The 72,089-nt window shown below is 41.0% G+C and overlaps 1 protein-coding gene across 1 annotated transcript; it reads right to left on the minus strand.

The window, feature by feature from the left end:
- Positions 1 to 11,960: 11,960 nt before the first annotated feature.
- On the minus strand, positions 11,961 to 58,443 carry mpv17 (mitochondrial inner membrane protein MPV17). Its single transcript, XM_060907451.1, has 8 exons — positions 58,171 to 58,443; positions 53,172 to 53,290; positions 32,136 to 32,251; positions 22,974 to 23,066; positions 19,845 to 19,940; positions 18,750 to 18,782; positions 12,200 to 12,252; positions 11,961 to 12,039 (listed from the first exon to the last, which is right to left on the minus strand). The coding sequence occupies exons 2-8, from the start codon at positions 53,248 to 53,250 to the stop codon at positions 11,970 to 11,972; spliced, it is 540 nt and encodes a 179-aa protein (XP_060763434.1). The 5' UTR covers positions 53,251 to 53,290; positions 58,171 to 58,443; the 3' UTR covers positions 11,961 to 11,969.
- Positions 58,444 to 72,089: the final 13,646 nt, after the last annotated feature.

Raw genomic sequence — 72,089 nt, forward strand, 5'->3', positions numbered from 1 at the left:
CCAACAGAGTGCTCGGCCAGATGTTCCCAGCAGACCCTCACCATACGTTTGGCCCTGCCAGGTCTGTCCAGCTTCCTCCACCGCCAGCGGATCCAACTCACCACCAGGTGGTGATCAGTTGATAGCTCAGCCCCTCTCTTCACCCAAGTGTCCAAGACATAGGGCCGGAGATCAGATGAAACGACTACAAAGTCGATCATCAACCTCTGACCTAAGGTGTCCTGGTGCCACGTGCACTTATGGACACCCCTATGCTCGAACATGGTGTTCGTTATGGACAAACCATGACTAGCACAGAAGTCCAAAAACAAAACACCACTCGGGTTCAGATCGGGGAGGCTGTTCCTCCCAACCACGCCCCTCCAGGTGTCACTGTCGTCGCCCACATGAGCACTGAAGTCCCCCAGTAGCACAATGGAGTCCCCAGTCTGAGCACCCTTCAGTACCTCTCCCAGGGACTCCAAGAAGGCCGGATACTCTATACTGCTATTTGGCCCGTAGGCACAAACAACAGCAAGAGCCCTCTCCCCAATCCGAAGGCGCAGAGAGGCGACCCTCTTGTTCACTGGGGTAAACTCCAACACATGGCGGCTGAGCTGGGGAGCTATAAGCAAGCCCACACCAGCCTGCCGCCACTCACCACAGGCAACTCCAGAGAAGTGGAGAGTCCAGCCCCTCTCGAGGAGCTGGGTTCCAGAGCCCAAGCTGTGCGTGGAGGTGAGCCCGACTATCTCTAGCCGGTACCTCTCAACCTCCCGCACAAGCTCAGGCTCTTTCCCCCCACAGCGAAGTGACATTCCATGTCCCAACAGCCAGCCGCTGTGTCCGGGGATCAGGTCGTCGAGGCCCCTGCCTTCGACTGCCACCCAATCCACACTGCACCAATCCCCTACTGCTACCTCTGTGGGTGGTGAACCCACAGGAGGTCAGACCCACGTCACCTCTTCGGGCTGAGCCCGGCTGGGCCCCATGGGCAAAGGCCCGGCCACCAAGCGCTCGCATACGAGCCCCAACCCCGGGCCTGGCTCCAGGGTGGGGCCCCGGCTGCGTCATACCGGGCGACGTCACGGTCCTTGATTTTTTCTCCATAGGGGTTTTGGTGAACTGCTCTTGGTCTGGCCTGTCACCTAGGACCTGTCTGCCTTGGGAAACCCTAACAGGGGCATAATGCCCCCGACAACATAGCTCCTAGGATCATTCAAGCACACAAACCCCTCCACCACAATAAGGTGGCAGTTCTAGGAGGGGGAAAAAATAAGATCAATAAATATCCCAACAAATGGCGGCTGGGAAAAATACAAACTACTCAGTAAAATATGGATTTAGAGCAAATAGATCAACAGAGATGGCACTAATGGAATCAATTGAAGAAATCAGTAACTCTATAGATGATTTAAAAAAATGTCACTGGGATATTTATTGATCTTCAAAAAGCTTTTGATACTATTAATCATGATATATTAATTAATAAGATGGAACAATATGGGATAAGGGGAGTTGTATTAAATTGGATAAGTTATTTGAGCAACAGGACACAATTTGTGAAGTTGGGTGACTCTGTGTCAACTCGTTTGAATATTGATTGTGGTGTCCCCCAGGGGTCAGTATTGGGTCCTAAACTGTTCATTCTTTTTTATAAATGATATGTGCAATGTATCAAAGAAATTTAAGATGGTATTATTTGCAGATGACAAATATGTAAATTTGTTCCAGAACAAAACACAAGTTAGAAAACAATCTCTTCAGAATTATGCAGGTTAAAAAGTTGGTTTGACTGAAATAAATTATCATTAAATCTGTCTAAAACAAAAATCATGTTATTTAATAATTATAAAATAAATAAGGCAATAAATGTACTACAGGTATATGGTGTTGATATTGAAAGAGTTTCTAATAATACATTTCTTGGGGTAATAATAGATGATAGAATTACTTGGAAATCACATATAAAATACATACTAATTAAACTATCAAGAAGCATATCTGTGTTGAGTATAGCTAAGCACGTCCTGGACTATAATTCACTCCGCATTCTTTACTGTTCTCTGGTTTTACCGTACTTAAATTAGTGCTCAGTGGTGTGGGGAAATATGTATAAATGTTCACTTCATGCAATAACTATACTTCTAAAAAAGAACTATAAGAATAATTCATAGTGCTGGTTACCGAGATCATGCTAATTCACTATTCTTACATTAAAAATGTTTAAAATTCAGGGATATTATAGAATATAAAACTGCCTTAATAATGGACAAAGTAAGGTATTATAAAGTACCAAGGAATATCCAAACAATGTTCTCCGATAGAGAGGAGGGCTATAATTTTAGGGGGAAATTGAAATTTTAAATTTGCAGTGCTAGGACAACGTTAAAAATGTTCAGTATTTCTATTTGTGGAGTAAAGCTATGAAACAGTTTGAATGCAGAGCTCATGAAATGTACAACTATAAACCAGTTCAAAAAAAGGTATAAGGAACAGATCTTTATGAGGTATAGGGAGGAGGAATTACAATAACATTCTATTGATAATATAAGTGTATATATATGGGTACGTATGGAGAAATATATATTTATATCATCATGAGAGTATTGTATATATATATATATATATATATATATATCTCATCTCATTATCTCTAGCCGCTTTATCCTTCTACAGGGTCGCAGGCAAGCTGGAGCCTATCCCAGCTGACTATGGGCGAAAGGCAGGGTACACCCTGGACAAGTCGCCAGGTCATCACAGGGCTGACACATAGACACAGACCACCATTCACACCTACGGTCAATTTAGAGTCACCAGTTAACCTAACCTGCATGTCTTTGGACTGTGGGGGAAACCGGAGCACCCGGAGGAAACCCACGCGGACACGGGGAGAACATGCAAACTCCGCACAGAAAGGCCCTCGCCGGCCACGGGGCTTGAACCCGGACCTTCTTATTGTGAGGCGACAGCACTAACCACTACACCACCGTGCCGCCATATATATATGTGTGTGTATACTAGTGCATCTCAGAAAATTAGAATATTGTGAAAAAGTTCAATATTTTCCATCAGTTATTTAAGAAAGTGAAAGTTATATATTATAGACTTATTACACAAACTAAAATGTTTCAAGCATTTTTCTATTTTAATTTTAATCAGTATGGCATACAGTACAAAAACATATAAAAAAAAACCCTCTCTCAAAATATTAGAATATTTAATTTTGAGTTTGAGTAAAACAGTATGAACACAGTGTATCACTCAGTCTAGTTCAGGACACACAACCACAATCATGGGGAAGACTGCTGACTTGGCTGTTGTCCAGAAGATGATCACTGATGCCCTCCACAAGGAGGGTAAGCCACAAAAGGTCATTGCTGAAAAGGGTGGCTGGAAAAAGTGCACAAGCAACAGTGATGGCCGCAGTCTTGAGAGGATTGTCAAGAAAAGTTGATTCAAGAACTTGGGAGAGCTTCACAAGGAGTGGACTGAGGCTGGTGTCAGTGTATCAAGACGCATCACAAACAGACATCTTCAAGAAAGGGGATACAACTTTCGCATTCCTAATATCAAGCTACTCCTGAGCCAGAGATAATGTCAGAAGTGTCTTATCTGGGCTAAGGAGAGAAAGAAATGGACTGTTGCTCAGTGGTCCAAAGTCCTCTTTCAGATGAAAGTACATTTTGCATTTAATTTGGAAATCACAGTTCTAGAGTCTGGAGGAAGAGTGGAGAGGCACAGAATCCAACGTGTTTGAAGCCCAGTGTGAAGTTTCCACAGTCTGTGATGATTTGGGGTGCCATGTCATCTGCTGGTGTTGGTCCACTGTATTTTATCAAGTCCAAAGTCAACACAGCCATCTACCAGGAGATTTTAGAGCACTTCATGCTTCCATCTGCTGACGAGCTTTTTGGAGATGCTGATTTCCTTTTCCAGTAGGACTTAGCACCTACCCACAGTGCCAAAACTACTACCAAATGGTTTGCTGACCATGATACTACTGTGTTTGATTGGCCAGCCAACTTGCCTGACCTGAACCCCATACAGAATCTATGGGGTATTGTCAAGAGGAAGATGAGAAACACCCGACCCAAAAATACAGATACGCTGAAGGCCACTATCAAAGCAACCTGGGCTTCAATAACACCTCAGCAGTGCCACAGGCTGATCACCTCCATGCCACACCACATTGATACAGCAATTCATGGTAAAGGAGCCCCAACCAAGTATTGAGTGTATAAATGAATATACTTTTCAGAAGTTGGACATTTCTGTATTGTAAATCCTTTTTTTGATTAATCTTAGGGAATATTCTAATAATTTGAGATACTGGATTTCTGATTTTCATGAGCTATAAGCCATAATCATCAAAATTAAAACAAAAAAGGCTTTAAATATTTTAAATTAAAATAAAAAAGGCTTTACATGTAATGAATATAGAATATATGAAAGTTTACCTTTTTGAATTAAAATTATGAAAAAAATTAGAATACCATGAAAAAGTTCATTTTTTTCATAATTTAATTCAAAAAGGTAAACTTTCATATATTCTATATTCATTACATGTAAGGTGAAATATTTAAAGCCTTTTTTGTTTTAATTTTGATGATTATGGCTTATGAGAAAATCAGAAATCCAGTATCTCAAATTATTAGAATATTCCCTAAGATCAACCAAAAAAAGGATTTACAATACAGAAATGTCCAACTTCTGAAAAGTATATTCATTTATACACTCAATACTTGGTTGGGGCTCCTTTACCATGAATTGCTGTATCAATGCGGTGTGGCATGGAGGTGATCAGCCTGTGGCACTGCTGAGGTGTTATTGAAGCCCAGGTTGCTTTGATAGTGGCCTTCAGCGTATCTGTATTTTTGGGTCGGGTGTTTCTCATCTTCCTCTTGACAATACCCCATAGATTCTTTTTGGGGTTCAGGTCAGGCAAGTTGGCTGGCCAATCAAACACAGTAATATAATGGTCAGCAAACAATTTGGTAGTAGTTCTGGCACTGTGGGTAGGTGCCAAGTCCTGCTGGAAAAGGAAATCAGCATCTCCAAAAAGCTCGTCAGCAGATGGAAGCATGAAGTGCTCTAAAATCTCCTGGTAGATGGCTGTGTTGACTTTGGACTTGATAAAATACAGTGGACCAACACCAGCAGATGACATGGCACCCCAAATCATCACAGACTGTGGAAACTTCACACCGGGCTTCAAACACCTTGGATTCTGTGCCTCTCCACTCTTCCTCCAGACTCTAGAACCGTGATTTCCAAATTAAATGCAAAATGTACTTTCATCTGAAAAGAGGACTTTGAACCACTGAGCAACAGTCCATTTCTTTCTCTCCTTAGCCCAGATAAGACACTTCTGACATTGTCTCTGGCTCAGGAGTAGCTTGATATTAGGAATGCGAAAGTTGTATCACCTTTCTTGAAGATGTCTGTTTGTGATGGGTCTTGATACACTGACACCAGCTTCAGTCCATTCCTTGTGAAGCTCTCCCAAGTTCTTGAATCAACTTTTCTTGACAATCCTCTCAAGACTGCGGCCATCCCTGTTGCTTGTGCACCTTTTCCAGCCACCCTTTTCAGCAATGACCTTTTGTGGCTTACCCTCCTTGTGGAGGGCATCAGTGATCATCTTCTGGACAACAGTCAAGTCAGCAGTCTTCCCCACGATTGTGGTTGTGTGTACTGAACTAGACCGAGAGATACACTGTGTTCATACTGTTTTACTCAAACTCGAAATTAAATATTCTAATATTTTGAGATTTTTTTTTTATGTTTTTGTACTGTATGTCATACTGATTAAAATAGAAAAATGCTTGAAACATTTTAGTTTATGTGTAATGAGTCTATAATATATAACATTTTCACTTTCTTAAATAACTGATGGAAAATATTTAACTTTTTCACAATATTCTAATTTTTTGAGATGCACTAGTATATATATATATATAAAATATGAGTATGTACGTGCATATATAAGCATATGCATAATTGTATATAATATATATGCATAATTATATTATGGGTGTCTGTGCACGTATGGATGTGTAGTTATAGGTGTGTGTATATATATGTACTGTATGTGTGTATATATGCATAAGTATCTGTATATATATGATATGATCTGGTCAATATTATACCATGTTGGTATGTCTTGGTATGTTTTTTGTTTGTTGCTTTTGTTTTCTTTTGCATATATAGTTTATTTTAGCGGAAAGTGACGTTTGATTAGCGGTGGTATAGAGGGTTAGGATTTGATAAGTTATTTATTTCTTCCTAATCCTTTCTGAACATTATGTTACTGCCTTGTGGCTACGCTATTCTGTTTGTTTATGACAATGTTTTGATTATTGCATTTTTCTTTTTTTTTAATATCTTCTTTACTGTTCAGAATAAAGCAATCAATCAATGAACAAAAAGTATTAAGCTAGGTACTGTTCGCCCTGTTGAGGTCACAGTTTTGTCACTGATTAAAGAGTATTTGCAAAATATATGTTCGTGCTTCGGAAAAAAAGGCCTGGGAGATTGATAACATTTGTGTGTAGGACCTGAGAAATGTGCCAAGTGTTTTGCGAAAAGTGCTTAAACAGTTTGCAATGAGAGTTAAGTGCAGTAAATGTGTCATGTTTTGAGACTATCTTGCGCAAAAGATTACTGTGTTTGGGATTTTGAAAATTGTGTGCCAGAGTACAAGAATAGTGTGTAATCAATTGAGAAAAAAATGGAATGTGCGCTATTTCTCTTTTCCTCCTCCTCCCTCTGTTGAACTACAGGTTACTCCTGAGATATTAACGGTCCCAACTCCTTCTGCCCTCTGGCCCAACTTATGCTTTGGAGTCTCATTCACCTGAAAATCAAGCATTGCTGCTAAAAATGCCCCCAGATGGATAGCCTACAGATCACCATGGGTTTACTGTGCATGGCAGCACCCCCCCAAATGGCTGTGGATGGCCTTTCTTGGATAGCCTAAAGAAAGCATTTGCTAAGAACAGCTTACACTCAATCTCCATCATTGAGTGGTTGATATCTTCATTTTGATACAAGAAACTCTAATGGTGCTCATTCTGAAGGTCCCTTTAACACACTTGGCACTACTTGACTTGATAGTATATAGTTATACAAGAGTAACAATTTATAATCTCACACTCTGCTGTCAGCCAGATGAGGATGGGTTCCTTCCAAATCCAGTTTCTCTCAAGGTTTCTTCCTCTTGTTGCCTTAGGGAGTTTTTCCTTTGCTGGCACCAGCTCTGGCTTGCTCATTAGAAATCCATTTAAATTCAAATTTTATATCTGTATTTCTGCAAAGCTGCTTTATGTTAAATGTCAATTGTTAAAAGTACAATGCAAATAAAGTTGAATTACAATTAATCAAGTTTTTAATTACTCATGTAATCTTATTTTAAACCCAGACTAAACCTTTTTTCAAATGTGTAACCACAGCACATCCAAATCAAATAAGACACATTTAAGACAAATTTATTAAGCGGCTGTTTTATTTTGGCACCATGGTAGTGTAGTGGATCATAGTGCAACCTCACAGTTCCAGAGTTGGCTCCTGGCATCAAGCAGCTTTCTGCGTGGAGTTTCGCATGCGTGTATGGCAGTAGGCATAGTGGCTAAGCTATATAGCCCTTACGATAAAACAGTTACTGAGAATGTGCAAGTGGTCTTATTTTTGACTTAAACTTTTTTTCATAAAGAGCATTTTAGAATGAGCTTAATTAGTTCTTTGAACTTATGGATTCAACTAAATATAACAAAGAATAAGTTAACTCAAATCTTTATAAGTTAACTGTACTCTAATTTTTTTTAAATCAAGTGCTTTCAGGCCATCAGTTCCCTTAATTGATTTAAATAAGCTTATAAATCATTATAAGCTTATCCAAATCAATTAAGGGAACTGGTTTAAGAATTAGCATTATTATAACAAATATGACAGTTCAGGGGGGTCAAATCAGCAAAGACAATGACCTTAACTATTATCTCATTATCTCTAGCCGCTTTATCCTTCTACAGGGTCGCAGGCAAGCTGGAGCCTATCCCAGCTGACTACAGGTGAAAGGCGGGGTACACCCTGGACAAGTCGCCAGGTCATCACAGGGCTGACATATAGACACAGACAACCATTCACACTCACATTCACACCTACAGTCAATTTAGGCCCACTTTACACGGGGACGGTATAAAACAAACGCAAAAGTCCGTTTTTGTTCTCACTTTTTTCCGCGTCTACACGACCGTTTTCAAGGAGGAAATCTGCGTCTATACGGTGACGCATAAATGTCTCCGCTATGTCTGCACGCATGCGCAACGTCTTCCGTCTTGTCTGATCTGCACATCTGCGCCGCTGTTCTGTCAAGTTATCCTACCAAGCCTACTACGCATGCGCGAAATCCAGGACGGTAGGAAAATTCAACAGTAGTTTTGTCCCACCGATCAGCTGGGCTGATAGAAAATCGGTGAGAATTTCACGCATTTGCCGATTTTTATGTTTTGTGCGTATTGGTCAAGTCTTTGGCCGAGTCAAATAATTTGTAATGACTTGTTTTGAATAATAAAACGGTCTGTATGAGAACTTGCTAGGATAACTTTACAGAACACCGGTCCGGCTGAGGTAGGCTACTGTAGTGCTCGAGGGAGGAGCAGGAGCAAACCGAAACTCTTTTAATCTGCCTTTATTAAGTAACACTCACTCTTATTTCGGTGAAGAAGAGAAAAGGCAGTGTCCATCTCAGCAAAATAAATCCGTTCGGCTGCTAGTTTTGTTTTCAGTCTCGGGTTTATGGTTTCACAAGCGGCTTGAATAGGCGGCGCGTGTGCGCGCGTGCGTGTGTGTGTGTAACTTGGCGACACCAAACTGAGGAGCTCCAGCCGGGCGGGTGAGCAGGAAAACACATCTACTGCATTAAAACACAGAGCAGCTTGAAGGTCCGTTAGATCGATGTAATCAGACATGCTCTTACTTTTTTACTTACTTTCTTACTTCCCGGGCTGGCATGTGCAGTATATGACACATGTATGACGTAAACGCGTACCCGACGTGAGCAGATCCGAGCGGAGTTTTGCGTATTGGGTAGTTCAGACGGATACGCAACGGGGGCCGTTTTTAAACTAATAAGTTTAAAAACGGCCCCCGTTTAATAACACTTTGGAAGGCGTTTTCAATTTTATCCGTTTTTCAGCCTCGGAAACGCCGTCCTCGTGTAAACGAAAGGCACTTCTGATAAAATATTTAGTCGTTTTTACCTGACAGCGTCCTCGTGTAAACGGGCCCTTAGATTCACCAGTTAACCTAACCTGCATGTCTTTGGACTGTGGGGGAAACCGGAGCTCCCGGAGGAAACCCACGCGGACACGGGGAGAACATGCAAACTCCGCACAGAAAGGGCCTCGCCGGCCACGGGGCTCGAACCCGGACCTTCTTGCTGTGAGGCGACAGCGCTAACCACTACACCTCTGTGCCGCCTTTATTATATACAATATAAACTCAGACGATGTACAAGGACATGAGAACTTCTTGTTCAGTGTTCCATGGTACAGGAAAACTGGAGGTGGACTTCCATGAAGTCTGTTCTAACACACTTCATACTTAACCATCTGAAAATTATGATGCATTATTCTCCAAACACAAACACCCAATTAAGGATTTAAATTTTCATACATTTTTACTCACATTCTGGAAGTTCAAATAAGTTCAAAGTTCTTTTGAAACAAAACACACGCCTTTTGAAAATTTGATAGCTCTCTCCTGGAAACAAAAAAAAAAACCAGCCAGAATTTTTTTTTTTTTAAACTTCAACTGCCTACATAACCCGTAAAAATCCTTAAATTCACAGTTCATAGAGGTGCCTAACTGCCTTACTAAGTCCTCGAGAGGGGACAATTCACAAAATGCTGCAAAACTCAAATAGGCAGAAACCTTGGTAAAACAGGTGAAACAAGTGAAACAGCAGGAAGACTTGATTGCAAATATCCTTCAAGGACGTGTATGATGACAGGAGATTTCGTTGACGGATGAGAAGGACATATACAATTGAAATATAATTTTTGGCAAATATAAACTATTTAAAATGGTAACTGATTAGAACAGCAATGACCGAGACTGACTGACTGTATTCCCAAGTATAATGCAAAAATACTGCATTTACAATCCACTTTTCCAGAAAAGGAATATTTTCCAAAATGCAATAAAAGCAAACACACAAAAAAAAATCTGTTAATTCATGTGAAACTTTAACTGGCAAAAGTACAAAGAAAAGATTTTTATAGGTTTTACTGACCAATTTAATTGTATTTTGTAAATATAAATGAAGTTAGAATTTGATGCCTGCAACACAAAAAAAGTTGGGACCACAGGCATTACTACCATTGTGCTACCTCACCTTCCCTTTTAATAACAATTTAATCATATGGGATTTGAGGATACCAATTGTCGTTTTGCAACTGGAATTTTTGTCCATTCTTGCTTGATACAAGACTTCAGCTGCTCAACAGTCTGTGGTCGCCGTTGTCCGATTCTCCTCTTCATGATGCACCATATATTCTCAATAGGAGGCAGACTGGAAGCAGGCCAATCAAGCGCGCGCGCACACGTCTATGAAGCCATGCTGTTTTAGCCCATGCAAAATGAGGCTTGGCATTATCCTGCAGAAATAAGCATGGACTTCCGGGAAGAGATGTCACCTTGATGGCAAAATATGCCTCTGCGTCACTGGTACCTTCACACACATGCAACTCATCCATGGTCATGGACACTGATGCCCCCCATACAATCACAGATGCTGGCTTTTGCACCTTTCTCTGATAAACGTGATAAACCTTTGGCACTGAGAACTTGACATCTGGTTTTCCCAAAACCAAGCTGAAATATGGACTCATCTGACCACAGCATACTTTTCCACTTTTGGTCCATCTGAGAGGAATTTGGGGCCAGAAAAATCTTGAATTGATGAACGGCTTCCTCCTTGTGTAATACAGTTTCAGGTTGCATTTCTGGATGCAGCAGCAGACTATGTTAAGTGACCGTGGTTTTCCAAAGTACTCCTGAGCCCATGTGGCTATATTTGTCACATTAGCATGACGGTTTCTCAGGCAGTGCCAACTGAGGGCTCAAAGGTCATGCACATTCAACAGTGGTTTCTGACCTTACCCTTTACGCACAGAGATCTCAGAATTCCCTGAATCTTTTCATAATATTCAGAGGTGGAAAAACCCGGGTGCAGAAAGTAAAAACCCTGCCACATTTTTGCTCCAGCCAATTCAATGAACCAGCTGATCCTAATTACCACATCCCCTAAGCCAGGTTGATGAGCTAATTGGTGAAATCACCTGTGTTGAGAGCACAGGCAGAAGGAAAACCTAAGCAGGACTTTTACTTTGTCAATCCAGTTTTTCCAACTCTGATAATATTACATACAGTAGATTTTGAAAGACCTAAATTCTCTCCAATCTTGTGTTGAGAAATGCTCTTTTTGAACTGAACAATTCTCACAAATTTTGGCACAAAGGCCACATCCCATCTTTTCTTGCAAAGACTCAGCCTTTGGTGCATGCTCCTTTTATAATCATGATGCCCTCATCTGTTACTAATTAACCTGCTTATTGTGGAATCTTCCAAAATGGTGTTACTTGAATACCCATTTCAGACTTATTTGGTCTCTGTCCCAACTTTGTGTTGCAGGCTTCAAATTCTAACTTCATTCAAATTTACAAAATACAATTAACTTGGTCAGTAAAACTATTAATCTTTTCTTTGAACTTTTATCAGTTAAATAAAGATTCACATCAATTAAATCACAGATTGTTTTTATTGCATTTTCAAAAATATCCCAACTTTTCTGGAAATAGGGTTTGTATATCAGTCACAACTTGGTTGTATTTTCCTTTTACACTTTCTTCATGAACTTTAGGAATTAAGTTAGTTTGTCTCACTTGTACATTTCCACAAAATTATGAGTGGGGCAACAATGGATTTCTCTACATTTTATTGGCTTTCCATGAGAGGTATGAATTCCAGGCCACAGCAACAATCTGCACAACAGCCAATCTGCAAACAATGACATTTTTAATGTGTGAGATTTGAGACTGCAATAATTATGTTGCTTAAAAAAAAATGCATTCAGGTTTTAAGGCAGAAACTACTTCAGGGATGTAAATTTCAAAATTATTCAACTGATCTGAAAGTGTGGGGTAAAAGATCATTTTACCTGTGGTGAAGGGGGATGAAATAAAAATTGGCAATCTGAACAGTAGGCCACAACTGATAAAAGTGGTAAAAATAAATTAAATAAAACAAAGAATATTGAAATTACTTTGAATACAATGGAACTGATTTGCATGAACAGATATGAGGTACACAATTTGAAAAAATCTGAACCAATAGCAAAAATTTCAGCAGACTTTTTTTTTTACCCTGTTGAGAGCATTTAAGTATAAATGAACAATATTAGACTGCAGAGTTAAAGGTTTACTCAAATGCTTACAACTTCAGTAAATAAAGTGAACTTCAGTTAATAAAAGTGCATCATATCCATCATACAGGTAACCTGGAAATTTAATCAAACAGTACTGAGAGTTAGTGTTCGTTACCAAGAGTTCTTCATACACAAAATATTTTAGGTTTTGTAAAGGTTTGATTGAGAGACCTTTATACTGGCAGGTCTATTATTGCCACCTCCGTTAAAGATGGGTTAAAAAGAAGGCTATGAAAAACTTGTGCTTAACTTGCTTGGCTTCACACTGAAAATATGAGAAAAATTTAACCTTTAATGGAAGTTTATTTGGAAAAAAAAAAAAAGAAAAATATGCTATTTGCATCCCTCAAAATTTGTATGCCTGAAAATGCCCAGGTGGTTATGAAAAAAATTAAAACTATTTTTTTCGCGGTCCAAATCCTGCGCTCTGATTGGCTGGCAAGCGGGTCCGTATCCTACGGTACGGACCCCAGTTACAGACCCCGGTTATGGACTTCTGGCGACTCGCTCGTTCGCAACAAACATAGCAGCATTTTTTGTCAACATTTATCTTTTTTTTAATAAGATTTATTTATAAGATTATCAAAAATCTTGTAAATTTTTGCCAGCATTTCTCAGGAAAATAGCATTAATTTTACAGCATGGATAGTGATAACAGTCTTCACAGCGAAAGCGAGTTTTACTACCCTGAGGAAAAAGAAATAAAATAAAACATTTCAGGAGAAAGCTAAAAACTGTAATTTGCTAACACCGAGCAAAAACATGGCTGAATCCTGAATGACTCCTATTTGTATAAATAGGGGACTACATAGGCAGCAAAATGTAGTTTTTTTCCTGCCATGGAAGTGCACTTGCATACCGAGAAAGCAATTTGCATTACAGCCGTGAATGAGGATTCAAAATGGCAGCTCGGCTCGGTTTTCCCTTTCGGGCGCTCTCGTTTTCGGTTAGAATTTGGTAAAGAAAAAAATAAATACATGGGTGCAAGTATAACATTTTCAAAAACCTGAAAAGTCTGACAAAGTCAGACGTGCATGGCGCAGCCATGCGGGGGTGGGGTGGGGGGTTTACAAAGGGGGGTAAGCCCCCCCCTTAGGGCTTGAAAAAAAACATTTAAATTACAAGTTAAAATAGTTGTCTCTCATGCAATCTCATGCAAACATTTATAATATTAATAGTTATATGATTTGCATATTCACATCAAATGTTTAATACATTTCATCAATTCATCTGAAATAATATTTCAAGTACAAAGCTTGATATTTCAAAACATCTAGCAACTACTAATTTAAATGTTGAAACAACCATTTTTAATATGCTTTTGCTGTGATACCTTTTTTACAATATATATACACAGCTTGAGTTAAAATAAGGGGCCACAAGTCTTGATGTCCTCAGAAACTCCTGGATTTTAGCAAATAAGATTCAGCTTTTTCCATATACAAAAATATCTATTTTATAATCCATTACTGACTACAAATGAGTTTTCAACCTAAGAACCACATTAGAAAAGCTGATAAAAAAAGCTAACAAAATTTCAAGACCTACCTTACTTTAATAATTGAAAGGTAATCAAATGTAAAAAAAAAAAAAAGAAAAAAAAGTTTATAAAAGCAGATACTTGTGATGAATAATTTCAATTCTAGAAGAAAGCACATTGCATTTGCACATCACACAATATCAGATGACAATTTAAATCGCCAATAAATGTTTTGAATTCACTTATTACTACATAGCACAAAAATCAGAAAAGTGATTAGTCTCATCGGCGTGACTTTTAAGTCCCTTCTTCCCGCTGAAGCAGTACTTGATAGTCTTTGAACAGCAGTCACAATACGCAACTCCCGGGACGTCCGGTTTTCTCAGCCATATTCCCCATTTGTCACCGTTTTTGTCACACTCGCTTAACCATTCCCATCTCCATTTATTTCTAGACATCGTTTCTAATTCTTTTGTATTGGAGCCTTCCGATAAAAACTTCATTTTGACATATTTTGATCAGCAACCAGAGGCAAAGCACTTGGATCTGTCGCAAGGGAGGGAAGTGAAATAAAAGCTGAAGTTTCATTGGACGGCAGTTAACAGTGAGCCAATCAAAAGCACCGTTCTAACTTGCACCAAAAGAAACAGCGACTCATGGGAATAGCTGTGTTGATTTGGTCGAACAACGTGCTACATGCGTGAAACACATCACACATGTATAACACCGTGAAACAACGGGCTAGTCAGGACTGCTCGTCGGTGAGCGGCGTATAAATTGAATGAGGTTTGTGGCGAAGACGAGATGAAAAGATTTGTCTCGTGCAGAGACTGTACCGCGGTAACCCAGTAATACGCTGAGAGTGAGAGAGAGAGGGCCACCCCTATATCCCCCCCCTGAAAATCTCAACGGACTTGCACGATTTGGAAAAACGACTTTTTCAGAACCGAAAAAACTGGAGCTTCCAGCAAATGCCGGAAAACTTGCACCCATGTAAATATATTATTTACCAGCTTAAGGTTGGTCCTCGGCCTTGGTCAGTACTTTCAAGACCTCGGTCACAGCATTTCACGATACGGACCTCCCAGCTGGTAAATAACATACTAGTGCATCTCAAAAAATTAGAATACCATGAAAAAGGTCCTTTTTTTTTTCATAATTTCATTCAAAAAGGTAAACTTTCATATATTCTATATTCATTACATGTAAAGTGAAATATTTAAAGCTTTTTTGTTTTAATTTTGATAATTATGGCTTATAGCTCATGAAAATCAGAAATCCAGTATCTCAAATTATTAGAATATTCCCTAAGATCAATAAAAAAAAGGATTTACAATACAGAAAATGTCCAACTTCTGAAAAGTATATTCATTTATACACAATACTTGGTTGGGGCTCCTTTACCATGAATTACTGTATCAATACGGTGTGGCATGGAGGTGATCAATCTGTGGCACTGCTGAGGTGTTATTGAAGCCCAGGTTGCTTTGATAGTGGCCTTCAGCGTATCTGTATTTTTGGGTCGGGTGTTTCTCATCATCTTGACAATACCCCATAGATTCTGTATGGGGTTCAGGTCAGGCAAGTTGGCTGGCCAATCAAACACAGTAATATCATGGTCAGTAAACCATTTGGTAGTAGTTTTGGCACTGTGGGTAGGTGCTAAGTCCTGCTGGAAAAGGAAATCAGCATCTCCAAAAAGCTCGTCAGCAGATGGAAGCATGAAGTGCTCTAAAATCTCCTGGTAGATGGCTGTGTTGACTTTGGACTTGATAAAATACAGTGGACCAACACCAGCAGATGACATGGCACCCCAAATCACCACAGACTGTGGAAACTTCACACTGGGCTTCAAACACGTTGGATTCTGTGCCTCTCCACTCTTCCTCTAGACTCTAGAACCGTGATTTCCAAATTAAATGCAAAATGTACTTTCATCTGAAAAGAGGACTTTGGACCACTGAGCAACAGTCCATTTCTTTCTCTCCTTAGCCCAGATAAGACACTTCTGACATTATCTCTGGCTCAGGAGTAGCTTGATATTAGGAATGCGAAAGTTGTATCCCCTTTCTTGAAGATGTCTGTTCGTGATGGGTCTTGATACACTGACACCAGCTTCAGTCCACTCCTTGTGAAGCTCTCCCAAGTTCTTGAATCAACTTTTCTTGACAATCCTCTCAAGACTGCAGCCATCCCTGTTGCTTGTGCACTTTTTCCAGCCACCCTTTTCAGCAATGACCTTTTGTGGCTTACCCTCCTTGTGGAGGGCATCAGTGATCATCTTCTGGACAACAGTCAAGTCAGCAGTCTTCCCCATGATTGTGATTGTGTGTACTGAACTAGACCGAGAGATACACTGTGTTCATACTGTTTTACTCAAACTCAAAATGAAATATTCTAATATTTTGAGATTTTTTTTTTATGTTTTGTACTGTATGCCATACTGATTAAAATTAAAATAGAAAAATGCTTGAAACATTTTAGTTTATGTGTAATGAGTCTATAATATATAACTTTCACTTTCTTAAATAACTGATAGAAAACATTGAACTTTTTCACAATATTCTAATTTTTTGAGATGCACTAGTACATTTATTTAAAAAAAAAAAAAGAATGGTGTGTGTGTGGGGGGTTTCTTCCATATTCTCAGTGTGGCCACAAAGATGTTTTGTGGCAGTCTGGGAAAACCCACTGAATGTCTGTGGCTGAAGTCCAATGAAAAATTTTGGTTGCGTCCAAATTTTTTGTTTTTCTACCAATATTATACCTTAACATCTGTTGAAAGAAAATATACTTCAATCGAATTAAAAAAAAAAAAAAATTTAGGTTACATTCACACTGACAAATGTGGTTGATCTGCCTATGCCTGAGGGCGCTTTTCTCATGAAATGAATGGCACGCAGTCCCATAGTGAACTCATAGCTGGACTTAAGCCTAAAATCACATTCAATTGTAATTACATAGTGGCTGTCAAAATGAAAGTGCTGGACCTGTCTCATCACATCAAAACAGGGAAGACCCCTTACTCTCACACACACACACTGTACAGGCGATAGTGCACAGAGTTTTAAAAATTGTAATGACCCAATAAAAAAAAAAAAAAAAAAAAACAAGACATTAATAACGAACTTTAGCCAACAGAACAGAACTCACTAAATTAAAATCAGCCTTTCCCCATAAACAGCTAAAACTGGACAGAGATCTGTCAAGTGAAGAGCAACGGTGAGGCTCATGTTTAAATGCTGACAGAATTTCACCTCAGGTGATGAGACGGAAACTGATGTGGATGATGCTGAAAATTAGACTGATAATCAGCATTTAACACTAAACTACACTCACAGAGCATTTTATTAGGAACACTGTACTAAAACAGGGTAGGGCCTCCTTTTGCTCTCAAAACAGCCTCAAATCTTTGTGGCATGGATTCCACAAGATGTTGGAAACATTCCCTTGAGACTCTGGTCCATGTTGAAATGATTAATGAAACATGCAATTCCTGCAGATTTTTTTTTCAGGTGGACAATCATGCTACACATCTTCCTTTACATCATATCCCAAAGGAGTTCTAATGGATTCAGGTCTGGTGACTGGGAAGGCCACTGAAGAACACTGAACTCACGGTCATGATCATGAAACCAGTTTGAGATGACTTTCGCTTTGTGACATGGTGCATTGTTATTGCTGGAAGTGGCCCGTTAGAAGATGGGAAATTGTGGCCATGAAGGCATGCACATGGTCAGCAACACCACTCAAATAAGCTGTGGCATTCAAGCAATGATTAATTGCTATTAACAGTCCCAAAGTGTAATAAGAAAACCTTCCAACACCATTATACCACCTCCACCAGCCTGGACTGTTGACACAAGGCAGGTTGGGTACATGGATTCATGCTCTTGGTGCCAAATTCTGACCCTGTGTGCCTCTATTCTGATTTCTGATCCTCAACAGAAATCAAGATTCAGCAGCCAATGCTATATTTTTCCAGTTTTCAACTATCTACTTTTGGGGAGCCTCTGCCCACTGCAGCCTCAGCTTTCTGCCCTTGGCTGTCAGAAGTGGAACACAACATGATCATCTGCTGTTGTAGCCTGTCTGCCTCAAGGTTTTATATGTTGTGCATTCTGAGATGCTTATCTGCTCACCACAATTGTACAGAGTTACTGTAGCTTCGCTCTTTCACGTTTCATTCACATACTCACGTCCTCCATTTTTCTCTGTTGCTTCAAATTTGTATCCCACAATGCCTTGTGTGAACGGGGAAAGCCTACCACGTGATGAATGACATAGTATCTTGAAGTGGGTCATGTTGAAGCAGGAAAAAATCATGGAGAATTTAGGGCCACGTGGCCCTAAATTCAATAATTGTTCTGTTTAAAAAAAAAAAAAAAGCCTAATACAATTGGACGTCTGTGATTTGACTTCAGTAGCTTTCAGTTCACTAAACAAAAATAACTGGGTGCAAGGAAAAATTCTTCTTACGACCTACACTTGAAAAATCTGAAAGGCAGTCTACCTTTAAATGTGGTTTTCTCCATTTTCACTTTTTTGAGTAACCAGACGTCAAATGCTAGAGCTGATAAAATTCTTAGACATTTAAAAAAGGCAAATGTCAGTGCAGGAAATCCTGTAAATTTCAGGTCACATGTATTCTAGAAAATATCAAAATCTGCCCATGTTTTGCCAGGCTGTCACTTTATTTATTTTATAATTTTTTTTCATTTTTACTAAGGGCCAATAAAACTGGAGATAATGTAACAAAAATCTATATACATTACAAATAATTTTACAAAACAATTTACTTACATAGTAATTGGTGATCAAGGCATCCATATAGTCCTAATGAGTGCAAAACAAAGTGTTATTGCTTAATACATGTATTGGAATAACTGCAGATAATAATCTTTATGTTATAAATCTAAACCAAGTTTCTCCAAGTGTTCCATAACCATGAAGAAAATTTAACAACCAGTGCCTCCTCAAAACTACCTGCTTTAGAACAGGGTTTTTTCACTTAAAATGTGAATTTTTCAAAAGGCCAACCAAGAAAGACTGGCTGTATGAATTACATTTGTATTATTTTTTTGACGAGTGCAGAAAAAAAATAAAAAAGTGTGGTAAAGAAGCATCAGGTGAAAGACAGCATTATGTTTTATTCCTGAGTGAAACAGCAATTTGGAGTCCCACAAGAGTTAACGTGAAAGCGGACTATAGCAATATGTATCATTTGTCTATAAATTCATAATTAAGCAAATTACTTTACATAATCCCTTCCTATAATGTAAATATCTGTGACAACGATAAGCCACTCCTCACTCTCAGCAAAGAGCTTCTACTGCAAAAGCACATGTGCCAAACTTTTCAGCAAGGCATCTCCTAATCAATCTATAATGATTTTCTCCATCATCTGTCGGTACCTTGTGAGCACTGAAATCAGTAATTATGCCGTCAATTATAATGATGTGATTTACAATAAGTGTGATGAGCGCTTAATAATCATTACCCACGATGACACTTTTCTACCACCATCATGCACGAGAAAAACATTCTCTGCATAGAAACGTGTACGCAACTGTGTACACACAGTTGATAAATGATAGCATAAAATAATTTATGCAGCATAAACCAGCATAAAAACACCTAAATATACCACATAGAGCATGCACCATCCCTAGTTTCAGAATACGCAGAAGTACTGATTAAATGGCTATTTTGTACTGACTGCAAAGTGGGGAAACTTGGGATATTTCAAAATTATTAAAGCCCTTAAGTTTGATTAAAAATCTAAACTTAAATCTAAACAAAAATACTTTTCAAAAATATAAAACATACATTTATATAATCTTAGGGACTCTAATATATGGAAATAGTATAGACCAACTGAATAAGTTGGACACTAACCCTCTTGAGCTTAGCTACATTCTCTTCCACAGTGAGCCCATTGAGGGTTCCGTAGATTCCTAGAAAAGCTCCAAGAAAGCAAGGAGCAAAACACACCTGTAAAAGTGAGAAGCATAGGTCCATAAATATTTGGACAATGACAAACTTGATATTTAAGCAAAATTCGTCCACTACTTTGAAGTACATTGAGAACAGACAAACAAACAGAGGTAAAAACAACCTCCAACAAAGTTGGAGGAAGTAATAAGCAGATAAAAAGGTTTAAAAGTTGAGTTCATGTCTTGCATGGAACTGGTTCTTTTGTATTTATTGATGCGACTGCTGGCAAAACCAGCAGGATGAATTCTGAAGTATACAGGGCTATATTATCTGCCCAGATTCAGCCAAATACTTCACTCACTGGACTGCGCTTCACTTTGTAGATGAACAGGATCATCATCATCATCATGAGGAGTATATTTAAAATAAAAAAAAACAAACAAAAAAAACCACCCACAAACCACCACAACAGCAAGTGGTGATGTACACACTGACATGCAGGCGTGTGTGAGAGTGAGAGAGAGAGACACACCTCTGAAATAACTTGAAACTGATAAAACCTATTGCCATCCATCATGGTTTATTCCATGTTTAACACAAATCAGACTTCACTTTTGACGGAGTCAACTGAATATTTTACATAACCGATCAAATGAAAATAAATAAACCGATCAAATAAATAAATGGTGCTCTTAATATTTTGTTGCAAAACCTCTAACAGCAATCACTGGTAATAAGTGATTTCTGTAGCTCTCAGTGACACTTCTGCATCTACCAACAGGTAGTTTGGCCCACTCTTCCTGAGCAAAGTGCTCTAGCTGTCTCAGGTTTGAAGGGTGCCTTCTCCACACTGCATGTTTCAGCTCTTTCCAGAGATGTTTGATAGGATTCAGATCAGGGCTCATAGAAGACCACTTCAGAATAGTCCAATGTTTTGTTCACCATTCTTGTGTGCTTTTAGCTATGCATTTTGGGTCTTTATCCTGTTGGAGGACCCATGACCTGACTGAGACAGAGCTTTCTGACAACGGGTAGTACATTTTGCTCTAGAATGACTTGATAGTCTTGAGATTTCACTGTGCCCCACACAGATTCAAGGCATCCCATGACAGATGCAGCAAAGCAGCCTCAAATCATAACCAAGGCTCCATGTTGTACAGTAGGTATGATGTTCTCTTCTTTGAAAGCTTCATTTTTTTCCTTCTGTGGACATAGAGCTGATGTGATTGCTTAACTGAGTTTTGTCTCATCTGTCCAAAGGACATGCTCCCAGAAGTATTGTGGCTTGTCAATAGGCATTTTAGTAAATTCCAGTCTGCCTTCTTTCTTTCAACAATGGAGTCCTCCTGGGTCTTCTTCCATTGAGCCCACTATCACTCAAAAAGTGACCGATGGTACAGACAGACATTGCTGTACCTTGACCTTGGAGTTCAACTTTTATCTCTTTGGAAGTTGTCCTTGGTTCTTTGTCTACCATTGGCACTAACCTTTTGTTAAATCTGTGATCATGTCCAGGAAGGTTGGCTACAGTCCCATGGAACATAAACTTCTTAATAATATTTGCAACTGTAGTCACAGGAACATCAAGCTGCTTGGAGATGGTCTTATAGCCTTTGCCTGGTCTATAATTTTCTCTCTGATCTCAAACAACTCTCTCCTTTGCTTTCTCTGGTCCATGTTCAATGTGGCATACACGACGATACCAAACAGCAGAGTGATGACTTTTCTCCATTTAAACAGACTGAATTGCTGATTACAAAATTGGAGACACCTGTGATACCAATTAAGGTTAAAAATTATCACTATAATCCAATTATTTATCATCCTTTCTAGGGGTACCAACAAATCTTTCCAGTCTATTTTAGAATATATTTGTAAAATAAACAAGAAATCATTTCTTTTCGCTTTACTCCATGACATACCAAAGGCATGCAAGTATACAGGAGAAAATTGCTTTTAATTTCATTGCTTTTCAGGAGGAATAAAGCATTGTTTCAATGAGCTGTTAGGGTACCAACAAATTTGTTCACATCTGGATATGGGTTACAGACTTGATGCAGTCATTGGGTTATCAACAAAATATTTAAAATGATAATTACGATTGTTAGTTTTCCCAATTACTTTTAGTACTTTTTTTTTTTTTTTGGGGGGGGGGGGGGGGGGGGGGGGCACATAAAAAGCACTGTATCCTGAAAGTTTACACATTGAGATCAGATTCATTATTAAGTTTAAATGCCAATATACTATGGTAGACAGCTAAATCAACAAAAACGGCAGTAATTTCCATATTTTATATATATATATATATATATATATATATATGACCGAGCTGACAATATAGATGTTATTTATAGACAGAGTTTGACTACTATGCCATCAAATGAACTACCCTCCATGTCCAAATGTCTGTGGATACTTTACCATCATATGTGGATTTTTACCATCCCATTTGATTGATTGATTGATTTATTCGGTATAAACATGTAAAATAACAATCATACCAGGATAACACAAAGCGCACAGCGCTTGTTTCCATTGTGGTCCTTGGGTCAAGTGACTAGCATGTGACAATTTGGGATTGTCTTTGAATTTCATGATTAGAAGACATCTTTTTATATGCTCTGAAAACTCTGAAAATTGATCCCACAGCTACCCATGGCCAGGAGACAAGTGACTGAAACTGGCCATGCTCTGTGAGTGAAAGGGATGGTGAAAGGCATACTTTATCTAGTGCCAGCAGTGCAGCAAAACAAGAATGGAAGACAACAGGAGTGATTATAATCAGTAGACTAATGCAGAACCCATTTATTGGATACTGAGCTAAAATCAATTCAAATAAACCTGCCAAAACGTATAGTTACAAATATGAACCATAAACACCAACATGTCGGACCTCAGCAAAATGTATAACTGTGCAAAGTAGCTTGTAATATGAACGTAGACACAGTGGGCTCAATGCTATTGGGCTGTGAAAAAAAACCTTAAATGTGTACAATTCACAACATTTCATTTTTGGAACTTTATTTGCATCCTGATTAGGGTGAATATGCCTTTAGATATAGTATAATGGAGCTGAACACACTGTCCTACCTGATCAAGTAGCATTTTCTTCAGTGCAGTACTTTTACCTGCCCCAATGACAAGTCTGTCTAGTACTCTGTACCATCCACCAATAACTGGTCCCTGTAGTCAACAAAAACAAAACACACCCCTCTTCTGGGTTATAAAATACAAATCATCAAAAGTATTACAGATTTTAACCCCCCCCCCCCCCCCCCCACTTCACATTTTGTAGATAGGCAGGTTCCCCCCCCCTTTTTTTTTAAAACAGGTGGCTAAATTACTATGTAACCCCTAGGCCCTAGGTTTGTGACACACGTGTATATATTATACACACACACACACGGTTCTAACTAGGGCTTTTCAGCATATCAGGCCAATATGCAACATTTTCTTACAGCTACGCCCACAATATTGCTGACATGCCTGTAAAAGTTGCCGCTACACTAATTCTTCATGTGTAAATGATGTCACACTTGACGTCCGCCATGTTGGATGATAAACAACAACCAGGAACCAGAGCTTCATGTATGAGCTGCTGCAATGCTTCGTAATTTTCTTTTGATTTCTTTGGCTTTGAAGAAAGACAATGCCTCCTTTGTGTGGGGTATATAATTGCAGCAATAATGCTACTTGTGACAAAAAGAAACAGTTCTTCAGAATTCCCAAAATAATTAAAAACGATGACAAAACAGATAAAAACTGTCCAGAAAAACACTGTGTGCTGTGGTTCAAAAACATACATCGTAAGGACTTAATTGAGGAAAAAACTAATTACATCCACGTGTGTGGTGACCACTTTATATCTGTGTAGAACCAGAGCAGGTGGGTGGAGCACAGAAGCATGGCAGGCCAGAACTGAGTTCTCAGAAACTTATTTTTTGCTGTATATGTGGCTTTTCAGCTCATCCACTCTCTCACACGCGCGCACACATGCATTCTGGTCGGGAGAGAGCTCCCTTCCTCTGCTCTCTCTCTCTCTCTCCTTTTATATGGCATGGTCACTAGGGAAGACACACAAACACGTTAATTCACGTCAGGTGCAGTGATTCTGCCACTTATCTTCCCTGATTCTGCCCTCCATTTCACAGACCGACGCTTGACCACGCCCCTGCTGCCACATGCGCCCACCGCCCGACTCAGGCCGGGGAGCTGTCCGGCCTGCAGCTGACTCCTCCCCCCAACGGGAGAGGAAATCTGCCTCAACCATCTGCGCCCCCGGCCTGTGGACCACCTCGAACTTAAATGGCTGGAGTGCCAGATACCAACGGGTGATCCACGCGTTGGCATCCTTCATGCGGTGGAGCCACTGCAGGGGTGCGTGGTCCGAACAGAGGGTGAAAGGGCACCCCAGCAGGTAGTAGCGGAGGGCGAGGATGGTCCACTTGATAGTGAGACATTCCTTTTCTATGGTGCTGTACCAGCCCTCATGCACCAACAGCTTCCGGCTGATGTACAGCACTGGACGGTCCTCCCCCTCCACCTCCTGGGATAGAGCCCCCAGCCCTCTGTCCGACGCGTCCGTCTGCAAAACAAAGGGAAGAGAAAAGTCAGGGGAGTGTAACAGTGGCCCCCCACACAGTGCAGCCTTTACCTCAGAGAAAGCCCGCTGGCATTGCTCCGTCCACTGGACTGGATCTGGTGCCCCCTTATTAGTAAGATCAGTCAGCGGGCTAGTGACATCCGAATAATTAGTTATAAACCTACGATAGTAGCCAGCCAGCCCCAGGAACTGCCTCACCCCCTTTTTGGTCTTGGGCCTCGGGCAGGCCGCAATCGCTGCTGTCTTATTGATTTGGGGACGCACCTGCCCATTGCCCAAGTGGAAGCCCAGATACCGTACTTCCACCCGCCCAATCGCACACTTCTTCGGGTTGGCTGTGAGACCTGCTCGCCTCAGCGACCTAAGGATGGCCCTTAGGTGTTCTAGGTGTCGTGGCAAGTCATTAATATAAAGAATGATGTCGTCCAGGTATGCGGCCGCGTAGGTGGCGTGGGGGCGGAGGACCCTATCCATAAGCCGCTGGAACATAGCGGGCGCCCCAAACAGCCCAAAAGGAAGTGTGACGAACTGGTGTAAGCCAAACAGTGTGGAAAAGGCCGTTTTCTCTCGGGATAATGGAGTCAAGGGGATCTGCTAATATCCCTTTGTCAAATCCAGTGTCGAATAAAAACGAGCCATGCCTAGTCGATCAAGCAACTCATCAATAGGAGGCATTGGGTACGCATCGAATTTAGACACCGTGTTGACTCTTCTATAGTCTATACAGAACCGGACCGACCCGTCGGCCTTGGGAACCAAGACCACCGGGCTGCTCCAGTCACTGCGGGACTCCTCGACGATGCCCATTTCGAGCATGGCCTCGAGTTCTTCCCGAACCACCTTTTTTTGTGTTCGGGCAATCTGTAAGGGTAGCTGTGCAGTACCACCCCCGGGGGCGTCTCAATGTGGTGTTCTATGAGGTGGGTGCGGCTGGGCAGGGGCGAGAATACGGCAGAAAATTCTGTCTGCAACTGGGTGACATCCATGAGTTGGGTCGGGGAGAGGTGGTCTCCACAGGGGACCGGAGCGGTGGGCGATGTCAATTTTCCTTTTTGAACCTCTGGCCCCAGCTCCGCCTTCTCTGGAACCACCAACACCAATGCCACAGGGACCTCCTCGTTCCAAAGTTTTAACAGATTGAGGTGGTAAATCTGTAACGCCCCACCCCTGTCCGTTCGCCGCACCTCATAGGCGACGTCCCTGACTCGCCGTGTGACCTCAAAGGGTCCTTGCCACCTGGCGATCAATTTGGAGCTCGATGTGGGCAACACCACGAGTACTTTATCTCCCAGTGTGAATTCCCTAAGGTGCGTGCCTGTCGTACAGACGGACTTGACGTTCTTGGGCCTGCCTCAAATTCTCCTGGGTTAGGCGCGCGAGTGTGTGGCGTTTGGCGTGTAGGTCGATAACGTATTGAATTACGTTTTTACTTGAAGTTCCCTCCTCCCAATTTTCCCGCAGCACATCTAGAATACCACGCGACTTATGCCCGTATAATAATTCGAACGGGGAGAACCCCGTGGAGGCTTGTGGGACCTCTCGTACTGCGAATAACAGGGGCTCGAGCCATTTATCCCAGTTGTGTGCATCCTCGCTTACAAATTTCCAAATTATGTTCTTGAGGGTGCGATTGAACCGTTCAACTAAGCCATCTGTTTGTGGGGTGATAAATGCTGGTGCGGATAGGCTTAATTCCCAGTAACCCATACAGTTTGCGCAGTGTGCGTGACAAACGTAGTGTCTCAATCAGTCAGAATCTCTTTGGGGATTCCGACTTGGGAGATGACGTGGAAGAGTGCTTCTGCAATACTACGTGCTGAGATATTGCGAAGATGCACTGTTTCCGGATATCGCGTTGCATAGTCCACCAGAACTAAAACAAAGCGATATCTTCGTGTTGACCGATCTAATGGCCCAACGAGATCCATCCCAATTCTTTCGAACAGGATCTTGATTAATGGCAGAGGACGCAAAGGCGCTTTTGGAATGGCCGCGGGATTTACTAACTGGCATTCGTGGCATGCCATACACCACCTACGGACATCGCCACGAATCCCTGGCCAATAGAACCGGGCCATTATTCGGGCTAGTGTCTTATCCTGCCCCAAATTTCCGGCCATGGGATTAAAATGAGCCACCTGGAATATAAATTCCTGGCGACTCTTTGTGATTATAAATTGTGTTATCGGTTCCTTAGTCTGAGTGTCCTGCATCACTCGGTATAACCTATACTTAATAATGGAGAAATAAGGGAAGGAAAGGGTGACGTTTGGCTGGAGAGTTTGACCATCGAATACTCTCACTTGGTCAAACGCATGCCGCAGAGTCTCGTCTCGCAACTGCTCTAACGGGAAATCCACGAGGGATTCCCCGAGAGAGGGAGGAGGAACATGCTGCTCCTCACTCTGACGCGGTGATGACAGACAGCTCTGTGACAGCTGCTCCTGCCAATGCCACACCGGGACCTCTCCCCGCTAAATTATGGCAGGCCCCACTCTTCACTAAATGTGACATTAATTCCTGAAATCCCAGCCAATCAGTCCCCAAAATTATCGAGTGGGTAAGGCGAGGATTAACCGCTGCCATTACTCTAAATTTCTCCCCTCGAAATAGAATGTGGACCGACACTAAAGGGTAGTTGTGAACATCCCCGTGCACACACAACACCTTCACCAATTGTGCTCTCCCCAATGCCTCGTCTTGCACCAGGCTTTGGTGTATTGAGGTCTGATTACAGCCGGAGTCCACCAAAGCCTGATCAGTATCCCCTTGGATACTCACCGATACGCGATACGCTCCGGCCCGATAGAGGGTGGTCCCTGGCACGTCGGGGATCCGGACCACTGCGCCCACCTCCATCGCCGAGCACTGATGCTGGAGGTGCCCCGGCTCTCCGCAGTGCCAGCATACCGGCCCAGGCTCTCCCTCTGCACGGGTGTTTCAGAGCTCACTCACCTGGGGGGGCACAGACACGGAAGTAGGAAATGGTAGGGCACCGTGGGTGCAGCGGGCTGGTGCCGTCCCCCGCAGTGGGGGAATGGGGTGAGGATGAGAAACAGAAAGGGGGGGGGGGGGAGAGAGAGAGGGGGGGAGAGAGAGAGAAGAGGAGACACGCTGTCCTGCCGTCGGAACAGCCGACATATGGTCCTCCGCCAGCTCGATGGCCTGATCCAGCGACGCCGGGCGATGGCACTGGACCCACTCCGCTGTTCCTTCCGGAAGTCGGACGATGAATTGTTCCAGCGCCACCAGGTCGATGATTCCCTTGGCGTAGCGGTTGTCGGCCCTCAGCCAATGCCGGCAGGCGTCCCGGAGTTGCTGGCCAAACGCGAACGGCCGGGAGACCTCCTCCAGGCACAGCGCACGGAAGCGCTGCCATTGCTGCTCCGCTGTGCCCCACACGTTGGAGGACGGCCCTGCGGAGGTCAGCGTAGACCAGCCGGCTGTCAGCGGGGAGCTGTAGCATGGCCAGCTGTGCCTCGCCTGTTAGCAGGGGGAGGAGGCGTGCCACTGATTCTGCCACTTACCTTCCCTGACTCTGCCCTCCATTAACAGACCGACGCTTGACCACGCCCCCGCTGCCACAATCTGGTAAGAGCTCATTGCTAATTAAAGCTATGTTTTCTGTTGATTAAGCTGAACTTTAGAGCTTTAGCACGAACACTCTGCTTCTCACCTTTTAGGAGCACCGGCAAACCTACGCGATAAAAGAAATCCAGATTGGGCACCAACATTTAAATTAGGACACGATAAGTTAAGTTTTTGTCTTGATCTCACAGCATCAAGAAGCAACAGGATAAATGAAAAATCTGCCAAGAAAGCCAGATTAGAACCCAATGCAAACTTGAGCGAGTTTGGATACACAAGGACAACAATGTGGGTCAACTTTGCCAGGTGAGATATTAGCGATGACATTCCAGTAACTTCGTTTTACTTATGCACTTTTTGCTTTAGACATACCAGAGTCAAATGAAATTGTACCTGAAACCCTCCCAGCAGAGATGCACATTGAAAGTGATTGCCAGACAAAGTCACGGGGTTACAAATATCTCAAACGGAGCAGTACAAAAGAGATACGACTTGTGAATTGGTTAAGCAAAGAATTAAGAAAAAATATCGGAAGCTGATCTAACTTGATAAGATCGCCAAAGTATGCTGTGCCTTGTGTAATTCATCTCCATCGATTGCTCCTTTTGATTAGAGTGATTTTACTTTGTCTATGAAAAGACAGAATTAGCCCAATAGTATTACTTGCTTAGTGATGTTTTTATTGCATGCTTTTCGATTGTTTGTACTCTATTTTGTCAAAGATCTTTATTGTCTGAAATGTAAAGGTTTGTTGGGTTAATATAAAAATAAGAACAATTAGAATATCAAAAAATATGTTAAAATATACTACTTATGTACATGTCATTGCATTCTGGATTTATACATCACCCAACATGGCAGCAGGTGCATACGTCACACTGTTTTTGTCATGCGCTTGCACACGAAGAAAAGACTTGTCAGTCTTGAAAATGTGTTCTTTTAATTTTCTCTGATCCCCACACGGCAGTGACGGCGTGCTACCATTTGAACGTTCTACACTCCCCGTCCACGTAAGCACCCAGTGCATAGCTGCCTGAGTAGAGATAGTCACTGATCATGCTAGTCTGGTTTACCACCTTCCTTATGCTGCGTTTGCAGTAAAGTGCCAACCGTGTTAAGAGACGCTTACCACGCCACGGACGTAATGCGTGCTGGTCCATGGCAAATTTTTTTGACGATGCAACACAGTGCATTGAAACCCTCTGAGTAATGGTCAGTAGGGGAAGGCCGACCTAGCCTAAGGCCTACCGATGCTGGGCCCAGAGTAATTAAAGATCTCATCATCTGCATCTGGATGTGATCACCATGGATAAATTTGTTGTCAAGCAAGGCAAGTGTCACAGGGCTACTGTGAACACTGTAGATTCAGTGCCACCTAACCAACTGGTTGTTTTATTCTTATTCCATGCGTCACCAATATAGTTGAATATTAATTAAGTCTTCATTCAAAAACAAAATCACAGCAACTTTTGGCCAAAAAAAAAAAAATCTCATTAATATTACTAAAAAAAAAAAGTGTCATTTTCAGGAAGGCCTGCAAGTGCCAGGAAATGCACTAGAATGCATCTCTGAGCACGTAGAACCTACGAGCTTTGGGGGTCGAAGGCAGCCACTATGCTGATATTTTGGCCTAGTTAGAACCCTGAGATATCTATCTATACACATATACACACACATACATTATACACACACACACACACACACACACTGGTGCCTGAAAATTTGTGAACCCTTTAGAATTTTCTATATTTCTGCAAAAATAAACATCTGGTTTTCACACAAGTCCTAAAAGTAGATAGAAAGGACCCAGTTAAACAAATGAGACAAAAATATTATACTTGGTCATTTATTTATTGAGGAAAATAAATGGTGTAGTGGTTAGCACTGTTGCTTCACAGCAAGAAGGTCCTGGGTTCAAGCTCAGTGGCTAGCGAGGGCCGTTCTGTGTGGAGCTTGCATGTTCTCACCGTGTCTGCGTGGGCTTCCCCCGGATGCTCCGGTTTCCCCCACAGTCCAAAGACATGCAGGTTAGGTTAATTGGTGGCTCTAAATTGACCGTAGGTGTGAATGAGCGTGTGAATGGTTGTTTGTCTCTGTGTCAGCCCTGCGATAATCTGGCGACTTGTCCAGGGTGTACCCCGCCTCTCGCCCATAGTCAGCTGGGATAGACTCCAGCTTGCCTGTGACCCTATAGAACAGGATAAGTGGCTATAGATAATGGATGGATGGATCCAATATGACATCTGTGAGTGGCAAAATAAGTATGTGAATCTCTAGGATTAGCAGTTAATTTGAAGGTGAAATTAGAGTCAGGTGTTTGTCATCCCATTGATTGAAATCAGGTGTGAGTGGGCACCCGGTTTTATTTTAAGAACAGGGATCTATCCAAGTCTGACCTTCACAACACGTTTGTGGAAGTGTATCATGGCACGAACAAAGGAGATTTCTGAAGACCTCAGAAAAAGCGTTGTTGATGCTCATCAGGCTGAAAAAGGTTACAAAACCATCTCTAAAGAATTTGGACTCCACCAATCCACAGTCAGACAGATTGTGTACAAATGGAGGAAATTCAAGACCATTATTACCCTCTCCAGGAGTGGTCAACCAACAAAGATTTCTTCAAGAGCAAGGCGTGTAATAGTCATCGAGGTCACAAAGGACCCCAGGGTAACTTCTAAGCAACTGAAGGTTTCTCTCACATGGCTAATGTTAATGTTCATGAGTCCACCATCAGGAGAACACTGAACAACAAATGGTGTGCATGGCAGGGTTGCAAGAAGAAAGCCACTGCTCTCCAAAAAGAACATTGCTGCTCGTCTGCGGTTTGCTAAAGATCACGTGGACAAGCCAGAAGGCGACTGGAAAAATGTTTTGTGGACGGATGAGACCAAAATAGAACTTTTTGGTTTAAATGAGAAGCATTATGTTTGGAGAAAGGAAAACACTGCGTTCCAGCACAAGAACCTTATCACATCTGTGAAACATGGTGGTGATAGTATCCTGGTTTGGGCCTGCTTTGCTGCATCTGGGCCAGGACGGCTTGCAATCATTGATGGAACAATGAATTCTGAATTATACCAGCGAATTTTAAAGGAAAATGTCAGGACATCTGTCCATGAACTGAATCTCAAGAGAAGGTGGGTCATGCAGCGAGACAATGAGCACACAAGTCATTCTACCAAAGAATGCTTAAAGAAGAATAAATTTCATGTTTTGGAATGGCCAAGTCAAAGTCCTGATCTTAATCCAATTGAAATGTTGTGGAAGGACCTGAAGCAAGCAGTTCATGTGAGAAAACCCACCAACATCCCAGAGTTGAAGCTGCTCTGTATGGAGGAATGGGCTAAAATTCCTCCAAGCCGGTATGCAGGGCTGCTCAACAGTTACCAGAAATGTTTAGCTGGCTTCTCTTTATCTACTTTTAGGACTTATGTGAAAATCTGATGTTTTTGGTCATATTTAGGCAGAAATATAGAAAATTCTAAAGGGTTCACAAACTTTCAAGCACCACTGTATATATAAAATTATACACAATCTGAATGTGGATTGATAGCAGCTTGGATTCCATCTTTTCTAGCCAAATGAGCATCAACAACTCTGAGGTCATCGGAGATCATCTTTGCTTGTTTAATGCACTTCCACAAACGTGTTGTGAAAATCAGACTTTGATAGATCCCTATTCTTTAAATAAAACAGGATGTCCACTTTCACCTGATTGTCACCTCACTCACTGAAACACACCTGATTCTAATTTTACCTTCAAATTAATTGCTTATCCTAGAGAGTCTCATATTTTTACTACCCACAGATGCATTATATTGGATCATTTTCCTCAATAAATAAAATGACTAAGTATAATATTTTTCTCTCTTGTTTATTTTGGTTCTCTTTGGCTACTTTAAGAATTTCTGTGAAAATCTGATGCCGTTTTAGGTAATATTTATGCAGAAATATAGACAATTCTAAAGGGTTCACAAACTTTTAAGCACCATTTTATGCCCACACATCTTTTGGTGAACCATGGAGGCATGCAATAAAAAGATTTTTAAAAATTGACTTGCAGCAAAAAAGAAGCCAATGCTCATCATCTTTGTGGTGCGTCTAAAGCTGTGGTTCGTCAAGCCGTGCCCCTCAATCAGCTGCTGGGAGATGACGTCCCCCACCCCCATCAGAGAGCCTGTAGGGAGATATTTTGGGGGGGGGGGGGGGGGGGGGGGGGAAGAGCATGTGTAAAAAAACAAACAAAAAATTTTCAGTAGTTGGTCCTCACAGCTCCAAGGTTCCTGGATTTATCTCACGATCAGGGTAACTGTGTGAGTTTTGCAATTTATTTTCATTTTAATACTGGTTTCCTCCAGGTTCTTGAGTTAGGCAGCTTCACTACACTAAGGGACAATGACAATCACCTGTATACAGTACCTACTTGTGCACATGCACCAATCAGGCCTAGACATTAAGCATTTACCACTGGTGGCCCATTGGGCCAGTGGAATTGAAAAGTTACTGGCCCAAATGGAAAATGTGGTGGCCTGAATGTGCGTGGTACCCAAACCACAGCTGCCGTAGGCAGCCTCTGCAAGCACCACAGGTGCTTGCACAAAGAGGGGGGTCCGGGGGCCCTCCCCTGGAAAATTTTGATTTTTCAATTCATATTCGTGCATTCTGGTGCATTTAAAGGTGAAATTAATGAAAATAAGATTACTCATATTTTGCTAACATTATTATATCTTTGTTTGTTCACATTGATATTTTATTGCTTGCATTTCTTGTTCTATCAATTTCTTAGTTACATTTAAAAATTCTGTTCTTGTTCTCTGTTCGTTTAACACATGCTGTTGATTACTGTTTTACATTAACAATTGTTTGTATAAGTTTTAGAATAAGCTAACTTTTGCCTCACCATGCAACTAACTTGTTTATAGAATAAGCTTTGCCTGTAACCCACCCTGTGTGATGTAGACACATTTTCCTTTTTTGTCATGGTTTCAACTTTGGCTCATATATTCTCAACATTGTAGATATTGAATTCTCACCACTGTAGATATTCTAATAGAAATAGAGGTACAATGAACTTTTTATATACACCTTGATGATAATAGCCACAAGACACACACAGGCCAGTCCCAAGTCTGGATGAAAGGTGAAGGAGGCATACTAACCCTTATCATGCTGGATTTAAATGGGCATTTTTATTGCCCATGAAGAAGTTTTATTTCTTAATTAATAATATATCATGAGAATCACTGACAAACCATACATTTCCTGAAAGGGTGGACTTTGGGGAATAATCTAGTGAGATTTTTGCAAAGCCTTACCTGCTCGGGGGTGATTTATAACCCTAATTACCTGTTAATTAGCTAATTAACAGGTATGCTCAGGTGAGCCAAAAAGGGGTGAAAAGTTGTGTTTTTTTAATAAGACAAGATATAAAACACCAAATTTTCAGGATATGTCCTTGGGGGAACTAGTAGTAAATTTTTGCAAATTCAGCTCATTTGCATAAACTGTTGCCATGGCAACAGCAGATACCCTAGCAACTGGGGGTATACTGGGTTTAGCATGGTCTGGTTGTACTAGAGAGGGTCAGAATAGTTATTTTTGTTGTAATGAACTAATGTAGACCTAGTTTGGCTATTTTGATAGATTTCATCATCTTTGGATATTTGAATAATATAATATATGGGATCAGATCTAATTTACCACATTATTAGGGCCCGAGCCCTATGGGCGAAGGCCCTATTGTTCTTGTAAGAGTTCACTATTCTTCTTCTTCCGTCTTCTTCTTCTTCTTCTTTATTTTTCTCCGCTGTTGGGCCATTTTCGGGGCGCTTGCCATGGGCGAAAACGCACGAAATTTGGCACCAGTTCCGAGAATTGCCACCGCTACTCAGAACCAGAAGCCCAAACTTGGCCGGGGCTCAGGGCCTCTATAGCGCCCCCTAAGTCGTTGTGATTTTGGCCTCCCGCATTAAGGTGCCTGGGTGCCATGTAGTTTGTAGTAGTGGCATGCCATTTGGTACGCATATGTCTCACTAAGCCGGACAAAAATGTAATGCCAATGCATTAGCCACACCCAACAGGAAGTGAGGTAATTTCACTTTTGTGCGAAATGCATGGCCACGAAGACGGCGCAACTCCTCCTAGACCGTTCATAGGAATGTCACCAAAATTGATGCACATCATCTACAGACATGGCTGACAAAAGTTACTAAATACGTTTCACGTAGGATAAACCGTTCAGAAGTTATACGTCAATCAATTTTCGATGCAAAATTTTACATGCTTAAAAATTCATAAATCTTCTGATTGCTCAAAACTGCTCTTACTTCACACGCAAATCACTCATTGGGCTTCTGACATGTTACCCAATTTCTGTGATATTTCGCCACTGGGGGCGCTATTTTTGGGCAAAAATTCCAAACTTTCCTCAAATTTGGTCAAACTTCACGGCCACCCTCTTTCTACCTCCCATGTCATGTATACCACATTTTGGGAATTTTCGTCCATGGGGGGCGCTGTTTTTGGCCGACGCAATTGCTCCAAAACGGGTTTTTGGTAAATAATTCCATAATGCTTTTCCTTCACACCACTACCTTGTGATAGTACATTGCTGTTGTAGACACTTATTTTTCCAACTCATAATCGCTCATGTACAGCATAGCGCCACCTACTGACATGGGAAAAACCAAAAAATTTATTCTTCAAAAATCTATATCTCATCTTCTATTTACTCAATTGTCATCAAACTTCATACGCATACTCTTCATAGCTCACCTGACATATACGCCAAATTTTGTGCACTTTCGCCCCTGGGGGTGCTGGTTATGGCAAAAATGATATTGCAGCTTCTGATTTGTCAAACTTGGCAAGCAAACTCTTTACAAGACCCTTATTGGGGCGCTTGCCATGGTCGACAACGCACGAAATTTGGCTCCTTTTTCTTAGACTGCCACCGCTACTGAGAACCAGAAGCCCAGATCCAGGCCGGCCTCAGGGCCTTTATAGCGCCCCCCGAGCACCGTTCAGTGCGAGACCCTATTGTTGCCATGTGTCCATTTCTGTGGTTTGTCGCCATTGTGGGAGTAATGTCTCTTGCCGAAGAAGCTGTGGAAGGTATTTCGCGGGGACGCATGCCCCCGCCCCCCTTGGCCGCTGGCGCGAGGGCCCGTCGAGGCCGCTTGCGGCTTTAATTTTATCTGTTCTTCTATTTCAGTCATAGCAACCAACATTTATACTTCATTCTTTAATCACTAAAAGTTGATACACGTGTAGCCGTATTTCTTGGCAGTGTATCCTGAAATTTTGATATTAATATACAAAGTCTGAACGATTTTACACCATCTGAAGCTAAAGCGCGTGTGTTGAAATGCTGTTTTATGATTTGGTGACTTGTAAACCGAGCGTGACGTCGCGCGCTCTGATTGGCTGCCGAGTTCAAAATGAAGCCGTTCGTTAACACCCGATAGTTAATTTATGCACGATCGTATTTAAACTGTTTACCTGGCCTTTGGCCAGGTTGGGGAGCGTGGAGTTTGAACATATTTCTATTTGAATTTCATCATTCTGATGGTCTCCTTGCCGCAACCATCTTCTTCTACAAGATGCTATTCTCCCGCCAAAATGACGCTTCCGAACAGCGCCGAACATCTCCGAAGATGCATGAAGATGACACACTCCTGCCGCGGAGTGGAGCGTGACGAAAACAAAGATGGCGGACCTCGTATCGAAAAGGTGCATTTTACGAACAATTTCTTCACAATTCTGGGTAAAATATGGGTAATAAAATTTGTTAATTTGTATCGAAAACGTACTAGCCCGCCCGGGCCACTGTTTGGCCAAATTTAGTGGCCCGAAAGACGTAAAAAACACCGCCGGGCCATCGGGCAAGTGCTAACGTCGAGCCCTGCCAATGGCCCAAGACCATCCATCAAAATCATGAATGTCTCATCTCTCATTATCTCTAGCCGCTTTATCCTTCTACAGGGTCGCAGGCAAGCTGGAGCCTATCCCAGCTGACTACGGGCGAAAGGCGGGGTACACCCTGGACAAGTCGCCAGGTCATCACAGGGCTGACTCACAGGGCTGACACACAGACAACCATTCACACCTACGGTCAATTTAGAGTCACCAGTTAACCTAACCTGCATGTCTTTGGACTGTGGGGGAAACCGGAGCTCCCGGAGGAAACCCATGCGGACACGAGGAGAACATGCAAACTCCGCACAGAAAGGCCCTTGCCGGCCATGGGGCTCGAACCCAGGACCTTCTTGCTGTGTGAGGCGACAGCGCTAACCACTACACCACTGTGCCGCCCAATCATGAATGTATTTGTAATAAAAATACCACTAACGTAGAATCTCCTTTTCCTGGAACTGTGACGTAGTATATTCAACTACAATGTAACTTCAAAAACAAGCCTCCTAAATACCAAAGTTGTCATTTAATAATGGTTTGGAGAATGTGCACGTGATGGCCTGAAAACCACCATATCATCTTTGTGGTGAAAACAACCAAACAAAGACATTTTCTGATATATATCTTCTCAGGAAATAAAATGTGCCCCCCCCCCATAATTCATCCATAGGCAAAGTTATAGAATCATATAACCCCAATTCAGAAAAAGTTGGGATGGCATGTTGAAATTAAAACTAAACAATGATTTGCAAATTATTTTTGACCTACATTGCATACAAAACCATACAGCAGCAGATTTTGTGTTTTATACCTCATGTTTTTTTTTTTTTTTAACACACACTTCAATTTTGATTCTTGCAACACATTTCAAAGGTTGGGACAGTAAAGCATTAGCAACATTAACTCCTTCTCACAACACTTAAAAGATCTTTATATACTGAAGACATTAAGTGGTGAACTATTTCTGATGTTCTTTTGTCCTATTCTGCCTGCAAACAAGTCATAAGGTGCGCAACAGTATGGGGTTGGTGGTCATTTTTAGTTTCAGAATTTGCCACACATTCTCTGTTGGGGACAGGCACCTTCTTCTGTAGCAATGCCAGGGTTTCCCATACATAGACCATTGTGTGGTGCAGCGCCACACAATGGATTCCTATCACCACATAATCAGACTCGCGATTTTGAAAAAAAATAAATAAAAATTCTGTTGCGTATCGTTCCGTTCATTCATAGTACTCTTTCTTCTCGTTCGCGCGCGCGCACAGAGACAGACGGAGAGGCGTGCTAATTAAAAAGTTCCAGGGATGAGAATTTTCCGCCGATCAGCAGATTTCCGACTTTTTCAGACCAAAATGATCGTTTTTGAGATCGATGTAAATCCATTGAGAAATTTTCAGGGGGGGGGGGGGGGGGGTATGGTTAACGATCTGTGGTCACTTTATAACGCAGACATCCCAAGTCTCCCGGAAGTTCCGGGAGTCTCCCGCATATTGATAGCGGCTCCCTGATGCCCGCAAATTGGAGAATATCTCCTGGAATCTAGAGCAAGCGTGTGCACGCGAAACATTAATGTCTGCATCGCGCATCTTAGAATGTGCGCATATGACAGGGAGCACGAGAGAGAGGCTGCGCGTGTGCCTGTTCATGGAGCGCATGCGAGACAAAGAGAATCCTGATTGGGTTACTCAGCAAAATAAGCCAATCAGCTTTCAGTGTGGGTGGGCTTTTATCTCTTTTCTCGAGGACCGAAGTTTTCAGTTGAGTCAGTGCAGCCTACAGGATCATCCTGGCAGAGAGAGAGTGCGCACCCCAAAAATACAAAACCCACTTCACCTCAGATTACACAAAAGAATCTCCCTGTCTAATAAGGGTAAACAATAATGACAGTTTCGCGCGATGTACTGTTTGCAGCAGTGATTTCAGCATTGCCCATGGTGGCTTAAATGATTGTAAAGGACATGTTGAGGTGAGGAGTGTCATTTCATGTGCATTATATTTAGGTCTACAACAGGCTGTCATGAAAAGACCAAACTTACTGAAGATTTCCGTAAAGTAACAATGTATGAATATACATCATATATCTCACATATACGTCATAAGTGTGTATCTTTTATAAATGGGGTTAGCTTATCTAATGTAGCATGTTGGGGAGAATCATAGCATCATATCTATATTTCTGATAAAATTTTAGAGATGATACCATGTATAACTCTCCTACTTATTGCTCATTTCATTGGGGGGGGGGGGGGGAATTGCTGGCGTGCGCCGCGCGGGAGCGTCTGCCCAATTTTTTAGGCCGAGATGAACTTATAGTTTTTTATTTAAAAAAAATTCCAATATGTAATGCCCATTGTACATGCTTGTTCTTTAATTCAAAATCACCATCTTGATCTTCAAATTGGCCATATGGTATATGTATTACATTACACAACATCCTGTCCAGATAAAACCTAGTTAGTACACACAACAGTTGAAAGGGAAGTGATAAGTGATGTTGAATGCTGCCTGCTTAATATGCAAGACCTCCTGCTACCATGATAACGTCAGAAGAACGCTTAAGAGAATTATATGACAGAACTTTTTTCTGGTTTGCACTTCATTTTAAAGTATTAGAGTATTCAAATACATGAATAGCAAAAATGCAGAAATATAATACTGTAGAGCTCGTTTATATTAAAAGGTGCATTTATTTTTTTGAAATCATCAAATGTGAATTGATTAAAAACAAGTCTCTTGTACCATATTAATCATTTTCACCTGGTAGTCCACCAAGAAGGGGAATTTATTTCCAAATACATTGCAACTTTTTGCTGATAAAATTAATGGTTTGGGGGTAAAAAAAAATAATAATAATAAAATATATATATATATATATATATATATATATATATATATATATATAGCCAAAAATCATTAGCTCCCTGCCCCCGGGCCCCGCTGGGTGCCTGCAGCCCCCAAACCCCTGGCTTTTTTCAGCCTTTTTTTCCCCATTCTCATCCCTGAATAACGCAGCCTTCCCAATTCGCCTTCCGACCTCTTGTTTTAAAAGGTAGCCTACATCGTGCTCGTGATGAGCTTTATCATAGCCTTCTTGGCTTACATGAAACGGACATCCCTGAGTCAGGCTATAAACCAATTTTGATGCATACAGTAGCAGCTTGACACGAGGAACCGGCCTTATTGCATTATCCCGTTTATCCCGCTTCAGCATTCATGCAAGTTATTAATAATGACTTGACATTCACAATAAATAAGGCTTTCCCACTAGCCTAAATAAAAATGTTATACTCACGGGGATGCCTAGCTAATGCTATCTGAAGCATAAAATCTGAATATTTTAAGAAACATCTTTATTAGCTTTATTGGCGAAGTAGATAAACCATCACTGCACTGGATTTCTCAGCTATGAATAGGGTAAGCACATAGAAATTCAGTATTCCTTTGTACATTTTTTTTTTTTTTTGATGTAATGGAAATTTTTAGTGCTTCGAAGAAAATTTACTTTTTTTTATCCATAGATTAAAACAGACCTCAGGAATAGGCTCCAAGGGGAACACCTGGCAGCCTGCTTACGAATCTTCATAAATGGTCCCGAGCCCAATGACTTCCCTTACGATAGGGCACTTGAGGTTTTTTTCAGGAAGCCACGCAGAATTAAATGCTCTGATAGGGCATGCAGACTTTGCACCAATTAGGGTAATGCTTTTTCATTGTTAGTTGCCTTGGTGTTACCTTAAGTGGTTTCTTACATCTAATTATGATATTTTATTATTATTTTGTTGTTACATTATACTTTTTCATTTTAGTATTGGTTGAGGTAAGTGTTGAGTTCAATATTTAAAACAAAAACCTCCAGCTTGTTTTTTGCAATTTATTCCTTGAATGTCAACTATTGAAAGATTGCCACCAAAAAGGCAAAAAACTAAGATAAAAACTAAACTTTAACTTCAATTTTGGTGAGTAATTTTCATAAATTTAAAAAGACTTGTTTTCCACCAACATCAAGCCCAGCAAACTAATGGCCTGCCCTGTAATGTAAAGTTGGGTCGAGGAATGAAACCAGGCAGGGTTCTGGTAAAAATTGTTTTAGCTGTCTTCTCTTAAAGAACTTAAAATAATTTAGATTGAACTGAATAATCTCAAATGCTTCTTGTAGCTTTAAAATAGTCCCAGCAGGTGACTCTGAAGAAAAATACTGTGTGTTTGAACACCGCCCGCTGTAAACACTTTGCATACACCCCAATGACCGACTTCACCGACCGCCACAACACCACCGCGCACGATTCCCTCATCGGCACAGTGGAGCACCACAAATTGCTACCTGGTCTGTGGGAAACACTGAATGCCTTTGTAACATGTGCACAGAATGTGGTTTTGCATCATCATCTTGAAATATCCCTGGAAAAGCTGTCGTCTTAAAGAAGGAATATGTTACGCCAAAATCTTAATGCACTTTTCTGCATTAATGTTGCCATCACAGAAGTGCAAGTTACCTTTGCCAAGGACAAATAAAATGCAGAAGTCCATACCATGACAGACCTTGGATTTCATGCTGGCAACAGTCTGGATGGTCCTTTTCCTCTTTGGTTGACGGCTTTGCACACTATTGGTATTATCTTACTGAGATTCATGAGGTAGCTGCCTGGAATTAGGGCTGCACAATCGTAATAAAATCTCAATCTCGATTCGCACCTTTATGCAATCTCATTTCTAAATGACAACGGTTCTTCTGCATTTTATTGCATCATCTGCATCAAAACAAACACTCTGATTTTTCCCCAGGGAATCTCAAGCGCCCCATAATTCTGTATCGCCTTTGCTTTCTCCCTCAACCAATGACAACACAGCTTTCCACCATGTGATGCAGTGTAGCAGAAAGCTGGCAGGACAGGAGCAGAGTGAATGAGATAGACCGCAGCGAATGAGTGTGAGAGACAGCGAAGAAAAGCTTATGGTAAGGAGAAATAAGAGGGAAAAAATTAATCCAGAAAAACAAAAACAAACAAAAAAACCCAGCTGACAGTGGTGCGAACCAGCTGAATGACCCTACTGTGCTCATATCGAAAAAAGGCTCCCATTCAGTGGTCTGGAAAGTATTTTGGATTCAGGCAAGATGATGGTCAAAGTACTTTGCAAGCATTTTTTGCCATATCAGCGCAGCATGGCAACACCACAAATTTATACAAATCACCTTAAACATCACCACAAAGTGCAATATGATGAAGCTGTAAAGGGCAAGAAAGCAGCAACTGAAAATGCCTGTCGCTTGTCACTGCAGACATCGATAACGGAAACTTTGCACAATGCATCACCATGCCCATCAAGCTCCCATAGGCATAAGGAGATAACAGAGGCGATCACTTAGCCAAAGATATGGCCCCCGTTAACACTGTACAAAACTAAGGATTTAGGAAAATGATCAACACCTTGGACAAACACTACTCAATGCCCTCCTGCAACTATTTTTCACATGCTGGACTACCTGCTGTGTACACTTGGCGTTGAGCAATAGTAGAGACAGAATTGAGGGAAATGCATCATTTTTCAGCAACAACAGATTTATGGTCCAGCCGAACTATGGAACCATACGAGTCTAACTGTCCATTTCACAACGAGTGACTTCACCATGAAAAGCTGGTGCCTACAGATTAGAGATGCTCCGATTGATCGGATGCCGATCTTGCCTAAAAATTGTTTGATTGGAGGACCCTAAAAGCGCCGATCAAAAAAGTCGATTAAACCACGTAACATAGGCTACTCGCGCGACTCTTTTTTTTTTTTCTTTTTCCGACTGCGCATCACATGGACTCGGCAGAGTGGAGCTCTTACAAGCAGTGTTGCCAGATTGGGCGGTTTTGAATTCTTCTTTGCGGGCAAAAAATGGCTTGGGCTGGTTGACAAAAATTGGGCGGGTTTGACGTTAGTTCGGCGGGTTTTTAATCATTGGCCTAAATTAATCATTAACAATAAACATTAATCTCATTAAGTATTATTTAAACAAAAAAATGTCAATGTAACTGTAAGACTAATGTGTGTAATGTAGTGCAGAAACTGAACTCAAACTAGTACTGTAAATAAGAATGACACAATCCATTCTCCATTTTCTCTTATGTTACATTCAGCCATGCATCGTAGCCTAACTTTTTTTTTTTTTAATTTAAGTATAAAACAGGTACAATCTAACAAATCCACAAAAGTCAGTGTAACAGATGAAGAAAATACATGGATGTACACAAAAATAAATTAAGCAGAATAACTAGGCCTAAAAAATTAATAAAACAAACAGGATAAATAAAAAGATAAATAAATAAATAAATAAAAGACAAATAAAAAATAAATAACCTCAGCAATGCAGATGTTAGATATGCATCGTAGCCTAACATAGCCTACATCATAATATGCATGTGCGTCACCTACTGGTCAACCACTATCTAGCAGAACCCGTAGTGCTACGCAGTGGACAGCCACTTGCCTATTGGCAGGTGAATAAAGGCCGGTTCCCAGCACTTGCACAGGCAGCAAGAGCATATCTTTGTTCACCGTGCACAAGTGTGGATAGTGAGAGACTATTTAGCACAGCTGCAAACGTTATTGATGACAAAAGAAACCGGCTCACCTCAAAAAAAAAAAAAAATGCAGAGATGCTCATAGTAATCAAGAGAAACTTGCCATTTATGATTGGAATCTAAAGGATTTTGTCCTCTGTGGTAGTAGGCCTAGCACATTTTGGTTTTAAACATTGTGTTTATTTTAATTTAATCAATATATTAAAAAGGCTAAGTTTCCAAGTAGCCTGGGCCTAAATGTGACTAATTGATTGATCCCATCCCAAGTTGATCTAATGTGTGTTGGTAACTACCTGCTTGGCCTTCTTATGTTCTTTATTAATATTATGAAGGATGGCATTGGCATTATTTATTTTTTGGATAAACAGTTGGTTGTTCCTCAACATCAGACATTCATAATGATAGCAGAAAAGTTTGCCATAATTTTCAGTGGCCAGTTTTGGTGTTTACATTTTGCTGCCAATTATTTAAATTGTATTTAGTGAGAGGCTACAATTTCCAAGTATGCCTTAGTGTAACTTCATCCCATCCTATTAAGCTGACCTAATGCGTGTTGGTCTTCCTGACCCCTCTTGTTTTATGTTTCTCTGCCTTATTTGGGAAAGATGGCCTAGAGTAGCCTTAAGTTGTCTAATTTTATATAAGAAAATAAAAGCAGTTGGTGGTTCTTCAAGATCTTGACTGCATTTCTACTGTTTTTTTTCAATACAGTTAATTCATAGTTTCATTTCTACACATTGTGCACACACTGCTAGATTATATATAAAAGATATGGAAGATTCAGATTCGCCTGCCATTCTATGATCGGCCGTGATCGGCAATTGGCAGATCATAATTTTAGTGATCGAGCCCAAAAATGGTGATCGGAGCATCACTACTACAGATTGCTTTTTTTTCCCTGAGGATCACACAGGTGAGGCTCTAGCATCGGGACTAAAGGATTCTCTTACATCTTGGACAGGGGTGGCTGGGGGTGCATGTCAACCCAGTAAGGCCGGGGGGGTCCGGGGGCCATCAGAGGCCCCTGTAAACACTGCAGTTTTTAAATGTCCAGAGATGCACTTTGAGCTGTCAGAGACATGTTGTAAATTAAATCTCTTAAAGAAAATTACCATGTCAAAAAAGTTTTAAAACTAGGAACTTCAAAAAACATTTTAATTGGTCACTGAAAATGATAGTCAGAATTGCAGGTATATGCGCAGAACATAATTACAACTGATATATGGTAATATTTATGAAAGTTGCATTGTCATAATGAGTTACCACGACACACTACAGTGTAGTACACTGACCACAAAACAGCTTATATCAATAAATTATTACTCTTTTAGCAACTGCAATCTGAGCTCCTGCTCAGGACATTCAATGCACATATAAGACAGTGAATATACCCAGGTAAACTCAGGGAATGCAAGTGGCCACTTAAGACAGCGCTTAATACCGATATAACTATAAACAAAGACAGCAAGAGTTGCATGTCTATAATACAAAGTCAGGAACTGCAATCTGAGCTCCTGAGTCTAATAGACTGAGAGAACTATACAATGATTGTGTGAGTTGCAGGTGAACAAGTCCTAGAAGTCTTAGTTCCTAAGACTCAGGGGATTTCAAGCAGATTTTCTTCAGAGCCATTGCAAAAATCAATCTCTCTCACAGACATATCCAGCCGCTGTTGGAAAAAACAGTGAGGCTCATCCCCAAAACAGCACGTGTACCATGTACATATACAGGGGAAATTAAGTACAGGGATACCCTATTAATGAATATGAGTAGTAGCCAGACAGCTGACGTGTGTACGCAGTAAGCCTGCTGCAGCAGCATCTTATCATTTTGGCTTGTGAACATGCATGTTAATGATGCCATAAACAAAAGGATGCCGCACACCCTTTACATGTAGTCTACACACAGTCCGGGAATACAGTATGTTATGTAGATGCATGAAGTTCCCACACCCTGTTAAAATCCAACAGGACTCGCCCAGCTTGCTTTTCACTGTATTTGTGTCATGAGTGAAAAAACCTAAGCTATAGGATCTATTATTAAATATAAATTTATACCATAACTTCTTCAGCTCAATCCCACAATGATTATTTTTTAAAGCATATTAATTAAATAAAACGGTGGGCATATGTTGGTATCTGCAAGGGGGGGGGGGGGGGGGGGGGGGGTGCATCCCCCCCTTAAATCTGTGCCCGTTGGGAGTTTGGAAGAGGAAAAAAATGGTGTGCATAACTACAGACAGTGGGTCCAACATTGTAAAAGCAGTCTCCAGTAACAACTGGACAAGGCTTCAGTACTCTAGACACAGATTACATCTGGCAAGCTGCTACTTTTTTTTTTTTTAAGTTATGCTATTTAGCTCATTAGTATGATGTTAAAAACACTGATAATGACAGTAATAGCAACAGAAGGTATTATTATTATTATTATTATTATTATGTATGCCTACATTAATGTTTTATTACTAGGTCTACTAATAATAAAAATTGTTGATAGACGTATTGATTCAAATGTATTTTTTTTCCTTTTAGAGAATGCAATGAAATATTCACGAATAGGTCTATGCAAAAAGCTTGTGGGTTGCTTCAGTTACAGTTGGAGGAGGAAGAGAGCGCTTGGTGAGGCCCAAAAGGAGCTTAAACTATCTGAACACAAAGTTAAAACTGAATGCCCAACAAGATGGGGATCAAGACAAGCTATGGTCCAGAGGGTACTTGAACAGCTACCTGCCATTTCATGCATGCTGTCCTCTGATCGGAAGGCAAGACACCAGATTCCCACATGGCAGGATACTAAAGTCCTTGAGGCAAACAATACCCTTAGCCCACTGACAGACTTCACTGATGCCCTCAGGAAAGCAATATGTGAGCATCTCCTCCATGAAGCCGGTTCTCCAACTTTTTGGAACATCAGTTGTGGCAGTGCAGGAAGATGAGACAGATCTCACACAATCATTGAAGTCAATGATCCAGGGATACCTTCAGGAAAAGTACAGTAACCCAAATATACAGGAGCTGCTAGACATTGCCAGAACTCTCAATCCAAGGTTCAAAATGAACTGTCAGTGAGGACAACAAAACCACTGTCAAAGCCAGACTGACAGATGAGATGACTGGCACAACTTCAGTTATAGTAAGTGTTTCAATTAGATTATGCTCACTGATATTTACGCATATTTTTAAAATAGTTAAAAAAAAAAAGAAAAAAGTGTACTCTAATCTTAAAGGAACATGCCAACTTTCTGGGAAGTTGACTAATTTGCATTCTACCCCAGAGTTAGATAAGAGGATACCCTTTTCTCTGTGCGTACAATAACCCAGTCTGACACTGCTAGCCTAGTTTAGCATAATTCACTGGAAGTGGGTTACACCAGTTAGCCTATAGGCTAACTAGCTAGCCTATAGGCTAACTAGCTAGCCAATAGGCTAACTAGCTAGCCAATAGGCTAACTAGCTAGCCAATAGGCTAACTAGCTAGCCAATAGGCTAACTAGCTAGCCAATAGGCTAACTAGCTAGCCAATAGGCTAACTAGCTAGCCAATAGGCTAACTAGCTAGCCAATAGGCTAACTAGCTAGCCAATAGGCTAACTAGCTAGCCAATAGGCTAACTAGCTAGCCAATAGGCTAACTAGTTAGCCAGTGTTTGTTTAAACGGTTACAGTGGTGATATTACATTGGTTAAAATTAGATGTGTTAATGATCATCTCTCCTTCACAACAAAGACGCCCTCAACTGCCCAAAATATTGAAAAAGTTCAATATTTTCCATTAGTTATTTAAGAAAGTGAAAATTTCATATATTCTAGATTCATTACACAAATATTTCAAGCATTTTTTAAATTTAATTTTGATTACAGCCTACAGTGCAAAAAATAATCCCCTCAAAATTAAAGTTTTTCATTTGGAGTTTGAATTAAAAAAAAAAAAAAAAAGCCACCCCACAGTATAAAATACAGTGTCTCTCTCGGTCTAGTTCAGTACACGCAACCACAATCATGGGGAAGACTGCTGACTTGACAGCTGTCCAGAAGATGATCAACACCCTCCACAAGGAGTGTAAGCCACAGGTCGTCATTGCTGAAAAGGCTGGCTGGAAAAGGCGCTCAAGCAACAGGGATGAACGCAGCCTTGAGAGGACGGTCAAGAAAAATTCAGACTGTCCAGACCATAGAGGACTGGAGTAAGGTCATCATCTCTGAAGAGTCCAATTTTCAGCTTTTCCCATCACCTGGTCATCTAAGGGTTAGACAGAAACCCAGGAGAGGCCTACATGCTACAGTACCTTGCACCATTTAGAAATTTGGTGGAAGATCAGTAATGATATGGAAGTCCTTCAGCAAGGTTGGAATGAGGCAGATTTTTGTTTGTGAAGGACACATGAATCAAACCATGTACAACCCCAATTCCAAAAGGTTGGGACACTGTGTAAAAAAAAAAAAAAAAGCAATGAAGATTTGCAAATCATGGAAACCCTATATTTCATTGAAAACAGTACAAAGGCAACATATCAAATGTTGAAATTGAGTTTTTTTTTGAAAAATATATGCTCATTTTGAAATTGATGTCAGCAACATGTTTCACAAGAGTTGGGACATGGGCAACAAAACACTGAAAAAGTTGTGTAATGCAAAAAAAAAAAAAAAACCAAACAAACAAACAAAAAAAACCCCTAAATTGGTTAATTGGCAACAGGTGAGTAACATGATTGGGTATAAAAAGAGCATCCCTGAGAGGCCGAGTCTCTCAGAAGTAAAGGTGGGGATGGGTTCACCACTCTGTGAAAGACTGTGCGGGCAAACAGTGCAACAATTTAAGAATAACTTTCCTCAATATAAAATTGCAAAGAAATTGGGGATCACATCATCTATCTCATCTCATTATCTCTAGCCGCTTTATCCTTCTACAGGGTCGCAGGCAAGCTGGAGCCTATCCCAGCTGACTACGGGCGAAAGGCGGGGTACACCCTGGACAAGTCGCCAGGTCATCACAGGGCTGACATATAGACACAGACAACCATTCACACTCACATTCACACCTACGGTCAATTTAGAGTCACCAGTTAACCTAACCTGCATGTCTTTGGACTGTGGGGGAAACCGGAGCACCCGGAGGAAACCCACGCGGACACGGGGAGAACATGCAAACTCCACACAGAAAGGCCCTCGCCGGCCCCGGGGCTCGAACCCAGGACCTTCTTGCTGTGAGGCGACAGCGCTAACCACTACACCACCGTGCCGCCCTTCACATCATCTATGGTACATATATTTAAAAGATTCATTGCCACCTTCTCTGGGCCCCAACTCTTATGATGGACTGAAGTGAAGTGGAAAATTTTCCCGAGGTCTGACAAAATCAACAGTAGAAATTATTTTTAGAAATCATGGACACTACATCCTCCAGGCTAAAGAGGAGAGGGACCATCTGGCTCATCAATGCACAGCTCAAAAGCCAGTATCTATGATGATATGAGGGTGCATTAGTGCACATGACATGGGTAGCTTGCAGAGGTGGGGACTTGAGATTTGGACTCGAGTCGACTCGAGTCACTGTTTTCATGACTTGTGACTTGACTTGACAAAACATGAAAATACTTGAGACTTGACTCGGACTTGGAAGTTTAAGACTCGGGACTTGACTTGACACACGATGACTTGAGTGTTATTTCCATCGTGTTTTTATTGTGAAAATAAAATGTAATATGCACATACTTCAGTAATTTTGATTGCACTGCCATTGCGTTGTCACCACCCTGTCCATCAGGCACGCTCTCTGCATGGGCTATATACCACGCCCCATGCCACGATGTGTTCACAGATTTCACATCATATCATCATGTCAGCCATCCCAAGAGTAATCACTTTCGGCTTCAAGGGCTACTGCCTAGAAGGTAAACGATGAACGGCGCAGTGCAAGATTTGCAACGTGACGATTTCTGACAGCCAGACCACGACCTCCAATTTCGTCCGGCATTTGAAGATCCATTCTGCCCAGTAAGTTTATTAATGTGTTATTTGGTGATAGCAGCTAAACTCCTTGTTAGCCAATGTTAGCCACGAGAGTGAGCGGTAGGAGGATTTTAGCCGTTGCAGATGTAGCTAGGGATTCAGTTTATTATTGTGAAATTCTTATGTGAATGCTGGTAAGCAATGTAGTTACGTCAAGTTTAATGATATTGTATATCAGTAGTAGCAAGTTGATTGTGCACTTTGCAGTCGTGATGCTGAATAACATAAGCAGCTTCCTACCCTGTTGTTCTGTTTCAGGGTTAAGCTAATGGTCAGCTTGTGAACATGTACAAGTTCATGAGCAGCACAAATTCGTGTAAGTGTGTTCATGTACATTAGCCAGACTGTCCATAGAGCATAAGACAGGGGAGTTTATCATAGCCATTTGAAATAGCAGTGCAGCAACCTGCACATTTTTTTCATCACACTACCTGATCAAAAAAGAAAAGAAAACTCCGTCCCACTGCCCATCATGCACTATTGAAAAAAGCGCCACAATTTGGATTCACCGGCATGCCACTCGCTGTTTGAATACAGGCTAGCAACAATACTAAACTCTGCAAAATAGGCTGACTGTGCGCGGGAGTCTCGGTTCCCACTGTAACACAGTGTGCACAATTTATTTTTGTAAGTCATCCAAACTATGAATTTACATTTAGTATATCAGGCTACCAGGCCACCAAAATAATGGTTTGAATGACTACAATTCAGAGAGCACAACTCTGTAACTGAACAGGTGCATTGGATATTTCCCAGTGAGGTAATTTAAAAAGTCTCTGGGTAATTGTTCAAGGAAAGATGAATCCCGCGCACTGTCCTTTCCGTATTGTTCCCGAAACGTTGCACTTGTGGTAAGGAGGACAGTTCGTTAGCCACGACCGAAACGTTGTGAGCAAAGTTCCTGTGGAAAGGAATGCGCGGGATGCATATTTCATTTAACATTTATTTTCGTAACAATTATAGCAGGAACCAAGACTCCCACGCCAAAGTCGTATGTCCACGCTCCGCACAGGCTGAGGCAGCATCAGAGAGGGAGAGAGCGCTTTTGCACACACCTCTGTAGCTTGTCATATGGGGTAAGATGATGTCACTTTTGCACAGGCGAACAGGTCTTCTTTTTGAGACCTAAATTATGTCTGACACATTTCTCTATCCTTTGGGTTTTTGTTTTTTTTACTGGCGCAAGCATACATCGAAGTCACTTCAGGTTTCTCCACGTGTATCTTATTAATAATAATCATCTCATCTGACGTGATTAGAGATTGGAGGAGCTCATGCCCCTGTTAACCCAAGGTTCCTACCCTCTTAACTACGCACATAACAGAATGCCAATTCTCTGTTTATTTTTCTTGCTGGCTGATGACAATGTGAGAAACTTAGTTGGCTTTCAATCTTGCAATCAATTTTGCCATCAATAAATAACTTTGTGACATTATTAGTTTTGTTTTATGTATTTTACAGAACATGAGTATTTAAAATGCAAATATTTAACAGGTTGGGCACATGTGCCAGGGATGTTTACTGACATTTACTTATGTATTGCCTTTTCAATGTATTAAATTCATATTCTGCTGCTAAAATTACGCCAATACGCCTAAGGTGACTTGACTTGGACTTGACCTATTATAGGACTTGACATAGCCTGTGACTTGACTTGCCCAAGACAAAAAAGACTTGGGACTTGAAGGTTAAGACTTGAGACTTGCACATGTGTGACTTGGTCCCACAGAAGTGTGCAGGGCTTTTGGGCTCAGGCAACGAAGCAAAGAAGCAGGAATAGTAGTGAGAGATGAAAGAAAATTAGGTGCTTGCCTCTCTCTGGCTCACCAGCATAGGTGAGCCAGAGAGAGGCAAGCACCTAATTTTCTTTCATCTCTCACTACTATTCCTGCTTCTTTGCCTGAGCCCAAAAGCCCTGCACACTTAAAGTCCCCCTGAAAACAGGAGGCAAATTCATACCTCATCCCTCAGACATGAGCAACGATTGCATGTCTCCAGCCAGCCAGCCAGATACACGATACAACACGAATAAGATTTAGCACAAAGTCTCAGCTGCCCTGCCATGACAATAACATTTTATGGCCTTATTTATTGTACTGGACTTTATTTAAATAGTTGATTTAGGCCTACTATTTGATTTAGGATTGACTTTAGGTGTTTAAAAGCATTTTACACCATGTCTGTAGAAAAATCTTTTTACTGACAGGCTGGTAGGTGTGTATTAGTGGCCTTTCTTTAGTTCTCTACAAATAGAACAAATGACATTTCACCATCAGTAAGTCAGTCTTCTCTGTACTATTCAATTAATGAAAGGAACTGAAAATGCCCATTCCCAGTCTTTATGATATATAGCTGGTTGGTGTTCATATAAACACTAAACAACTAAAATATGGAAAGAGGAAAGACATCCATCTTGAAATTTACAGGATTGTCACTGACAAAATATCATGGTTTACAAAGGTCATTGTGTCTTAATGGCAGGTCCAGGCGAGGAAATGTAGTACCTTTTACGTAATGTAACCTTTCATAATGTCAGAGAACAACTAATAATCCAGAATAGCAATGTGGAAAGAGACTGAAACCCTGGTTATGCATTTACTGGCTTATCTTATTAAAGCAGGTCTACTCTTTACACCATATGGTGCAAGCAGGAACAGGAGGAGAAAGAGCAGTAGCAGGTTAAGGAAGACAGACATTTGTCTCTCACTCTCATCTTAACAGATATAAGACTTGTTGATCACTCCAGAGAAAGTTTGGTAGCAACCTGCAGGGGGCTTCTCCGAAAATACTCACAGTAACGTTCTGGAAACAGTCATCCTGGTTATTTTGGATAGCTTATAGTAAGAGGTGAAGATGACTGGACTTGCGTTATAATTGTAAAATCTCCAGAATTAACACTAAAGTTCTACTACAAATAAGACAAACACACGTTGGGGGGAGGGGGTCATCACTACAGAAGTTCACTACCTGAATAACCTCTGACAAAACATCCACCGTGGAATTTGTCCATTTTAAGCTTAAGGAATGCTAATAGGGTCCACAAACCTTGCTAATGTACGTGAAATAAAAGTCAATTTAAAAAAGCCCAACATTAACTGTAAAATAAACCAGTAAACTTCAAATCAAACAATTGCTCCTTGTTGTGTGCTTTTCCGTATTTTACTTCTTTTTATCTTTGTACTGCCCACCCTTTTTGTGTTGCCCCTCCTTTGTGGTGCTCTTGTTGTACCCCTCTTAAATGTTTTCTGTTAGTTCTTTCATCGAGTGTACAGTGTTTGTGTATTGTATACTGTTATTCTTGATTTTAAATTGTACAGTGTCCTTGGGTATCTTGAAAGGCACTTAAAATGTATTATGTTTAAACAAATGGACAGTAATTATCACATAGAATAAAAAAAAAATAAAAATCATTCATTCATTCTCGTCAGCTGAACTGAGACTGGTAAACTGTTGAAATCAGCACAACATTCTCCACTCTTTGTCCTTGAAGAAATACCTCTGGTGGCTAGAAGTCATGATTGATGCATTTTGCATTCTACGTGAAATTGTGGGTGATCAATTTGGCATACAGCTCACCATCGCATGCTAACATCCATAGGAAACAGCAAAAAAAAAAAAAAAAATGAGACTGGTACAACACCAGGACACAGAAAATACCTTCCCACGTGCGCTTCATATACCATTGATTTTTGTTGTAAACTACAGTTAACATAACTAATGTCTCCACATCTGTTGAGTCATTTGTTTTCCAAAGCCCTTCAATTATTAAGTTCTCTTTTCACTGTTGTAATGATTTCAGTCATTATTAAATCTTCTTGAATTTCAAAAACTGCATTACTCATTATGTGCGCTTAAACAGGACAGCTTATTTGGTCACTAATGTGAAATCCACAGATGTTTTAGACAACTAACCAAATATGAAGACAAAACTACTTAAAAAAAATCTAAAAATTCACCTACATGAGTCTCGTGTTACTCGTGTTTTGAGACACAAACAAAATTAACCAGAGTGATTAATTATTTGGTCATAACATTAATGCCTGGTCACCATTAATACCAACAAATTCATTAAAATTCAAAAATACATTTAAGGAGTTTTGACTGACTTCTTGTATATCCAGGCAGTGTAACTGGAATTTGAATTGAATCAGAGAATCATGATGGAATTAGCTGGTTTTAATAAATGTTTTCACTGCCATCTGCTGACAGAAAAGAGCAAATGCAAGAATAAAGATAACCCACCCTGGAAATGTGAATGACAAGATCGCCCTCCTAAAGGGAGATTATGATAGATAATTGTGATGGAAGTGCAATCTTTTACTGAGGCTGAGCCTTTCGGAGTTACATTTTTTTTCTTCAAAAGATGAACTCAAACATCAGCAACTGCAACATTGGACAAAATAAACAGGGGAATAAATTCTGACCAAAATTATTCATCTTCTGTTTCTCTGATGTCTTTTGGAACTATAGAAACCACCTTACGCTTATGCTGCCTGCTGTACTGTAATGTTCAATTCTATGGGGCCAGCAAAAAAGGTAAATGCATACTTAAGTTGGCCTGAAATGTGGATTTTTTTTTTTTTGCACCAACAGGTGACTTTGGGATTCTTACCAGCTGTTATTATTTGCACAGTCCATGGCTTTCTGGCCATTAATGCCTGGTAAGATCTCCAGAGGCCTGCTACACTCATCTTTCTCTGTAAAGCAGAGCAGCTGAAGATCCACAAATCACTGTAGGGAGAATATGAGAAAGACACTGCATTTTCAAGCGGTTTAATACACAACCGTGTGTGGAGCAGTGTTTATTTAAACAACCCCCCCCCCACACACACACACACACCAATGATACACAGTGTGTCTCATCACTGGATATCAAGCAGGAGATACAGTGCCTTGCAAAAATATTAATCTCCCTTAGTGTTTGTCCTGTTTTGTCGCATTACAATTTGTCGTATTAAAATTAATTTGGGGGGGGGGGGGGGGGGGTTAGTACCATTTGATTTTAACATGCCTACCACTTTAAAGGTGCACATTTTTTTTTATTGTGACACAAACAATAAGATGAAAAAACAGAAATCTGGAGTGTGTATAGGTATTCACTCCCCCCCCCCCCCCTCCCAAAGTCAATACTTTGTAGAGCCACCTTTTGCTACAATTACAGCTGCAAGTCTCTTGAAGTATGTCTCCATTAGCTCAGCACATCTAGCCACTAGGATTTTTGCCCATTCCTCAAGGCAAAACTGCTCCAACTCCTTCAAGTTAGATGAGTTGTGTTGGTGTACAGCAATCTTCAAGTTATGCCACAGATTCTCAATTGGATTGAGGTCTGGGCTTTGATTACGGCATTCCAAGACATTTAAATGTTTCCCTTTAAACCACTCCAGTGTAGCTTTAGCAGTATGTTTAGGGTCATTGTCCTGCTGGACCGTGAACCTTCATCCCAGTCTGAAAGCTCTGTCTGACTCAAACAGGTTTTCCTCCAGAATTGCCCTGCATTTAGTGCACCATGCTTCATCTTTCCTTCAGTCCTGACCAGCTTTCCTATCCCTTCAGATGAAAAATATCCCCACAGCATGATGCTGCTACCACCATGCTTCATTGTAGGGATGGTGTTCTCAGGATGTTGGATTTGTGTCACACATGGCATTTCCCATGATGGCCACAAAGTTCAATTTTTGTCTCATTTGACCAGAGAATCTTCTTCCATGTGTTTGGGGAGTCTGCCACATGCTGTTGGGCAAACTCCAAACTTGTTTTCTTCAGCAATGCCTTTTTTCTGACCACTCTTCCATAAAGCCCCATTCTGTGGGGTATACAGCTTAAAGTGGTCCTATGGACAGATACTCCCATCTCCACTATGGATCTTTGCAGCTCCTTCAGTGTTATCTTATCTTTGGTGTCTCTCTAATTAATGCCCTCCTTGCTTGGTCTGTGAGTTTTGGTAGGTGGCCTTCTCAATGCTCCTTCCCAAGTGCAGGACTAACAGACTTAGGGCGTATTCACACCTACGTTGTTTGGTCCGGACCAAACAACTAAACGAACCAAATTTCCCTTGGTCCGGACCTTTTGGGTTGGTCTGAATACAAACCACCGGACTCTGGTCCAGACCAAACAAGCGGACCGAGACCGAGCTGCAAGGTCGGACTCGGTCCGGACCAAAGGAACTCTGGTGCAGACCTTTTGGAGGTGTGAAAGCAGACCGGACCTAATCTGACAGTTTTGCTTTTTTGTACCTCGGGAGCTTCCGTCGTTTGTCGAGCATTATGGGAAACAGAGTCTTGACACTCCACCACAAAGTGCAAACACTGTTTCGGTTGTCAAGGGAACCTTACAACAGTCATTCAGACCAGTGGTAGGCTAGACCACAGAGTACAAGAAATGAGTAGGGGGCAAACGTGGGCCAAGGAAGAAACGCGTACCCTTGTGGATATATGGGCAGATGTCCACATATCTGAGCTTTTGGAGAGAAAACACAAAAATGCCGACGTGTTTGCTGTATTCAGTGAGAAAATGAAGAAGGGTTTCACGCGCTCCCCAGAACAATGTCGGCTAAAAGTGAAGAAACTCCGTCAGACCTACATTAAAATCAGGGATATTCTTTCAAAAAGTGGCGGTACTAGCGACGCAAAAAAGAAATTCATCTATTACGATGGATAAGGCGAATATCCCGACACATACCTCCTCCGTCTTGCGTGAAGAGCCAGAACTGTCACAACATGATGTGTGCTCATCAGCGCTATCCTCCATAGCCGCCTTGCCCTTTGAAGTCGTCGTTGATAAGTTACTTGTACAACAGCATAGTAACCGCACAATTGTGAAAACAGTAAAAACTGGAAAAAACATATAGCTTTGATGACATTAAAAAGAATAACAGCACAGAAAGCCTCCATGACTACTTTTGAACTTAATGCTTTGTGCACGTGTCGTCTCTGACCAATAGCTGAACGACCTCAGGGCGTGTGGCTTTGTTGATAGATTTTGGTCCGCTTACTAAAATGTACAGTGTGAAAGCGAACCGCACCAAAATGGAAAAAAAACAAAAAAAAAAAACATTTGGTTCGGACCAAAGCAAGTGAACTATCGAACTATCCTGGTCTGAATACACCCTTACATCCTTTATTCCTCACGCCATCAGACTGTACAACTCATCTCTGGGAGGAGGAGGGATAACAGGAGAACAGAAAGGAGCAGTAGCCTAGCCTGACAAAAAGCAATACTGGACAATATGCAATACCTCTCCTGTTAGATTTTTTTTTTTTTTGTATATGTTAATACTTAATTTATCTAGAAGTTCTCCATTTTCTATTCTCTGTTTATTCTGTAATGATGCTACTGGAATTTTATTTTCCATGAAGGAACCCTCCCAAAGGGATCTATCCATCTTGTCAGGTTTGTAGTAGTACCATGCTCGTTCCATTTTGCTATAATGGATTTAATGGTGTGTCCTGGAAAATTCAAAGTTTGGGATTTTTTTTTTTTAATAACCCAACCCTGATCTATACTTCTCCACAACTTTGTCTCTGACCTGTTTGGAGGCTCCTTGGTTCTCATGTTGCTTGCTTAGTAGTGTTGCAGAGTCAGGGTCCTTCCAGAACAGGTTGAGTTATACAGACATCATGTGACAGATCATGTGACACTGATTGCACACAGGTGGATCTTAACCAACTAATTATGAAGCTTATGAAGTGAATTGGTTGGACCAGCTCTTATTTTGGGGTTTCATACGAAAGGGGGTGAATACCTATGCACACTCCAGATTTCTATTTTTTCCATCTTATTGTTTGTGTCACAATTAAAAAAAAAAAAGTGCACCTTTAAAGTGGTAGGCATGTTGTGTAAATCAAATGGTGCTAACCCCCCCCAGGCCATTTTAAAGGGATAGTTCGGGATTTTTGACATGAATCTGTATGGCATCCCCATCAATAGTGTCGTGCAAACACACTGACTTACCCCTGACAGCATCCTGTGAGTCCAGTTCTTGTCCAGTTTTGGTCCAGACGAAAGTAGTCCGGCAAGTTTGTTGGGGTCACGAAAGTAAAACGTTTTTCGTCTCAAAACAGTATGTGTTCAAAAGAGTGATATATTTGCATCACAAAACCGTTGTCAAATAAAAAGTCAGACCTCGAAATCGCTTGGCACCATTTTCTCTCCCTTCTTATCAGTGCGCGCTGCCGCCAGGTGACAGCCACGGCTGTTTCATTCGTTGTTTACTAGTGATGGGAATTTCGGCTCTTTTGGCTCTTCTTACTATAAGGAGCCGGCTCTTTCGGAAGATTTTTTATAATTATTTCTCATGACTTGTACATTCACATCGAGTACACATCAATGCAAATTAACACGAAGGAATTTACTAGACCAATTTATATCTGGAACTATTTTCAGCCACAGCACAGGCAAAAGCACCGCTGCAGGCGTAAAGACGCCGCGCAGCGCCTGAAAACGGGTGCACAGCGCCTGAAAACCCGCTTTCAGGCGCTGCGCGGTGTCTTTGCGCCTTCCTTTTCCTACCTATTCCTTTAATTGCTGCAATTAACTAGTTAATTCTGATTCTATTTCTCCTCTCAGTTATAATCTGTCCTGCTTTTGAAAAGATCCTCTCTGGGGGGACAGATGCTGCCACTATACACATCCTCCGTGCCATCACGTGTGTAAGCCGTGGATAGAGTGCAGCCTTGGTCTCCCACCAGCTTAGTGGGTCTGCGTTTCGCTGTCACCTGGCGGCAGCGCGCAGTGATAAGAAGGGAGAGAAAATAGTGCCAAGCGATTTCGAGGTCTGACTTTTTATTTGACAACGGTTTTGTGATGCAAATATATCACTCTTTTGAACACATATTGTTTTGAGACGAAAAACGTTTTACTTTCGTGACCCCAACAAACTTGACGGACTACTTTCGTCTGGACCAAAACTGGACAAGAACTGGACTCACAGGATGCTGTCAGGGGTAAGTCAGTGTGTTTGCACGACACTATTGATGGGGATGCCATGCAGATTCATGTCAAAAATCCCGAACTATCCCTTTAATTCCAGCTTGTAATGCGACAAAACCGGAAAACCAACAAGGGGGATGAACACTTTTGCAAGGCACTGTATCTATAATAAAACTGAAGTTTACTGAATGTGCATGTCAAACAGTATATTACGACTAGGCAATGACTGATTCAATAGCAGTCCCAGTATCTAATAAAATTAGCAACTGTTATCACAGAACTGTTTATATTGTGAAAGTAGTAGCCTCTGTTAGAAAGCCTAAATATCGTATCGTGAAATTTAGATACCTTTTAGCCAAAATTAAATTTATTTAAAATACATTAAGTTATTGAAGGTACAGCCATGCGCTGCTGAACTTGGACGGAGACTATACAGTTGTTTCATTAACTTTATTATGCTGGAAATGGAACAGGCACACAGTTGCAATATCAATACCATGTGCAGTAATCAGAAACACCACCACTCCAATTTTCTGCCACCGTTTATGCATAACAGCTTCGAGCCACCGAACCGGTTTAAGCCACAACGAGTCAGTTTACAAAATACCAATGCTACAGATCATACGTAATAATTGTACCATACAACTATCATTAAATACTGCCAAATAAATTACGTGTCCTACCTTTGTATAATCTACGCTGTCCTGTTGAAAGTAAGGTTAACCTAAACAATTTACTCAAACATTCCGCTACTTATTTAACTCCAGTGTTTTGTGTTCAGAGAGCTACTCTAGGCAGCACACATTATATATACCGCGTCAGAATTGTTTGCTTTCCATAACAAAAGGCAAACGACGAAGTGATAGACGCTTTAACCCGTCACAATGAAACACTGCTTCGTAGAAAATGTCCAATACAAATTTTGTGTTCTTGACCTCTCTAAAGTCAAACCCCAAAACCAATAATTACCAGTACCATGTACACAAGTATCACCAACAGCGTACAAACCCGGAAGTATTCCTGATCCGCCTTCTTCTTCTTCTTCTTCTTCTTTTAATTGGCGGTTGGCAACTTTTTGGAAGCATTACCGCCACCTACCGAAATGGAGTGTGAGTCTGGGTGTAAACTACCTCTACTATAAACAAAATAATAATTAAATAAAAAATTTATATTATTATTATAATAATAAAGAAAGAGTGAAAGAAATGAAAGAGAGAAGCTATTATATTCTTCTAATCAATCCAGTGACTTCCATAAAGTGAAATAGATGCTTAAAGCACATCTCGCTTGAGTTCCTCTGCAAAATTGCTTTTACATTAAAAGGCACACTTTCTGACTGTAATCCAAGGATGAGGTGCTGCCTCTCCTGGTCAAACTTGACACAATGTTCAATTGCATGCTTCACTGTCTCAATAGAACCACATACACCACACTTTCCATCTTCATGCTTTTTAAAGAGAAATAGAGTACTGTTCAGACCAGAATGCCCAAACCTCATTCTAGATATAATATCCTCCTCTTTGGAGGATCTTGCTGTTGGCCTTGCATGACCTACCACCCTTTGAATTGCATAATATTTCCTCCCAGTAGCTGCACCATTCCACTCACTCTGCCATAACTCTCTGGACTTTGACTTAATTAGTGACTTTACCTCAGTTTTACTATAGGCAATTTCTAAGGTGACCTCAGGGGTCACACATGCTTTTTTGGCGTTCATGTCTGCCAACTCATTCCCTCTTATCCCAATATGTGCTGGGATCCATAAGAAAGTTACATCTGTACCTGAGTTTATAATTCCACTAACCAATTGCGCAATTTCCAACACTAAGTCTTGTCTGGACTCTGACATAGTATTCTGAATACTCATCAGTGCAGAAGCAGAATCTGAAGCAATAAGCACTCCACCCTTAGGACTATATCCCTCTATCCAGGATAATGCAGTGAGGATGGCTACTAGTTCTGCTGTGTATACTGCAAGATCATTGGTTAACCTTTCTGTTTTGCAAATTTTGAGCTCTGGAACTACAAATGCAATGCCAACTTTACCGCCTGCAGACTTTGATGCATCAGTATAGACCCTAAGTTTGTCCTTGTACTGTGCACTAATATGGCACTCGACCATATCTTTGCTGAAGTCTTCGCTCTTCTTCAACTCCAGAAGTACTAAATCTATTACTGGCTTCTTTAACAACCATGGCGGCACAACTGGATGTTCCTGATCCGCCTCTTTCTTCTTTAAGGTTTTATGGCGGTTGGCAAACCAACTTAAAGGTGCATTACCACCACCGACTGGGCTGGAGCGTGGAATAGGCGATATAAGGGAGGGGGGAAAAAACACACCACTTCTATTCTTTTAGCTATTTCTGAATCTTTCAGAAATTTTTTTTTTTTACTTCTGTTTATTGATTTTTCATATTAACACACACACACACACACACACACACACACACACACCAGCAACACCAACAAACAAGCATTGTTGTCAACAATGAGCCGCTTTACATCAAAATCATTACAATACTATAGTCTCATATAGGTAGCAGAAGTTAAGAGGAATGCCTGGATTCAACATAGTCTATAAAAGGGTTGCCAAGTCCTATAAAAACGATCAGTAGAACCTCTGAGAGTATATTTCAGTTTTTCCAGTTTAAGATGTTGCATAATATCATTGATCAATACTGTATGAGAGGGAGGGCGTGTCTGTTTCCAGTTCAAGAGAATTAATCTGCGTGCTAAGAGAACTATGAACCTGGCTGCCATGGACGCAGACCCTTTTAGAGGACTGTCCTCACTCAGTACCCCAAATAGAGCCAATGCCGGATCTGGTTCAAGTGTGTGACCAAAAACATCAGATAAGGTTTTAAAAATGGAGACCCAAAAATCTGATAACTCTGGACACAGCCAAAACATGTGACCCAGTGTAGCTGGAAATGCCCTGCAACGGTCACATAAGGGATCAATGTTAGGATACATTTTAGCAAGCTTGACTTTGGAGAGATGCAAGCGATGCAGCACCTTGAACTGTATGAGCCCGTGTCTGGTGCAAATGGATGCTGAGTGTACCCCCTCCTGTGCTCCCATCCACTGCTCCTCTGTCAAGTCAATGCCCAAATCTTCCTCCCAAGCAAATTTCAGAAAATCTAGAGATACATCTATCTGGCTAAACATGTGGTTGTACAAGTATGAAATCACCCCTCTAGATGAAGGATCAACTGAAAATAAAGAGTCCATCTGGGTGGGGGTGGGAGCATTAGAGAAAGAGTTTGTATTAGATCTTGTATAGTCACGAACTTGCAAAAAACGAAAGAAATGAGACTGAGGGAGTTTAAGCTTTCTACGCAGCGTCTCAAAAGATGGGAAAATAGCATCAATATAAAGGTCCTTCATTCTTGAGACCCCATTATGAGCCCATAGTTGAAAGGAATTATCTAACAAAGAGGGATGAAAGTGATGATTTGCACATAGAGGGGCTAGAAGAGATTTAGCATGCCAGCCAAAGTGTTGTCTTATTTTAGTCCAAATTTTCAATGATTCTGTCACTACAGGATTGGATTTGGCATATTCGACTGGTATTGGAAGGGAAGAGAATAACAACGCACTCAAGGAAGTAGGATGACATGAGGCCCGCTCAATCTGCAACCAGGCAGGTTGTTCTTCTGAGCCAGGGGTCTGATCCCAAAAAGAGAGAGCTCGTACGTTGCAGGCCCAGTAATAATACTGAAAATTTGGAAGGCTCATGCCCCCAGAACGTTTAGGTCTTTGCAAAAAATCTTTCCTAATTCTAGGGGTTTTCTTATTCCAAATAAAACTAGATATTTCACTGTCTAATTGTTTGAAAAAAGACTTATTAATGATGGGGATGGTTTGAAAAAGAAACAGGAATTTAGGAAGAATGTTCATCTTCAAGGCATTAACTCTCCCTGCTAGAGACATAGGAAGATGGGACCATCTACCAAAATCCTTAATAGTGCGATCAAATAAAGGTTTAAAGTTAAATTTGAACAGTGACTGGACAGACCTTGTTACAACTACTCCCAGATAATTGAAAGATCCATTAACCAACCTGAATGGAAACTGAGAATAAGACACAACCTGAGCAGCGTTGTTTATGGGGAACAGTATACTCTTAGATAAATTCAGCTTGTAACCAGAAATCTTGCCAAAAATTTTCAAAACAGACATAATATTGGGAATAGATGTGAGAGGGTCCTGAATATATAAGAGCAGATCATCTGCATACAATGACACTCTATGCTCTCTCCCTCCTCTGAATATTCCCTGGTAGCCATTGAGTGAACGTAAGGCAATGGCCAGAGGCTCAATGGAAAGTGCAAATAATAGGGGGGAAAGAGGACACCCTTGTCTTGTGCCACGCCGCAAGGGAAAATAATTTGACCTGAAAGCATTAGTCTGAACCGAAGCCGATGGGGAAACATAAAGAAGACTGACCCAAGAGATGAACTTTTTGCCGAATCCAAATCTATCCAACGCAGAAAAAAGAAAATCCCATTCAATTCGGTCAAACGCTTTTTCAGCGTCTAGTGAAAGGAGTACCTCTGGGCAGGAGGAAGGGCTGGGAGTGTAAATAATATTGTAGAGTCTATGAAGGTTTGAAAATAAAAGTCTATTCCTAATAAAGCCCGTTTGGTCCTGTGAGATAATTGTGGGAAGGACCCTGTCTAAACGGGTGGCCGAAGTTTTTGCTAATATCTTTGTGTCTACATTCAAAAGGCTGAGGGGCCTGTATGAACCTGGGTCAAGAGGGTCCCTATCCTGTTTTAGCAAAAGGGAAATGCAGGCCTGGTAAAAAGTGGCAGGAAGTGTATTAGCGCTGAATGATTCATTAAAGACATCTAAAAGTACAGGAGAGAGGAGATCTGAAAAAGCTTTGTAAAATTCAGAGCTATATCCATCAGGACCTGGAGCTTTAGAGGTTTGCATGCTCTTAATAGCGTTATTTAGTTCCTCAAGAGACAGAGGTTCTTCAAGTTGTGCCTTATCCTCTTTGGAAATAGTCGGGATGTTCAACTTACTGAAAAAATCATCAATTAAAGAGGGATCACCTTCAGACTCTGAAGAATATAAGTGTGTATAGAATTGTTCAAATTCTCCATTACTATCCTGCTGATCAAGAATTGTTTGCCCCGATTGCGCACGAATTTCAGTTATCATTCTAGAGGCAGCTGATTTTCTGATTTGTAAGGCCAGAAGTTTCCCAGCTTTCTCTCCATGCTCGTAAGATCTATGGCGTGTTTGCAACAGAAGCTGTGCAGTTTCATTTGTGGATAACAGGTCAAATTCTGTTTGCAAAGCTAGTCTGTGTTTGTAAAGATCAGGACTGGGCGATACAGAATATGAGTGATCTAAATCTAAGATCTCATGGGTAAGACTGGAGATACGTTCAGCACGCAGTCTATTGGTACCCGCACTGTAGGAAATTATCAGGCCACGAAGGTAGGCTTTCAAAGTTTCCCACAGTGTGCTCTTGGACACTTCTCCTGTGTCATTGATAATCAAAAATACTTCAATGTTGGATTTTAAAAATTCTGTGAATGATTTATCTGCTAGTAACAAATTATTAAAGCGCCAAGTCCTGGGCATATGTTTGTTGGAAAAAGCCAGCTGCATTTGGTGCGGGGCGTGATCTGAAATAACAATAGCCTCGTAGTCACACCGCCTAATCGCAGGGACAAGTTTACAATCAATAAGAAAATAATCAATTCGACTATATGAATGATGAACTGGGGAGAAAAAGGAATAACTACGAGATGTCGGATACTTGAACCTCCAGGGGTCAGTAATTTTAAAGGTGTCCATAAAGGATCTAATTAGTTTGGCAGATTTTGTCAATGTTTGGGTTTTATTGGATGACCTATCCAACTTGGGATCCAAGACGCAATTGAAGTCCCCACCTATAATCAGGCGGTGGGTGTTCAGGTCGGGGAGAGATGCAAAAAATGTAGAAAAGAAATGCTCATCATCAAAATTAGGACCGTACACACTGACTAATGTAAGGGGGGTATTATATAGGGACCCAGTCACCACTACAAATCTACCATGTGGATCAGAGGTAACAGAGGAGGAAATGAAAGGAATGTTCTTATTAATTAGAATCGCAGCCCCTCTAGACTTAAAGTGGAATGTTGAATGAAAAAGCTGACCAACCCACCCTTTTCGTAGCCTAAAATGGTCTTGGTTCCTCAAGTGGGTCTCCTGTAAGAATGCTATGTCAGTCTTAAGTTTTTTTAAATGGCCCAAGACTCTACCCCGCTTCATAGCTGTATTAAGACCTTTCGTATTCCAACTGACAAATTGCACCAGGCATTCCTCTTTAGCATCAAAAGAAGTCATAGCTACCATGTGTTTTCCCTATTATTGTACTTAATTCAGACATGAGTTTTTTACAAAGCGGCATTTTTGTAAGATGAGAGACATGCAAACAGCAACAAGAACAGCAAACAAACACCCCACCCCCCCACTCACTCCTGCCTTTCCCCAACTGAAAGGCCTTAGGACCAAACAACTTAAATAGGCCTACCTTAGGACGAAACATGGTACAGTCGCTGCACCACCTAAGCTAGTTCAGAGCTTGCTTAAACTCCTGTTTAACTCGACTCCCTTTTTTTTTTATAAACATAGATAATTATAATTCAATCTAACCCATTGCATTTACATTCCATGGCCTATTCAATGGTGGAGTAAAATAAAGAAAGCTGGACTAAATTAAAAATGGCACTGTGCTACTCTCAAGTGAGCCTATCAGGTGCAGACAGTGCATGAAAAAGCCCAGTCCAAATATGACAGAAGATAAAATAAAAAAATAAAATATCCATTAAATATGAATTCCAATAAAAGTGCTCCCCAAAATGGGCTAGGCCTATGTTGTGGCATATTAAACATACAAACCAAAGTGCAAGTGGCCTTTTGGGATTCAAGGCTGCTCTGCTACAATAGGCTAGCCATAGTGCTACATGCGCTTAAATTCTCAGCTTATTTAAACATTACACTATATCTTATAGAAGTATACATGTAGGCTAGGCTATATAGAAATCATAGGCCAGGGCATTACTCCAGTCCAGTCCAGCCCAGTAAACTGAGTGCATGCATTGAGTCCACCACATGCGTTTTGTAAAAATCAACATAGAGAAGAAAAAAAAAAAAAAAAGTGACAGCAAAGTGAAACTTGGCAAAAACGTGGCACTGGCAGGCACGCTCTAGTATTGTCTTTTTCAAATGAAAATAGCTGAGGGCTTTGGACCTGCAAATGCAAGCCCTAATAGGTGGCTAGCTCATAACGAGAAAGAGAGGGGGGAAAAAAAACTACCACCTATGGCGCATCAAACTATAACAATTTCGTTACTCACATGACCCTTCTACAGCTAGGTTCGGGGCGATCTTTGTCTGAAAAAACTTTTCAGCTGCTTCTGGAGTGTTGAACTTGTGCCGGACACCGTCGATGTTCACGGAGAGGACAGCAGGGAAGAATAAACTGTAGTCCATCTTCGCCTCACGCAGCTTTGCCTTCACCGGGTTGAAGGCGGCTCTGAGCTTGCTAACCTCCGCAGGGAGATCGGGAAAGATGTGAACAGGGGACTGTTGATAAAGTAGCCGACCCTTTCCTCTGGAAATGCCCAGGATCCGCTCCTTTTCGGCGAAGTAGTGTAATCGTGCTATGATGGGGCGCGGGCGCTCACCCTTCTTCGGCTTCAGAGCCAGGGATCGGTGGGCACGATCGATGACGGGGGGAGATGTGAAGTTCTCAGGGCCCAACACCTCCGACAAGAATTCTTGTAAGAAACGGGTTAGGTTAGCTCCTTCAACTCCCTCAGGGACACCAACTATCCTTAAATTTTGTCGCCGACTTCTGGACTCAAGATCAATACATTTCTCCTGTAAGCGTTTCAGCTCGCCTGAAAGAGAGCCATGCTCACTCTCAAGTCTTGCAATCTGTTCCAGTGCGTCGTTTAGACGGTGTCCCATACTAGCCTGCTCCGTAGTTACTTCTTTATGGTAATTCTGGAGTTTTACAATTTCCTCCTGTACATCTTCACGTAACTTTTGAGTGTTGGAGATTGTCTCCGTCCGAAGCGCCTCTATGTCTTTGCACAAATCCTGACGAAGGGTGACAATTTCAGCTTTAAAGTCTTTCAGGGAGGCTTGACGAGATAGCTGAAGTTCGTCTCTCAGTGTTTGTAGCGTGAGCGGCGCCTCCTCCATCTTGTTAACGTTATCCTTCGCTATGAGGTTACTCACTTTGATAAACTTTGTTTCTTCCGGTTCAATTAAACGAAGTTTGGTGATGTCATACAGTCTCAAACTTTACTAAGCAGAATTTCGCAATGGGTAGTTAAGTACCTTGCAAATAAGTTAAAATATTAATGACAAATGCTCAGGAGCCGCGGAACTCCAGTCTACTCCATACCACCTGCAACCGGAAGTCACCTGAATCTTTCAGAAATTTGATAATGTAATAATACATCTGAATTGATACTCTCTCTAATAAACCAGGTAATGTGAAATTGTGATGATTAACCGTTCTGAGAGATTTATAAAGCTCATTTTCACGTTCATACTTCTTACAGTGAAGTATTACATGCTCTACTGATTCCGGATGGCTACAGGATTCACAATTTCTGGTTGGGTGTTTGCCTATTTTCAGGGGCGGATCTAGAAAAAAATATTTATGGGGTGGCAAGAGGGGGGCAGGAATTTGAGGGGTGGCAACGTATTACAGGCGTATATATACTGAATTTAATCACAGTTTGATGACAAATAGTATGTACACACTACAAAAGGGCACGGGCTGCCATTTACAGACTCATACAGACAAAATCTCATGCTTTTATTGTTCACGAAGAACACACATTCTCAGATGAGGTCTATACCGTTTCTGGACAGTTTTAAATGCAAAAGAACAGACACTAAAAAACAATAACAACACTGCTTCAAGTTCAGCATGATTTAAACCATTTACACCAGTGTCACATTTTATAGTTTTTTTTTCCTCATGCTTTGTAAAGGCTCACCAGTGAGCATAACATGAACTTGTCATGCCTACAACAGCTGAATGCGGCGATTTCCATGTTGCTCAGCAAAACGCTTCACAAATTTATCAAGCTCTAATGCTTTTGTGCGCTTTGATTCAATGCTGAGTGCAGCCAAACTTGATAGTCTCTTTTCTGTCATAGTCGACCGCAAACAAGTCTTTATGAGCCTGAGAGATGAAAAACTTCGTTCACAAGTTCAAAAACTATGTATGTTTCCTTTCCTCTTCATTTCTGTAGGATTCAAAATAACTTTACAAATGTTTTCCTTGACAGACGTTGAATCAATATTAACTTTTGTGGCCGACTTTACACAAAACTAATGTCAGACCTAGCTAACATTACATGTATAGTTAGCAAAATAACATTCTCCAACCTGATTTTTATCCTCTCAAAATCAGCATTACAACTATGCTAGCACTGTTCATTCATTATAATTTCATTTCTTGGTAGATAGTTAATCAGCTTTTACCTCTTTCCTCCCGTGTCTCCTTTCCTTGCGACTCCTGGCTCCCTCGCTTTGCACCTCTCAATTTTCCAAAACAACCAATCTCTGGCGTTATCTCGTGCTGCATTCGCCGCAGTCGGACATTGGAAATTCACGCGCGTAAATGTCAAATTGGCCGTAATTTTTCTTTGAATTCGTCGCTGCCAACTGGGGTGGCAGCAGGGGTGGCAAGGTTCTTTTAGGGTGGCATTTGCCACCCCGGTAGATCCGCCCATGCCTATTTTGTTAAGAGAATAGTTAAACTCTGTATGTCTAATTCTTAAACGGGTGATCATGTCTTCTCTCCGACTCCTGCCCCCTATCCTTCCAGTATTCACCTGTTTTTCAATGTAATATAGATGTCTCCCTGTTTCATTGCCATCACAATACTCCTACCAGACTGACTGCGTAGGATTTTATGTAAATCTTAGCCTCTACCTTACTAATTGGGATATGCAATTCTATTTCTATATTATTTAGTGTTTGCTTAGCCAGCTTATCAACCTCTTCATTTCCCTCCACGCCAACATGTGCAGGTACCCAAAGAAAACTAGGTGTAATGCCCTTGGAATCTATTTTAGGTCAAGGTCAAGGTAAACTTTATTATCCCCCAGGGGAAACTCAAGTGGTCCATATTGCACATCTCCTCAAAACATACCAAAAACATATACACAGACTGACAATAGACATACCACATTAAAATAAATCTGTGATAAAAGGTGTGATGTAAGATAAAAACAATAAGAGATAAAAACAAAAGATAAAAACTGTGGAGCTAAAGGAGTGTAGAACTGGCTGTATGGTGGGGGATAACCTCATTAATCATATGCTTTACGCTGATGATTTGGTGATATTGTCTCCCTCCAGTGCTGGTCTGCAGCAGCTTCTAAGAATATACTCTCAATATGGCATAATGTATGATATTAAATTTAACTCATCAAAGAGTGTGGTACTGATTGTTAGAACAAAGGAGGATATGAAGCTTGTATCTCCCTCTTTCTCATTGGCAGGTGAACCACTTGTGGTTGTAAAGAAAGTTAAATATCTGGGACATGTGATAAGAGATGATCTCAGTGATGATGATGATGTGCAGCGTCAGTGTGATAAACTGTATGGGCAGGCAAATATGCTGGCTCGCAAATTCCACATGTGTACTACTGATGTAAAAATATCGCTTTTTAAAACATACTGCACTTCACTGTATACTGCCCACTTGTGGTGCAATTATAGTAATGCGAAAATGAAAAAAACTTCAAGTGGCATATAATGATGCTTTGAGAATTTTGCTCAAAATTCCCAGGTGTAGTAGTGCCAGTGAAATGTTCGTTATGAACAATGTGCCGACTTTTAATGCTGTTCTGAGAAATGTTATGTATAGATTCATGTGCAGATTGACTGGGTCTAAGAACACGATTATTGTGTTTTCAACTGATGCTTCTGGAAGTGACAAGGTATTCATCTTGCTTTTGGAAACATTGGACCCGAAGTTTGTATGCATTTTAAAAAAATATTGGCCTATATATGTAAGTGTTGATGCTCTATTTGCATCCTTTTTAAATGTTTTTGTATTGTTTATTTATTTTTTCATGTATTGTGCTGTCTATATGGACCTTCTTGTGTCTTGAATAAAAGTTGATGATGGGGGCGTCGTGGCTCGGGTGGATGGGGCGCTATGCCATATGTCCAGGGACCCGGGTTCGATTCCGACCTGAGGTCATTTCCCGATCCCTCCCCGTCTCTCTCTCCCACTCGTTTCCTGTCCTGTCTCTGCACTGTCCTATCCAATAGAGGTGAAGAAAGCCCAAAAAAAATATCTTTAAAAAAAAAAAAAAGATGATGTGTGCTGCATAAAATAAATAAAATGCATAAAAGGAAATTTGTACAGATGAGTGAACTAAAGGGCAACAGATGTTTTTGGTTTGTTATTGTATAGTCTTATTGCTGTGGGTACAAATGATTTGTGGTACCTCGCTGTCCTGATTGGCCTCTGCAGAAATCTGTTATTAGACCTGGTGCTTCTTAAAAACTTTGGGAATAGAGGATGTGTTGGGTCAGTTAAAATTTGATCCATCTTTCTTAAAATAAGCTCATTGTACAGCTCGACTGCAGATGTCTGGTCCACACCAATAACCCGGCTGGCTGATTTAATGATACGCTGCAATTTTTTGTGGTCCTGTACGTGCATATTTCCATAGACGCAGATTAGCCCAAATGATAAAATACTCTGCAAAAGTGATTTATAAAACAATTGGAGAATACTGCAGTCTAATCTAAAATCTTTGAGTTTCCTAAGAAAGAACATCCTCTGTTGTAGCTTCTCACATTTGGTCTGTGCACACTGGTTAAAACACAATCTGTCGTCTATCTCTATTCCCAAATACTTGTAAGATGAGACCCGCTCTATCTGTTCGCCATTAATCTTGGATGGAGAGATAGGTATTCCTTTTTTGCTAAAATCTATCACCATTTGCTTTGTCTTTTTAACATTGACCAATAAAAAGTTGTCTGTACACCACCTAATAAAACCCTGAACCTCCCTTTCAAAACCTTCAACGGATAAGGTGTCAGAATGTAGGAAGCCCACCAGTGCTGTGTCGTTGGCGTACTTAAAAAGGTATGAGCTGGGGAGGATGCCTGCTAGTCATTGGTGTACAGTGTGTATAAAATTGGTGAGAGAACGCAACCTTGCGGTGCTCCAGTTGTAGGTATCATGCCGCCATCTTGTGGCAGAACTACAATTCCCAGTCCACTTCCGTGTGACCTACGTCACGCGTGGGCGGAATCATCTACGTCATCATACAAGGAAACATAAAACAATGGGACAACGCTTCCATCTTTGTCTCTCACGTCTGGCTTCCGATGAATCTGGACGTATAAAGAGGCGCTCTCCACCCAAAAGACGTCTTCTTTCTTGCAAGATCCATCACTCAGCGCGATTTTCTTTTTTACCCTTGGCAAAGGTAAACTCTAGAGTCGCGCGATCTTTAAACTCAACCTGAGTTACAACCGGTTTACTTGCATTAGAAGTGACGTCACGACTGCAGCCCAGGCAGTCAAAAGTTAAGAAGCGATTGAATCCTTTTTAACTCAAAAGTGCTGTGCATCTTATTCTGATCAGAGACTTTTCCTCACGAACGCTGAGGTTCGGACCAAGAATCCTCTGCTTTCCACGGGAACCACCCAAGTGCTCCGCTGGACCCGAAAGTTTTCTGCGCCTCCATCACGAGCGGCTCACGTGCTCCCACGGCGAGGCCCGAGACTACACCGGCGAATAGTTCTTCATATCTTGCTAAAGGCAGGATTAAGTAAGATTTTGGCATTTGGGCATAATTAGGATAGTCTTAGGAACTTGCTTTTATTGAAATAGTGTGAATTTAAACCCAGGTTTATCTGTTACACTGTTAGACACGCAGCGTGTTGATTTATTTTGTTCTGTGTTCTCTCAATTGTTTAATAGATAGGCTGCGCATGCTTCTCTCTGTTATTCTTACTAACATTATAATTTCATTATTATACATCTTGATCTCAAGATTTCAGTGGATTCAGTATGGTTATGAGCTAGTGGGTTAGCTACAGCTTCCCTTTTGTCTGCTTAGCAACACAAAGCTAATCAAGGCCTACCATGTGCTCAGCAGGCCATCAGGCCTGATAAACCACACCTCAGCTAGAAATCCACAAGCTAGCTTTTAGTTAGCTACGGCTAATACCCTTGTCTTTAGCAACACGTGCTCAGTAGGCCTCACCAGGCCTAACAAACACACTTTAGCTAGGCCATAGGGCCTTTAGCAAACTCACACTAGCAACACAAGGCTAAACACAGAGCTAATCCTTTGTTCTGTTTAGATAACATTCTTTTGTTTAGCTACCAACAAGCTAGGCCTCCACCACGTGTAGTTAGCTACACGAGGCTAAACACATGGTCAAGTCCTTCACACACACACACACACACACACACACACACACACACCTCACTGCTTGTATATATTGGTTTATTATTTTTATCTTTGTTATAATAAATTCATTTATTAAACAAACTGTGTATATTTGTGTGAACAATATGAAGTCCCCAGTCTCCCTCGAATTCAAAAGGGTGCATATATGTTATGTAATATGGTAAGTGATCGTAATAATTTGGAAATATACCATAATTTAGCTGTTTGGTAATTTATTATTAAGCACCAGGATTAATGGTATGATTCACTAAACGATTCATTGAACGATTCACTAAATGATTCATTGAATGAGACTGATTCTATGGTATGATTCATTTAAAACGAGTCAAAGTAAATGATTCAATGGGATTGATTCATTTTAATTATTAACCTTCAAAATTTAATGAGACTGATTTAACGAGATTGATCACTTAATATCAATAATTAACTGATTGCACCCACAGTTAAATTGGTGCCCCGTGTGAGGAAGATCGGTTTGTTGACTTCTGGAATATTGTTCAACAACAAATAAGGTCAGTTTAATTCAGCAACTGCTAAGGTATATCCCCAGGTGTGTTAAAACGGTTAACAGTAGTGTGATAACCATATCACCAATACTCATAACCTATTCAACTTAGGATAAGAGAGCATTTCCAAATAAACCTTATTAATTAATTACATAGTTAATTAATAATGATTAAATTAATAATTAACTTGATTAATTATCTAGTATCCAGCCTCAGTAAAATGGCATCCCCTCGTGTCTCAAAAATGGAAGACAACGCTCAAGACGTGTCTCTCCTTGAGGTCATGGCAGACCTCATTCACTGCTCTGCCTCCGAAAAGGCAGACATCAAGTACACGAGTAAGAGTGAATGCCAAAACAACTTAGACAATTCAAACAAACATATGAGAGATCCAAAAAGAACAACTATTAGTGTCCAAGCGGCACTAGGTAAGCTATTCCTATCATACTTCCAAAATGCTGATTCAGAAATCAGATGCCTTCGCGGAGAGGTTGAAAGGCTGACCACCAGCAAGGCCAAGCTGACAGCCGATAATAATGATTTACATAGGGAGTGTGAGCTCTTGAAGACCTCCCTTGATGATTGCACCGAACGGCTAGAGAAAGCCGAAAT

Source organism: Neoarius graeffei, chromosome 2 (assembly GCF_027579695.1).
Source record: "Neoarius graeffei isolate fNeoGra1 chromosome 2, fNeoGra1.pri, whole genome shotgun sequence".
In the NCBI taxonomy this organism is placed as follows: domain Eukaryota; kingdom Metazoa; phylum Chordata; class Actinopteri; order Siluriformes; family Ariidae; genus Neoarius; species Neoarius graeffei.

What these genes read in the sequence shown, in the direction of transcription:
- mpv17 (XM_060907451.1), bottom strand. Translation starts at nt 53,250, where the DNA reads ATGAGTGTAGCAGGCCTCTGGAGATCTTACCAGGCATTAATGGCCAGA. An exon ending in TGTGCAAATAATAACAGCTG is followed by an intron (nt 32,252 to 53,171) that starts GTAAGAATCCCA and finishes ATCTCCCTACAG; the next exon opens with GCTCTCTGATGGGGGTGGGG. An exon ending in AGAAAATGCTACTTGATCAG is followed by an intron (nt 19,941 to 22,973) that starts GTAGGACAGTGT and finishes TCACTTTTACAG; the next exon opens with GTGTGTTTTGCTCCTTGCTT.